The sequence below is a fragment of the Megalops cyprinoides genome, chromosome 13 (genome assembly GCF_013368585.1).
Source record: "Megalops cyprinoides isolate fMegCyp1 chromosome 13, fMegCyp1.pri, whole genome shotgun sequence".
NCBI lineage: Eukaryota > Metazoa > Chordata > Actinopteri > Elopiformes > Megalopidae > Megalops > Megalops cyprinoides.
This window is the reverse complement of record NC_050595.1, coordinates 32,436,015-32,508,103: the sequence shown is the minus strand read 5'-3', so window position 1 is coordinate 32,508,103 and position 72,089 is coordinate 32,436,015. Positions and strand designations below refer to the sequence as shown.

Sequence of the window (72,089 nt, the reverse complement as noted above, 5' to 3'; positions counted from 1 at the left end):
ACACCATTTAGGCTTGACTTTAAAGCTCATCCTCCAATCATTAGCGAACACAAAGACCAGAAGCTAAATGAGGCATCATTCATGGGAGCTTGATACCTTTTATCAGTGATTCTTGCCCAAAAAGGTCATTACTATATTACTGTATATCTAAGTGAGCAGCTTATCCCTGCTTCATTACTGATAATTAAGACATAGCATATTTCCTTCACAGCATGTCCACTAAGAGATTTGGCAACTAGCATAAAACAAGCATCAATTTCCTGTGCCGGAGGGTAAAACTAAAGGTATAATTTCAAGACAATCAGGGCATTTTATTCACTGAATACAGGGTAATGAATGTGGCAGGAAGAGGAACGGTGGCTGCAGTGTCCTCTGCTGACAGCGTATTCTTCTGTGATGAATGCTACAGCACATTTTGCTCTTTCCATAGTCAGCCTACTGCATTTGATGAGCTCTTTCAGACGCTCCATCACACATGCTCCACCATTCAGTGGGATGTCAGGGACAGTAGCGGCATTAAGTTTCAGCTGTGTTGACAATGTAGAGTTTTGGAGGTTCGGGGGCTTCCACAGAGTTGTTGGAGCAGGTGTGAAATAGCTTCCAGGTTCCCCATGCAACTCGCACGATCAGGGAAAATAGGTACGACTGAGGCCGCGCTGTGCCTCTGGAAAAAAAGCTCTTGCAAAATTTCCGATAAATGCAAAAGTCTTGTCTCAGGTTTAAGGCTATTCTGTAAGAGACTTGGGGTTACAAGGACATAATCTTTTTCGACACACATATCGATATGCTGTGCGTGGCAGCAGCAGGTAACCTTCCACAGGGACAGTTTCTGCCGAATGGAGGTGTGAAATAGAGATATCCTGCTCTGAAAAAGTCTCTGTTTTTCCACAGGTCTCAGAGGCATTCAGTCTCTGAGGCATTCAAGCTCTCTCTTCTCATCCTCCTGAAAAGCCTGGCAGGACATTATTTCTAACCTCATGTATGTATTCATGTTCAATACGCATCACTTTAGAGGGCATTATGCTTTTTGCAATTGGTTACTCTTGGAGCCACTCTGAAAGCAATGCACAGCATTTTTTTGGTATTTTTTCGGTTCTACAACACAGCCCAGGAAGCTGACCAAGTGCATGGCTCCCCCAGTATAATCACTAGATGCTGGAAAGGCACTGATAAGAGAATGCTCTGAAACAACCAAAGCTCATTTTGCCTTTGCTATTCCCTGCTAAAACTGTGCAATTGATGTGCTGACAGCACCAAAATTGTGATACAACAAGCCAGGTCCCTCAAGAGTCACAGGGCTGATGTGTCTCACACTACCACCAACCCTGGAGAGCATAGCTGGGCGTGGGAGAAACAATGGGGAGAAACCCACAGACTGGCAACTTGTGGAATCCTAGCCCTGTGGAGAACTATCACGACAGGGAGCGCTGCAGTGCCAAGGGGGGGTGGAAACAATGCAGGGGTAGAGAGCTGTAAAGCAGAATGTCCCATGCAAGAGGTGATTAATCAGGAGGCATTTAAGCATCTCCACGGGCAGCAATGTTCCTATATGCACTCCTCTATGGATACCTTGCCCTCTCCTGCCATGCGTACCAGCACACTGAGCATGTCACATTCGCATGTCACACAACTCACTGACAACTGTCAGGGAGTCTTGTGCCGGTGGATCAGGGAGGATTCTTTGGCTCCACTAATTTTTTTTTAGCCAAGCGCTGTGAAAGACATCTTAATCTGCTGTATAAAGAGAGGGGCTGACTATAACTCACATCCAGTGCATGAAAATGACAACATAAGCAAAGAATATGTACTTTAAATGGGGTCAGTGAATGAGGGATGTGTAAAATGGTCTCTTATAAGGGCCTAAATGGAAATTTGTGAGTTAGCAGTTGTTTTGTCCCAAGACTCACTCAAACTGAACTGCTCAGCTTTGGAATAGGGGAGAGGGTGGAGGCAGAGCAAAGTAAGGGAAGAGTGGCCAAAGGAGGGCAAGCAGGTGGCTGGAGGAAGGAAAGAGTGAGAGAGAGAGATGGGGCATAGAAAAGGAGAGGGAAGAAAGTGTCTACATGTGCCTGGGACTTGGCTCTCAGAGGCTGTTGTCAGAGAGGGGCAATGGCACGACCAGTAGGAGGAGACTGGAGGCAGTTGTGGTGTACGATACTGGAACTGCAAAGAGCAGCATGGAGGGAATCACTCCCTGATGAGCAATTCATGAGTGAGGCTGTTAAAAGAAAAGGTTATTGTATATTCTCATTCTACATTCAAAACTGCTCTCGCATTCACTGCTACGTACCTTCATTGTTCGGCCTCTCACTAAGCTGCTGCACGCGATCCATGCCATTCACCAGGAGCTCAGTGTGTGAGGTCTGAAAGCACACACGATGTCATCTCACTGAGGGTTCACCATGTGAAATATCAACACATGATAGCACACAGTATTAAATATATATAACATCATTTACTCAAGCCTCTGTGAATTGCATGTGTGAAACTTTTAAATTGAGTCTATCCATTAAGAATCCATGATGACATGAAACCTGAGCACTGTCATCCAGATTAGCACATATTTCTGCACCATGATACACACAATAAAGAGACATATGGTAAATCACAACAGGCCTGATCACAGATTATTAAGCCCAATTTGATAGATAGATGCTGACTAATTATCAAATATCACACATAAACCATTAAGTATTAATTTAGGAATTTAACCCACCTGCTTGTCCTGAGAACTATTAATTGGTCTTATAGAAATCCATACAGTGCTGAATGTGATTACTCATACATAAAAGTCTTCTGCATTTACCAGAAATACATCTAAAAAACTCATACTAAGAATATTATTAAAGGACTTCTCTTGATCTAGTGCTATAGTACAGATCTCCATCATAAAATTTGCAATGACCTGAACAATGATAATATGAAAGGAGAACTCAAACATTACAGAATAGCTTTGGTCTCTTAAGCAGGCATTCTACTTATTCTACTTATTATTATCTACTTATTCAAACAGAGACATCAGAACAGGAACCAAAGATACAGTAGATATCCTTCAGTGACCATTAAATCCAAAAAAATTACATTCATCCACAAAAAAAGTAAACATTTCATCTCTGGCTGTAAAATTAATTGAGAGACTACAAACAAAAATCAGTTAATTAAACTGTAATGTACCCCATAACACCATACAAATTGTGAATACAAACATCTGCATGCCAGTTACCACATTCCAGTACCGACAATTGCTCTAACATTTCAAACACATCACCCTTATCATCCCTGCGAAAGTAACTGTGGTGATTGTCAACATGTCATCTGGACAGCTGGCTATATTTTGTGCTTGGAAGAGAACAGTCTAATGGACTAAAAGTTCATGGAAGTGAGGCTGTTGTGGCACTCAGTGTAATTCAACACAGATGCAAAAATTAAGGGGAGAAAAGGATGGCATGGAGGGGGCGGGGAGGCTGCCATCATGCCCCACCCCCTGCCCCTCCCCAGCATATGGAGGAGCCCCTCTGTCCTCCCGGGGACAGACTGAAGCCCAATGGACCCCAGGCATGCCAAGGAGAGGAGAAGTGTCAAAGGCAATCTTTATCATTGGAGCACTTTGAAGGAGACAGATTGGTTGTATGCAATCATGATGGATAGTTTATCTCCGGCCCCTAAAGCGCCGCTTGGGATATCTCGCACGCAAATGAACAGAAACTCTGCGGTTATTGGTGTCAGGGAAGCATGCAGTGAAACAGCCAGACAAGCTGAATCAAGTTGAGAGAATTGGCCAATTGCGTGCTTGGAATGGCAATCGATAGCCTTATATGCGCAGCATTTCAAGGAGGCAGTTCAAACACTAGGCAAATGCATAAATGTTGAATCCTGGGGTGCTGAATTTTTCAAAGGGTTTCATAAGAGAAATGTGATTTTAGAGTGAATGTAAATGACTTGCATTAGAGGCAGTTCCCCTCCCTTCCATTCTGTGCACATTCACTTTTAGTTAATACTTGGTGCATTATGAAAGGTAATGAACTGCTTTTTTTACATGTGTTTTAGGAACCTACTTTCCACACCCTCTCAGAAGAAAAGGGGACATTTGAAAGCCCTCAGTCCCAGCTGAAACACTGCATAAATATTGCTTCCTCCATTGATGAAAAATGGATGCCTTTCATCCATCTTTAATATGTAACCTTCCATAAACAGGTTTATGTTTGTAAATACACTATATTGTAGTCAATAAAAGATAGCCTACAGATAAATATTTAACAGTTCCGTGAGACGTAAGAAAAAAATTGTAATCATATCACATTTGATTAAAAGATTAATGCAATACAGAAACCCAAACAAATAAATAAATAACTCAAATAAACATAAAACATAACAAAACATGCAACAAGGCCAGTGCTAGAGTTACGGTATGAATGCAAGCCAAAGTAAGTAGTTAAAATGCAGATTACAGTTACAAAGGTAATTTGCATCCACTTACAGTATAATTTTAATTTAAAAAAATCCATCAACAGAACTGGAATGAGTAGCAGAGTTTAATTCAATATGTTGTTTTGTTCTACTCTCCTTCCATGGCTGGCAGTTGTCAAGGGCAGGATTGACACAAAATATTGAACTTTCATTTTTTTACCATCAGCTAATGCAATTTAAATATAAATGCTGATGTGCACACAAATGTCAATGATTAGAATTAATAACTGAATTCATATTACTACATGCACTTTTAATCTAAAGCTTGAAGTAAAAGATATAGTACACTGGTGCATGTTATTAGTTTAATCATGCAAAAATGATTGTCTATACTGTCCATATACTTGGGTAGACTGAAAAAATGTGAAATATGTAACAATTCCACATAAGCATATATTACCACAAACACATAAGCAACCTTCCTCTGCTGCAAAATGTCCCAGCCAACAATAAAATCCACGAGGCATGTCAGGTACGCTTATTTAACACAGAAACCTTTCAGTAACATGGTATTCAATTAAGAGTTTTCTCTTGGAGCCACTTATTTTTCTGAAATGTTATATTAAACACAATAAAAATAAATGGAAAACCTGGTAAGCCTCCTGGGAAGTGTGATGAAGGTGTTACGAGTATGTTTTAAAGCATAACAGTGGGCTCAATTCTGATTTTCTGACAAATTAATTCATGGAGGCAGGCCATAATAGATAGCCCCAAAAAGCTGAATTTTGCCAGCTTTTTCTATTCATGTTTATTAACATGGCTCTAGGCTACAGTTTCACTTCTATGAAAATACACCAAAAAGTGTCTTCTCTTCCACTTGAGTTAATCTTCTTTGACTAATTTAACAGCTCTTTTCCCCTTTCAGCTGCACATGTCACTCAGTATTATGCATCCTTGTTAATGACAATGGGAAAGTTTATCTAAGGCACACATGTACAATTATTCTTGGTTTAGAAAGGGGTCATAAAATCTTCAAAAAACTTGGAAGGTGGACCTGCTTGCTCACTGCTTTCTTGTTACAGTGCATTCTGTTTTTTACTACAAAAAAGTACCTTTCTCAGAAATAAACAGACATGATCCATGATTATCTTCTATCTCTGTTCTAGGCCTTTGAATAGCACCTTAAAGGCATAACACTCTGTTAGCTTTTGTTAGCTCAGGCATTAAAATCATTGATTCCAGCCTGCTCCTCACTTGAAAGGCTTTGTGTTGTAAAACTTGCTGACTTCATCAGAAAGCCAGCTTGTGTGCCAGGTATCACCTTCCTGTGTTTTTCTGACCACGCCTCGCTTCGCTGCTTCCGCCCACCAACAGTGCCTTGACTCAATTAGTTCCGAGCAATTCCCCCTGTGTTTAAAACGCACCCTGCACCAGCGAGCATTAAGCACAGTGCCTCTCCCATCTCCAGTGCTGGAACTCGACAGGGCTCAGTGCACTAGTATGGATGTCGCCTATGTGAGTCAGCCTTCTGCTAATATAACAAGGAAACGCAACAGCAGATACAACCCGCACACCTCTTCAGTGCATGAACCATTTCCCAGTAAATTCTGTATTCACTATTACTTCTGAAACAGAGCATCATTCCACCTTGTGCCTTGAGGTTTATCTTGCATTGTATGAGTTCAAAGGCCACTGCCACTGTGGCTATGATGTTGGCCTCTTTACACGCTAGTTTCCAATAGTCCATCGTAAAATCTTAAAATCAGAACATCAAAGAGGGTCCAACATCTCAATGCCCCAGAGATCCAAGCACCTTGCCAGAGGCCCTAGCAGTCCAGACTCAGCCCTCTTCAAGCAAAGTAGCATGGCAGTGAGAGCTGTGGGAAAGTTATTTTTAGTCCAATTACCAGGACAAACTGAGCACAAATATCCTCTGGCTATGGTACTCTTTCTGTTGGATAGAAATTCCACCTTTAGACCCCTTTAGCCCATTGTGACCAATGTCAAGCGGATCCCAGTGGCCAGTGCTGTTTGATTTTATCTAAGGATTCAGTATTTCAGCATGCAGGGTGTTGGACAGCCAAGAATTCACTTCCATTCAATCCAAATCTTATTTCAGCATCTTATATTTCACACAGCATGCATGACTGCTGCTCTGCATTGACACCTGTTAAAGGACCTCTACAGTTGTTCTTATAATTTTATATATAATCATTAACTAAACACATCTCACTTGAATGTAATTTTAAGCTCTCTTAGGTGTAGGTAATTGAAAGCTGGAACATGCATGGTGCATGTGCATGAATGTCATGCACATGCACCAAACAGACAGTCCACAAAGAGCTCATAATTTCTTGAAATGTTTGACACCTTTTTCTTTTTCACCTCGAAGTGCTCTTTAATGTTCATGTGTTTTTTTTTGTTGGTTTGCTTTTTGCCAATTCAGAGAATATGTGTAAGCTGTAAGTCTTGTATGATGCATGTATGAGTGTAATACAGAGTAGTACACAGAGCCTGCCTGCAGTGGGAGCTGAGTGAACTCTGTGTGTGATGTCACACGGTAGACAGGAGAAGATAAAAAGCTTGTAAGTCGCAACAATATCAAACTGGTTAGGGGATTAGGAACAATGAGTACATTCCTGAAAAGCCTTGAGACAGATGTACACTAATCTGGAGCGTCAAAATAAATGCCTACCACACCAAAAACTCAATGTGTCATCAAGGAAGAATCCTAATATTAGTACAGCATGTCAAAATACTTCAGATCAGAAGGCTTCAGTAAAACAGGTGAGCACAGACAGTGTCTGAACAGCTGTGTCACCTACACATTTCAGTTGTGTGGGCACTTACATAATGCTGATAGAGATAGGGGAAATGCAGACAATATTTTAGATATATAAGACCTCTATCTACACTAATAGCAACTAGTTTTGTTGGGGTAACTAAACCAAACATATTAAATCTAGTATTTTGCTGTCACAATTAGTAGGCATGAATATGGATGAAAAAATAACTGGTTTCACAATGTTTATTTTTTCTCCACACTCAGACATCAGTGCATAACATTTGTCCTCTATGAGGCACTTCTACAACTGGTTGCAGCAGCAAAGGTTTTCTCTGATCTCCATACGAGCGTACCATATCAGAACATTTACAGATGGCTATTCTGAAACCTATGACAAATTTTATTGTGATATTTCTTAGACTTTTTAACTGAAGTATCATGCTGCTTCTGACTGCTCTGAATTCCCAGAATGCATAGTGAGCTTGGTCTCAAAGCACTGTGAAAGACCAGTGAAAGCACTGTGAGACACAAACAAGGCACAAACAAGCTCAGTGTGTAATGAGTAGACTATATTTGTAATTACATGCCTGTCTGGAATCTATGCATTTAAATGACAAAGAATATTATTCAACAAATGAGCAACAAGAACATGATCAGCAAATTCAATCAATTAAATTTGTTATAATTTCCTATGAAATGCATTTTGGGCCTTTTATGTTGTTAAATAGTCTAAAGGACATCACAAAATCATAAGCAGATTTCAAACGAGTTCATTTTCAATGTGGACTCATACTATTGGTAAAGATATGAGTCAAAATATAATTTAAAATTCATTTTACCCTTTAAATTTGAGTGGAAAATCTAAGTGCTGTTAAAAAAGTGACTATGGCACCTGAAACCTCAATAGCCATGATCTATACTGTTGAGGCTTGCTAGTACCAAAAATGTGTATTGCGTTTGCAAATATGTGGATGAATGCATATTAAGCTCTAAAACATGGAGTCACACCCAGGAAGTATGTGTGAATGACTTAATGCTGCAGCATTAAACACTTCTGTAAATTCTAAATGGTGTAGCAACTGTAAATCATAAGTCAAGTATAAATTAGGCCTAAATGTCAAAAATAATAGATAGTAGATCTGTCATATTATACTCTAAGTAGAGATTGGCACATGTGAGTTTCTGATGGTTGTAGGATGGTATGTTGCTTACAACAACTTGCTAAGAGACCCAAAGATGCTACTGCTTTGCTAGCTCGTTACAGTTAAGTGATTTTCCAGTGATACTGGCCTGTTTGACAGTGGATGACTATTTCTGTTGACTCTAATTAAGAAATTCCTTTGAGCTAAAAAAGAACACTACAAACAAGTTAGTTTGGAATAATGTTTTTTGTTCCAAAACATTGCAGATCGTGCTTCTAACTGTATAACTGGAAAACACAAACTGTAAGACATGGCCGCTGCTCTGCAGAGGAGCATCTGCTAAGCAAATGATGTCATGTTAAAAAATAATAAATCAGTGATAAAGTTAGTAGAGAAAATGTGTGGACTGAATTATGATGTAATGATGTGAACAGCTTCTGTAATTTTTAATCTGAGGGATAATAGAACAGAATTAAAAAAACAGTTACAATCAGGCACCTAATGTTGCTCTCGTTATGGTAAGGTGAGGTACCTGTGAGCTTGTCTGCTGACCCACTACAGAATGGACTGGACCCACACATACAGAAACACTGCATGCTGTAAAATGTCATTTGTATCTCAGCTGTGCGAAAAAGTGGTGGCTGCTCCGTGAAGAGGTTACTGATCTGAGGAAGCGTATTTAAATTCCACAGCTGACAAAGGCCAGTTGTGTCTCATGCTGTCTGTCACAAAACAGGACAAAATATTTTGCTTGAAATATAGTGTATATATAGTATTGAAGTATAAAGCCTTCCTCCCTCCAATCTACTAGACTGGGCTTCTCTGCTCCCTGCCTGAATATGTGGGGAATATGTGGAGAAGTGACCCATGTGTTTATTCACTGGTAAAGGCCAATGCCTTCTATGCTGTAGCACCGACCCCTAACAAACAGTGCAACCTGCACCACTGACCTTTAATTGTGTTAATTTGACTTTGTTACACACACTTCAAGAACTTTATCGATGCTCCAGCAAACCCTCCCCAGCACAGGACTGCAGGTAAGCCTCTCTGAATGTGGTTACTGACCTTTCCTGCAGAAAAACAGGAATATTTTTTAAGTGTGGCTGTGACAGAAAAACTTTTCAGGGGGTAAAAATATTACTACCTTTTTGATAATGATGATTACTTACAGGTAGACAGGATAGTCACAGTAGCAGCACGTGCCTTTTATTATTGTATTTTCATTTATGTGTAGATAGACTTACATCTTCAACATCAATAATTTTAGGGAATCTTTAGGGAAGCTGCATTGGTAATATGTTTGTAACTTGATGTGGCACAAAGTGTAGTTTAAATAGACACCACATATGCCAAATTCCCCCTCTTTTTTACATTCAAAATGGCTTAAGATCTGAGAAGTAAATTGGCTGGCAGAGATTCGTAACAGCAATAAAGACAATTTTTTGGCTGATTTCCTTGTCACAGTCACATTGTGTGAAGATATAGTTAAAACAAATGGTTTCTATTGTTCTTTTACCCCAAAAAAGGGGTAACCCCACAGTTCCAAAACTAGCTTGTGCATAACCTATGCTTGGGCTTCACAATTCAGCACATGTTCACCTGACTGATCTTAAGTAGAAAATAATTGGTAACTAAGAGTTACTGAATGGAAAAAACAAAACTGTAAGCACCTCAGGCCATCCAGGCTGCCCACATCTGTACTGCAGGGTACCTATATAAGGGGCTACATTTGGAAGGGCAGCAAAAACAACAAAAACACAATGTGGTAAACAGTGTGGTAAAAAGTTCCATCCAAGGAAAATCACCTTCTCCATGGTACAAAACCATGTTGAACAAAAATCATGAGCATAATGGCTCTGGTGGATGATGCTACAACGACATCACAAATGGGAGGGGTCCTCCTGCAGTACAAGCGATAGGCTTCCTGTGCCACACCTGTACCATGGTATAAAATGTCAGTAGAATTGTCACAACTGTATCATTATCCAAAAAAAAAAAGATCTCAGATATAGATGTACAGAAGGTGGTGACATGGAACCAAAACATCTAAGAGGAAGTGCATACGAGGAGTGCCAAGGGGTGACAAATTTCCTAAATGAGGAAATACTTCAAATTCTTGTAAAGTATGATGATGATTTCTAGTTTCACTGAAACCAATACTGTCAGTTCCACAGCAAAACCAATTTGCAAGTCTGTGATCGAGAGATATGGCAGCAGTGCCATATCAACATGATTATCCCACGGCTTGATGGTCAAAAATTAAAACATTCATTGTTTTCCATGTAAATTTTTCAAGCTGTTGTTTGCTTGTCACTGTGATCTTAATTATATAGACCAGTTTCCAGGCTTATGCACACTGTCCTAGGCTCTAAGAAAAACAAGCAAAAAAAAAGTCTGCTGCACAGCCTGGTCTACAGCTTCCCAGCACATGGAAAAAAAAAATGAAGCGAGTTCCCTTCTTCCAGGAAGTGTTTTTGAATAAGCAGCATGGTACTCTTCCCTCTCCCCCCTTCTCCTCAATGTCTGAAGTCAGGATAACATTTAGTGCATGTTTTGGTTCCACTTATAAGTTATGGACAAAAGCCTAATAAGGCCATTATAACCCCACCCCCGACTTGAAATGAGAACTGAATTATGAATGGCTGTTTGATGTATGCTCAGAATAATGTGCTATGCTGAGTGTGTGCAATGGGGAGGCCTGTTTGCGTGACACAGGGCCCACCCACACAGAGCACCAGCCTCCCTCTGAAAGGCAACAGGGTAATATCTTCACTGGGGAAGAAAGGTCTGAATTATTCACTGGAAGCATTATTTAGAGAAGTGGTCTGAACCATAACTCAGGGGCAAACATTTGCCCCTTGTACAGATGTATAGAATGCTTAATGAGAGCACTTAAAACACCAAAGCCGAGCCAGAGGAGGAAATGAATGGTTTGGAGTGATATGGTTGTTTTTTTTTTTTTGTACACACGCACATGGACATGCACATCACTCACACACGCACACACACGCACACACACATGAATGCACACACACACACACGAATGCACACACACACGCACACACACACACGTTTTAAACAGTAAAAGTGCCTGAAACACCCCCTAATTGGCGTTAAAAAGTTAAAAAGTGAAAGGCACTGTCAGGATGACCTCTCTTTCCACTGGCTCATGCCTCTCTTGGTGTACTCTCACTTTAATTAGACCTGACCTGGACATCACCTGACTGGTCATCTGCCTCCTGTAAGCCTTTGGAATATCCACCTGCCGTGGTTTGCGTAATACTAAGTGCAAAGTATTATCCATTAACAACCATTCCCTCAACACTCGAACTGTTAAACAGAGGAGTGGAAGGGAAACATTTTTACATTCAAAGGCACACAATTTCCAGGTCCTCCCTGTTCCCATCCCATATGCCTAGCAGGCGGATGCCAACATGAGTCAGGTTTGACCTCCAACTATAGGAAAGGGTTGGCGTGACAGTCCCTGACAAAACAGCTCAGCAAAGTACGCTATTCAAGGTAACAAGAAGCTAAACTGGCGACCAGATTGCAGCACCTCAGTGAGAACTTCTGACAGAGAGAACTGCTCAAGACATGTGTGGAATATGGGACAATGGAACAGCTACTGCCTATAAGCAAGAAAAAAGCACTCCTTAACGCAATGTTCACTTGCTGGCTGCCTTTCCTGTATCTTTGTGAAAGAGCAACAATTGTCTATGTAATTTTCATCTGAGGTCTGTTTGGACCAAGAAAGGAATCATGCTCCTGGAAGAGCACATGGTTTAGTTTACATTACATGTCCGCATCACTAAATTAACATAGACAAAGAAACAGGAGCTTTCCAACATCTGAAGCAGTCAGGGTTAAACTGACAGCATATATGTACCACTGATGGACCTTCTGCCATGTTGTAAGCTCAGGTAAAGCTCCCTCATTCATCTTGCAGAGTTGTGCTAATTTGACATAAATTCTCAAGCAAGGATCTCCCCTCTCAGAACTGACCCTGCATCCACTGTGGTTTGTTCACCCCTGGTGCAAGGAGTCACAGGTGCCTAAGTATGTTTTAATTACATACCTTTCACATTCCTGACTACGTCCTCCAGCTGACACAGGTAAGGGTCTGGCATTGTGAAACTAACAGAAGACAGGGGAGTGATACTAATCTTGCGGCTTCACACCTCACACTTTACCTGCTCGAACAGGGCCGTGGGTTAATTCTGCCCCTAGGCATCCTGGGTAATGCCTGCTCATCAACCAGTGCCTGAACTCTTTAAGCCCTTCAGCGACAGCTATAAATCTGTACAAACAGATTGGTGCTGTGTATCCTTCTAGCAATGAAGTAGTACACCATTCACTTTCTTTTGATTTATATTCGAAGAGTAATACATCTGCTGTGGTATTAATTCAGTCCAATATAGAGGGGATCCCTATATGTGAAAGAAAATTTGAACAAAACTTTGTGGCTGCATTTTGATCACACTGTTGGCAGTAATTAGCTGTAGTTTTGAACATTTAGCCAATGGCTTTAATGTTCTCTCTCCTTATACTCATCTTGCTGTTTCTCTAAGTGTAAGATGGACTGATAATAGGCACCCAGTCAGAGCAGGCCTGTAAATCACGCAGCAGGCTGTTGCTTCAAATGTTGATGAGGCCCTGATAAAGGCCTTACTCACCAGAAAAGGAGCTGCCATGGGTTGATATGTGCTCACATTCAAATTCTTGCATTATTACTGTGGTTTGTGTGGCCTTTGCACATCAGGCAGTTGAGGATATGATTAAATCTACCCTGTCAAACAGAGGACTGCTTGCACCACAGCCTAGACGGTGATCAGCACAAAGATGAGACATGCAGAATGAATTCTAAAGTAAACAGGCCCAAGGGAGAGTCAGCAAGATAGAAGCCTCTGATATCAGAGAGATACCCAAGAGCTGTTCTTAGGATGACAACATGCAAGTACACTGCACTACGTCAGCTGATCATAGGGGTGTGAGGAGAAAGGCCTTGTGTAATTGTGGTTTTTGGGGTCCATACATATAGCACTAATTTCTAAAACCGAAGACAAGTCAAATTCTTGGGAAATAAGAGTTCCATCCAACTTGCATTAAAATATCTGTATGTCAACATCTTACATTTCTGTCTGCTTTGAAGGGCACTGGCACTCCCAGGATTCCGTTATGTGAATTGAGCACAAGAACCTGAAATAATTCATCTGAAAGTACATGACTACTGTATCTCTACTCACAGTTCACAAGTGGAGCTAAACCAATCCTGAAATAGTTCTTATAGTGATGAATCTATATGATTTACATCCGTATCGCAGTATGTATTCCTCATATACCACAGAGCACACTTTCTGTCAGCACTACTCAACAGAAGGTCATGCTCACTGGCACTGTGCAGGCACTTGCATGCACATTCCCAAGCATATACATGCACAACACTCTTTCAGCTGCCAACTGTGACAGCGAAAGCACAAACGATCAGGCCTCAGAGCTGGTATCTAAATTTTCTTAACTAATGTGCAATCGGGCCTCCCAGGGCTCCCTCCCTCCATAACGCTCCCTGTAGGCTGCTGCATCGCTGCAGGGTTTGCTGCTTCATGGAGTTGGGGAGTGGTGAGCTGCAGTGGCTTGACCGCCTTTCTGTACGCCTCTGGTTTGGCTCTGGTGCTGCTTGGTTCTTCCAAGCGTTCACAAAGCACCCGGCCGTTTGTGATTCACTGAATGACAGTCCTGGGTACATGAAGAGTGACTGACATTACCTCAATAGGAGGGAATGAAGTGCTGGTGTTGAAGTGGGCTGCAGCCTATTCTGAATGCAACAGTACACCGACAATGCAGCCCTGGTGTGACACTCCTCTTGCTCTACCGTTCCTTTCTGCACAACCATTCCTAGCAGAAGAGGAAAAAACGGGAGGAAATACTTGTGGAAAGGGGGGACAAGTCAAACAGCAGAAATGCTTTAAATTGTTGGGTGGGTGACTCAATCACTGGAGTTTTAATGTATGTCCGGCCGTGCAGTCATCTTTTATTCCGCAATCAGAAAATCAAAGGAAATTGGCATGACTCAACCCAAGCCTTTGCAGCACATGATCGTGTGGTGTAAGCTGGTTTTGTGCAAGGGCCGCTGTGGTTTTAACAGGGAGATTAGCAGCTGGGCCAAAGCTGGCCTCCAAACCTCGCCCTGCTGATGCCTCCAGCCCTTTGAAGTCGGCCCATCATACCTGGCATGGCAGCAGTGGGAACTAGACTGGTGTCAGCTCTAATCAGGGCGCCTGTCTCCAGACAGCCTGCTACAGGCCCACGCTAATTGGCCCAATTGTGGATTATATCCCTTTGCAGCAGATTCAAGACAATAATTTAGTCAAATGGTGTTCTTTTATTTCCCTCTAATTAAGAGGCCTGAGTTTAAAAGAAATGAGATTAGAGAGACTTGTATAGTATTTTCCTTCATTCCATCCTCTTAAAACACATGGTGTGATGAGTGATGAGACCTGCACAGCAAATAAACAAAATCTGACAGTTTTGATGTGTTATGTTATGCACATATTGAAAAGCATCCTGCAGATGCCTCTGAAAAACTGCATGACCATTTTCCATAAATTAAGAAATCAATGTCCATAAAATGGACATTGATCCCTCAAAATTGTATGTGCACAGCCATACAAATTCAAATCTCAGATAACTTTTGGATCTCAGGTCACAATAGGGTCACACATGTCTCTCTTGAGCAAGCCTACAAAAGATTACATTAAATGTAAACACAGTATAAATATTTCCACTGTAAACAGTAGTATTTTAAAGTTATGGTACATAATCTGATATAACAATACAGTATCAGCTAATGCTGACACTTTCTCTAGGGTTGCTCTCCATGGTGAGGGAATTCTTGGCTCAAAACACTGTTGGAAACAAGTCTTTAAGTACAACAACATCATCAATTAGCAATAAATGGCAAAGAAAATTAAAAACTTTTGCTTGTTGTGAGATGAAAATGCCAGCCTTTGCAATTGTTTAATGTATTCCGCCTGAATAACGACCTGGAGGTGAAATTCTCCAGTCTGCTTGGGAGGAGTTGCCGAGGCTCTAATGCACGTTCATTTAGGGTTATCCCCTGCTCAAACGTTCCAAGTACCCAGAAATGATCTGACTTGTCTTGTATTTCTGTGGAGCACTGTATAAACAGGAGTGGTTGAGGGTGGAGAGAAGTAAGAGGCTCTCTTCACCTCTAGCAGGTGTGACATTCAAACTTTGACAGCTACTGTCCCTTGTGGGGGGATAGAGTAGAGAGTGGAGAATTAACAAATTGCAAATCTGACCTCAAGGCCTGTGCGGTCCATCATGGGAGGAATTTTGTCATCAAAAATCCAGAAGCAGATCGAGCACTGAGGCAGTAGTCATGTTCCTGAGATTTCCAATCTTTACCCATACCGCAATGAGTTTCTGTAATGGTGAAAATGCATTAATCAATGCATCAAACAGGCAGAAAAAAGGGCTTTCCCTTTGATGGCGTACCATTATCCCTCTGGGGCTGCAGAGCACAGGGGTGCTGTAAAACAACTTTTTGGCCCTTTCTTCCCCCTTTCTTCTTTTTCATGATAAAGCACATATCACTTGAAAAGGGCATGGTCCATATAAAAACAGAAGCACAGAAACACAAAAACACTAAAGAGGGGCCACTGCCCTCACACTGGGCTGCAGCAGTGTGATGCAGCTTTTAAAGGCTGGCCTTTGAACAGGGAAGGTGCTTTAAACTGCAGCGGGGCTCTGAAGAGGGTCATTAAAAGGCTGTTGTGAATAACCACCTTGATATTTATGGACCTTATAAATTTGCCATTAAGTGGCTGTTAAAAGGTGAGACTGGAGCGCTGGAGAGGCCCCTCCTTCCTCTGCTCAGGATGACCTGCCAGAAACAATGGGCTTCCTGATTGACCATTAACAGCCCTTAGTGTAATAAGATGATGAGAGCTAATAATGACCACTAACTAGGAGGAGGGCACCTTAATTTGTCACTTGATAGGACCCTTGTTGATTTATTGTTCTTGGAAGCGGTGGTGGAGCAGCCATTGCTGAGGGGGGGGGGGGGGGGGGGGGGGGGGAGCTGCGTAATGGGAAGAATGATGGGGAAGAGATCAGGACATTTAGGAGGAAGAGGGACAGAGGACATATAAGTTGCTTAATCAAGTGGTCAGCTAAAGAGGCCGGCAGGTCAGGGAGGGGGCAGAGTGGTCACTTGGGGGTGAAGTCTCAAACGCGGAAGTGGTGCCAAAGCCACTGACCAGCACCACATGAAAGAGCAGAAAGTATGATAATCTGCTGGTGGGCAGCGATTTCTTCTAGCCTGGGAGAGACCCGGTGAAGCGGCTCGTCAATGCCCACTCTCTCATTTCACACATTTCATTATGAAAACTCCACATAGACCAGAAGATCAGATAACTGTAGCATCAGCACAGGCCCTGCATGACGGAGGCTTCTTCCTTCCACTTGGCTCGCTGGAGTTCAGTATTTAATTGGGAAGCTGTGTGGCATTCAGGGACAGACCAGCGGGAGAAAGAAAAGGGCCAGTAAGAGACGCACAAAAAGACATGGCTCTCTCTTAATTATTAACTGCACCCAAAATGAGTTTCACTGCTTTTTTTGAGTTTGATACCATAACTGCACCCTGCACCAAAAAATGCCCACTATGTACTAGTGATAACATGGGCTGAATGCTCCTTTTTACCAAGCGCAATACTAATACATTTTCATTTAATACACCACTGTCCAAATATATCACACAGCGAAGAATACAAAGGCATAATTAGTGTCCTTTTTCTATTTCTGAGCACTGAGTTCGTGCAAACGTCAGTGTTTTCAATGTGATTCTAATCAAAGTACAACCATTTTAATGACAAATCAATATTTTCACCTTTAACTTTTCACCCAATAGCTGGTAAGAACAAACAACAGTCAAGCACAAAAAATACAATACCTACTTACACCATAATTAACCTCTTCTTGTCAGATGGGCAAACTATAGCCTGCTCATGTTTTTTTAACAATGTTCATGGGAGCTCTATGTAAATGCTACAATAATATTAATGTCGATGGAATGTACAGTATACCCCAGCTTCCTGTAATGTACATATTTCAAAAATGCTGTGCACAAGAAAAAAACAAAAAAAATTGACACTTGTTCATTTTTGAGCCCCTGGTCCACTGCACAGCCTGCTTGGACAGCGGGCTGCTTTCTGTGCAGCCTGAAAGCCAGATCCTTTGTGTCAGGGACTTCAGACAGGCAGCCCAGATGAGGTATCTGCTTCACATGTAGCAGACCTTGTGGTGATAAAGGAAATTAGGCTTGAGCGAGTGGCAGCGGAAGCCCAGATGAGTAAACTTGACTTGCAGGGGGACTTGGTAGAATGTTAAAAAACATAAAACTCCCTTGACAGCCCCCGTCTCCCCTTTTGTGAATCGTGAGCTCAACACTTGAAGCAAATGAAGCAAATATTGTGATTATGCTCAAGTAATGGAGCAGAATGGGACAAACAACACTTCTTGTCGGAAAGGAAAAACTAATTGCGTTCAGGAGCATAGGGCATTGGGCAGGCAGTTGGGGGGAGGGGGTGTAGTGGGAGTGGCAATATGAAAGGGGATCCTATCACAACTACTGCACATTTCTGGATTCTTTCCTCTAAGTCCATGTTCGCAGTACGCAAATGGGGCTATCACCTTGCAAGATGCTCCAAGCACCACTGGCCCGCCTTTATTTTATGCACCAGCAGGCAGCTACTGACACACTAGGCCACAGCACAAACAGGCAGCTCCTGGAGCCTCTCGCCTTTTGCCTCTCCTTCACCCCTTACGAGATGCAGAGCAGCATTCGGAAGGGGAAGGCAGCAGTCGGGTGGGGGAGAGACGTGCGTTTGTAGATGAGCTCTGGTTATGACTGCTCTGTGCTTCTACAGTAGCCTGCCAGCTCCATGCATCCCGTACATTTTCACTGGGCCTAATCTCTCCTGACAGCCAGGCTCTCCTGTTTTACAATGCAGTGACCTGCTGCTCACGACGCCATGGGAAAAGAAAACAGTTTACCAGGCCACAGCCAAATATTGGACAAGTTGTGCTTGTAAGGGGTCCTTCTTCAGAGTTGATTCATGTTAAGTGAGACATACATTGCATAACTTGGAACTATTTTTGGGAAAAATTGAATTTTCATATTATACACAACCCTGTTCTGTTACAGATTAGCTGTTAAATAAATTTAAACAACAGGAATTATACCTGATTAGTATAAAATGGGTTGTAATATATTATATTATATTATATGCACACATTCATATGTATTTTGCATGATTGTGTGTAAATCTTTTTATTTTAAAAAAGACCAAGCCTCCCATTATCTTTTATCATGTGATTAATGTAAATATTAACATTGTGTCTTTTCACAGTACAACAGCTCTTTTCCTCTGACATAACACAGACCTTCTTACTGGAAAGAAACAGACAAACATAAAAAAACATAAAAAGTAGAAATAAATTTTTTTAAGCTAAAAATATCCTTCATGCTTAAAATGACCTTTATCCGTGGCGGCAGAGTGAGAAGCTGTGACACACGGAGAGCTGAAATACCAAGGGGCCTGATCCTGGACCAGCACAGCTCTCCCGCCTGTTCATCTCTAATGCCTTATTATGGCCAGCTTTGGACAATACTGAGCCATGGAGTTCAATATCATCACAATATTGATTCTGTGCTGCTGGGGCCCTGGGCGGGGGGCAGTGGGGGACTGGGGAGAGGCGCGGGACTGCAAGGCTTGTGAGGCATCTGAATTCCCCTAGGCTTGTCTGCCGAGGCTCACGTCTGATTGAGTCGTGTCATGCTAATCTGTCCTGACAACATGCGAGGAGCTGCCATGTTTCCTTCTTAACACTAATGCACTTTTTGTATGGGATTCAGTCCAATACTGAATGGCTAGAGTGTGGGAGTGGAGGTGGGGTTGGGGTTGGGGTTGGGGTTGGGGGGAGGGGAGAGGGTGGTGCAACAGAGGGGGGAGGTACTGGAGAAATAGGGGGTGCACTTAGCAATGTAGATTCTGAAATAAAATCAATCACTCCTTTTTTTTTGAAACACAGTCAAGCTGGAGGACAGTTTTTGAAAGAATTCACGCAGCTGGTGTGTGAGTCTGCCAGAATGTGCATTTGTGCCTTCCAAATATGCATTTGGACTCCTTTTAAAATCCTTATTCTATGGTAAACTGGCCTGTCCAACAGATAGCTATTCCTGCTATGTACGGCTGTGTAAGGGTGTGCGGTGTATGTGTGTGTCTGATACATGTTTCTCTGTCACGCGTGTGTGTATGAACATGTGGCGAGAGGGGACGCCTCTGACTGTGCTGGTTCCTGCATGGAAGGTTGGCTTCTCTGAGTCTCTGAATGATTCAGGAGCCATGGCAGTATCTCACAGCCTGGTTACATGGGCTGTAATTGCACTGTTAAACACGTAGCGAGCGAGACATGCTCAGGCTGTGTGCAGGTAATTAAAACCCTCCTAAAGAGCTTTCGCCGGGGCCGTCAGCAATAAAATTAAATTAGGTCATCATTATCTTAGCGTTGAGGCAGGGGGTGGAAAAGGGCAGGGAGTAAAGGGGGTGGGGTGGGGGGGCGTCAGCTTCATTCAGCCATGACCAAAAGCAGCAAGGTATGCATCTGAGACCTGCACTCATGCCCCCCTCCCTGCAAGTACGGCACTTTTTGGTAACATCTGTTAGGTAGCACTGGAGGCCTCCCTCATTACAACATAGCCTTCTATAAGGCAACTTCACTACACATAGCCATACCATCATGTGGCCCAGTGTTCCCAACACAAAGTGTTGCTTTTCCACTGTAAGGCTTTGGTGAATTCAATCAACTGTCATCTGTGACCACATTTTGGCGGAACACTGGGTGCAATTACAGCTTTGGAAAAGGCGCAATTCACAGGGCATGGAACTGGCAGTGGAAGCTCCCCTGTCTCTGGCTCTGGCACTCTCTTTGACTGGGTGGATGGGGGGATGAGGACGGGGGGGTGGCACTTGGACATAGGAAAGTGGCTGTGAAGAGAGTGTACTCATGTCAGTGCAGCTTCCAAAACTGCAAGATGATGCGATATCTTGATAACACAAAGCTGTCACTCACATGCACACACATATACTAGCACCACTGGCATGCTGTTCAAAATGTGTTCTTTCTGGTGAGTAACTTTTCAGTAAGCCATATGCACCAATTCATTTAAGAGCTGGATGAGGTACCAGAAACAGGGCACTCACATAAGCACACAAACATGCATGCAAGCATGAATGAACACAAACACACACACACACACACACACACACACACACACACACACACACACACACACACACACACACACACACACACATACACACACACCATGAATGCAAATAGCAGAAACCTGGCTCCCTGCTCCAATCTGACTAATCATCAATGACTTTTGCACAGGCGTGAAATGAGCGCAACAGGTTTGTCTGCCCTCACTGAAAAATTCATGGGGTGTTGTCACACACACCAAAATCAGGAGAAATCATCAGACAGTCCGATTGAGACAATTTCAAATGTAGCAATGGATAATAATTAATGGCCAATTGATCATTTGTTCTTTTACGAAGCAATAATTAAGCACACTTTAATATGCAAATAAAAGTCTGATGCGCATATTTTCTCATGCACATGTTTATGTGTGTATGTGTCTATAAGTGTGTATCTGTGCGTGAAAGCACTTATATTTGAGATGGGAGTTAGGACTGCTAAGTAACTGATCCCTTTCAAAATTGTGATATACAAATACAATTCAGCAGAGTATTCAGCAGCCCTAAATATGTATATGTGCTTAGCCCTACCCCAAGCTGCACTGGAAGTGACAGGCTTAAGGGAGCAGCAGACAGGGAGACCTGGCTGCAGATGGAGGACTGGCTTGGAGAGGGACCCAGGCAGGTGCTGGATCGCCGGGACCAGGATTGGAGCTAGGCAGGAGAGCACTCCCTCTGCTGGCCGGGTCTGCACTTGCACTGCCTTCCTCAGCCACTGCCAAACGATCTGCATTATTCACCCGCTGCCTCTTCAATATTTCACGTGGCCCCGCTCTGTGTTTACAGCCCTGGCCTTATTCAATTTTCATACCCGTTTTTGCTTTTGCCCCACTTAAAGGCATGACTGCGGCCCCAGCCAAGATTTGGGTTTGTTTTAGTGGAGGTTCCTTGAGGTTCCTGTTTGTGCTGGAAACATGCGAGGCACGCACATGTTACACTTGTCTGAGTAGCAGGCATTGTTTTACTGACCTTCCTGTGCAGTAAATCGGGCCCTGAGCATAGTGGCAGACAGTGCAGTGTTAAAAACCGGCTCCATGTCAGTTACTGCATTTACTACATACTACATTTAACTGCTTTCACAATGTCTCCTCTTCATTCACACAGCCTTCAAGTGAATTGATAAAACTTGTTTTGACTAAATAAATATGTACTGGCCTGTAAAACTATTAATAACTGACACCAAAGTTATGTGAAGTTCAGCTTGCCAAAACTGAAACATATTAGTGACCACTTTAAAGCGACTCCCAGTTCAGAGCTAATTACCTGAATTAAATTTAACTCAATAAATCTCACAGCAACTTCTGAATAAATAATTCAAAGTGCCATTTAGGTTTAGGTCATACACTCCAAACTGGAGCACATCCTATTTAACCATTTCCAACACTGATGTACACATTAACACTTGGCAAGCACAAGCAATGCAGTTTTGGGTCATTTTTTTCTGTTTGCAAAGGCATCAAAAAAAAAAAACAGGACATTGGTTCAGTTGGCTGAATTATTTATCAACCCCACCATAAAATTCATGGACAATGTGTCCCCTTGGAACGTCTTGTAGTTCATTCTCAGAGGATTATTGCAGTTATCACAAAGACATTCCAAGAAGCTGAAGATTAATTTCAGATTCCAATCAGACGCACACACTAAAACGCTAACAGTAAAGTACACTACTGAATTTTTTTTTTTTTGAAAAAAAAGGACTGGGATTAAAAGGAGGTGCCTTCTGTTTTCCAGAGTAAGCAGACTTCGGTTCCTGGGTTGTTGGCACATTACCAGTGTTTCCCAGAGCAAGCTGGAGCAGCTCCTCTTTCCCCCACTGTTCTCATCTGAGTCCTGGCCACAAAGCCACCCTTGCTCCTGGCCCTCCAGAAGGCTCCAGCCCAGGAACCATCGGTTGCCATTTGGTTCCCTCTTCCCAGGTCTCCCAGGACCTCTCCCTGCAAAGGGACCCTGGCAACGCCAGGGTAGTGCAGTGTCTCAGGAGCAAGTTGTTATTAAACTTTAAGGTCAATTGTGGCACTAACAACTCTGCGGAAGCTTTCAGTGCGCTGAGCGGGTTTGCCAGGCTAATTAAAAATGAATGGGGAGTGCTGCATTTGTGTCGCAGGGCTTTTTACTCTTCGTTATTTGTCTTGGGTGCAGACCTGCTTAAGGCAGGCTGATTTAGCAGTGCTCTCTCTAATCAGACACAAGCTTTTTATGGCCACCATTGCAGGAGGCTGTGTGTGCATATTGCTACAGGAGTAAAACCTATCTCCAAGAAAATGCATTCTGAGAATCAATGAAACAAGAATCCAAATGGTTTTGTATTTCAAACAATTAATTGAGTTTTACAGTGACTATTTTAATTTATTGGTATTTTTTCCTGTGAAATCATACATGACTTGTAATGTCATGTCAAAATGAACCATTACTGATATTCTGATCACATTAACTTCAATTTTTGCAAATTGCAACAGCGTATAGCTGGATCAAGTGTTCCATCGCTGATACATAAACAGGCATCTGTTAGGAGCACCATCCCAAGCCCTCTCAGAGTGGGGTAAGGACAGGGGAACCCTGCCTTCTGCCTATGGAACAATTGTGCCCGTGTTTGGACACAGGGCAGTCCACAGTCTGCCTGCTCCTGCAGCCAAAGCCTCCATATGCCTTACCAGATGATGCCATCTTCACACTGTGACCCCGGCGGAGCACCTGCACACAACACACAACACACACTTAAACACATAACACGTATGCACACACATACAAAGCATACTGAAACACATACAAACACACAACAGACACTTAAACATATAACAAGCATGCACAAATATACAAGATACTTAAACATATAACATGCATGCAGACACACAAGCCACACTTAAATACATAATACATATGCACAGATGCACAATACAAATTTGAACACATATCACACATTTTAACACATAGCACTCACGAACAAACACAACACACACCTAAACACGTAACATACATAAATAAAAACATATGTATTTACAAGAACACATATAGTTAACCCCAACATGAACATTCTACTTTAACACAAATAATAATACACATGTACAGTGCTCCATGATGATAATGGAACGTTACCTTGATCCTAAATCTGAAAATGGAATCAAATCCAAACATCCCACCACTGACAATTACTATAAAAAAGCACACTTATTTGTTGGTTTCTGTTTTTCAAGGAAGAATCATGAACTGAAACTATAAAGCACTAAAAGTGTTGGATTTGCCATTTTTAAATGCAGGGTGGTTCAGTGGAGGAGATCACAACAATGGTCTCAATTTAAAGGAGAGAGGTAGCAGGTAAAGCAAGGCTTTCAATTCAAATGGGATTTTTTTCCAAGAGTACAGTATCTGAGAAATGTGGCAAACACTAGCTGAATGAATTAATGAATTAGAAGATGTAGAAAAACTTTTGACCACAATCTTTAATTGTGCTCATATTGTGCATGGTGAAGGTCCAAGAGCTATGAAAACTTGTGTATGCATGTATAGACTCTTGTTAGTTGTGTGCACTGAGTTATGTACATACTGAATGCTGTGACTCATGTACACAAGTGAAAATCTGGTGGCCATATTGGGTATGGAAAAAATAGAATGGCCAAAAAAAGAATTTCACGCACATCTAGGCACTGTCAACCCTGCATGTGCCAAACTAGGCTGGGCAATGCTGTGAAAAGTTACGCAGCAGTAATGATTTGACTACACTGGGTGCGGCTGAGCATATGGCTGGATGTGGCTAGTCTCAATAAACAGTTTGCAAGCCTCTACCATCTATCCTTGATAAATATGCTTGGGCATAACCTTGGGCACAGGGCGCACACACGCCACACACATCTGTTGCACTATGAACAGTAAGTGTGCAAAATCAAAGTGAAATCCAATGTTGTGCAAGAAGTAAAGGAGTAACAGGTCCAAAACAGCCATTCTTGCTTGAAAGCCTAATTTATCATCAACAGCATCATGCGAGGAGAGCACTGTGTGACTTAACAATGTTCACTTGGTGAAACAGACATGCAGGTGATTAAATATCAGAGAAAATGTACACTTGACAAAAACAAACAAAAAGGTAAACAGACAAACAAAGGGATAAATCGTTGCACTACATTATCTCAGCAAATACTCTTATCCAGATCGATTCTTTGCAATTTTTACATGTCATCCATTTGAACAACTACATATTTATTGCAGCAATTTGGATTAGGTAGCTTGCTCCAGGAGTCAAAAGTCAAAGATCACCTGGGAATCAAACTGGCAACCCTTGGCTGACCAGCCCTGCTCCTTACCACTATGCCACTCTGCTGCAGATCAGACACAAACCAAACTGCAGCCCTCACACAACTATTTCAGTTCAATGAATGGTGACAGTTAATAATGACTCCTGTAGAAATAAGTGGCTGTTGCAGGAATCTCACAAGTCCACACAAAGTATAGTGTAATTTATCTGTATTTTTCCAATAGACATGAAGTAATATGCTCCCTGTCTTCAGTAGCTATGGTGGTGGAGGCAGAAGTACATTAATATTGCAGGAGATTAATATTTAAACAAACCAAATGGAATACGGAAAATAACATGTTGAATTGAAACTTATTAGCCCTCATGAGAGAAGCTAAATAAGGTTCATTCTTTGTGACTTTTCATTAGACAAATAATTTCCCTGGGGAAGTACATGAGGGGAATGCACAGCCCCACACAATGGCAGCTTCCAGGAGAAACTGAAGGAAGTTTCTGAAAGATGATATATTAGAAAAACTGTACCCCAGATATGTAACTGTGCAAGAATTGTGGGAACAATTATAAGAAACTTCTAACTGAACTGAACCAAACCATATCAGTCTTACAACTGCTAGAAACTAACCAAAAATAAAAATTAATGCACATAAAGCTGTGACAAGCAATTAAACAACAGAACAAAAATAGCCTGAATAGACAGTCATAATATTATGAAGCAGCCTTCAGACCATTGCCTCTGTGTGTGAATGGAGGGAGGGGGTGAGGAGGAGTGAGTGAGCGAGGGAGTTGTTTAACAATCTGAGCAGCTGCCATCATGACGTGTCCAGGTCGGTCCCGTGGGCCCATCTTGTCCTCTCATCTCACCATTCTCTCCAATTAACTATTAACATGGAGGGCCCTGTGATGGCTTGGGGACTCCTGAATGAGAGCACGTGGGGGGCAGAGGAAAAGCAGGCCACAGGCCACTCCTCCTCCCCCAACAGCACATCCCACACTCTCCTCTCAAGCTGTGCCTGCTCCCAGTTCAACCCTTTACCTCTGTTTTTGGGAAATGGACTGGGTTTCTGTTGCCAAGAGGACACAGTGTTCAAGACATGTTGGGTACAAAGCAATGACTGACCCCTGAAACACACCCCCTGGAACCAGCTCCCCCTGCTCCAGCCATCTCCCTTTAAGCAGATTAAAAATGTAAACCATTTCTGGAACTGCTCGATGCTGTCATCAACCCTGGGACTTCCTGGCTGAAATAAGAAAATGGGGTCACAATAAAAGACAATTTGTGTCATCAGAGACCAACCTGCTTTGACGGGTCTGCATACGATGTCTTTGCCTTTTTGATAAAATGCTTTTTTCTCCACAGATAGAATATCCCATTTGGACTGCTCAAGAGCAGCTTTGTAAGAGATTTGAAAACACTATAGAAACCGCCCAATGCCTCATGGCAAGACTGTAAATAAAATACAACTTCCAGTCAAAACATTGCCAATAATGTTACATGTCATGTAATTAGTACCCTTCTGCAGTGCCAACACAAAGTACAATATTATGGAAGAAAGGCTAACCCATATGAGATGTAAGAGGCATCACCTGGTTGCAGGTATTGTTACCATGCTGACAAAGAAGGTGGATGAGAGGAAGGTGGCAATGCAGAAAGTTGGTGAGAGGCATCATAGCAGGTGTCATTGCCAAGTATGTGACCGTGTCCTGGGTTTGCTGTTAGGAATAGTGTGATAACTGGGTTTGGAAATTATTCACCTTATTGATGAGCCCATTTATCTGAAATACCACCTCAAACGTGGCTCTAAGAGCCTGAACTCGAGTCACTTCCACTAGAACACACCAACCAGGCTTGTTCAACTATCTGTGGGACACCACAGGTAAATCTGGTGCTGAACAATTGTAAGTCCAAGGAGCCAGAGGGCAGGTCCACACTGAGACTGTGAAAAGCTGTCTAGACTAACTTTGAACATGTCTGATGACACACAAAAGTGAGTTGCATTTTTTGGTACGTCAACTAAGTGAGGCGGCCGAGGATTGTTCCAAAGTGCACAGCTCTTGCCGAAGATTACCAAAACAAGCAGAGAAGTGCCAAGTGCAGCTGAGATTTCCTGCTGTGGCAGGCCAAGAATATCATGTGGATTTTACAATCAATTCATGCTGGAGGTGACCACAGGTCAGCTTCAAGCTCCTCCTACTCCTGGGAAATATGGGACTTTAGCAGTGAACAACTGTGGAAACCAGGTCTGACAGGTACATAGAATCACTTGGGCCTGAGCAGTGCCAATGATGCTATCTACCACTGTCTACCGTATCACCCATTCTCTTCACAGATGTCATGAGTGAACCTTCAGCACCAATTTACTTCATACCCATGTTTTTGCTGTATAGAACTCATCATTTATAGTGCTTCTAATATTGTTGACTCCTTATGATTTTTTGCTTGTGTTGTACTCTACATCACTTGTAAGTCGCTTTGAATAAAACAGTCTGCCAAATGAATAAAAGTCAATGTAATCTTTCAACAACTGCAAGTTGTCAGTCCACTGTAATTTTCTTTGACATAGCTAATGTAGTCTAGAAATTGAGAAAAGAGCCACCAGCTGAGGGATCGAAACTTGGGACTCCATTCACCATGTGGACGAAGAAGAAGTGGCTAGAGAAAGAGCATGAAGTGCTCTCTCTGCGGTGACCTTTGATCCTGGAAGGCTATGAGACTCTCACTCTCAACTGAGTGCCTGTGACACAATGAACACAATAAATCATTACAATGGTCACAGTTTAACAGGTGTGCATGACAGTATAATGTTAAATGTCTCTTCTTGTTAACATTAATTCTACCTGAGCCATAACGAGGGAAAAACTGAGGACCTGATCATATTTCACCTTGTGGTAGCTTTTGTAGTATACTACTTAAAAACAACATCATCATTCATTTCTTATATATTGGCTGTATTGTTGTAATTCTGTACAGGTCCATATAGTGCTTATCTTCAAAATATTAGTGGAAGCTACATTGTGCGTATTACATTTAAAATGCCACATTGGCATCTCTACTGGTATGGACCTGCTTGTACAGCAGTACTCGTAAATGTAGGCTGCACCACATGGGTTATCGCTGTGGCCCCCATCTCCTGAATTCCTGTACAACTCCGGCTCTATATCATATAAACCTAACTTTTAAACTATTTGTAATAGTGGTTTTCACAGTCAAACTGGTTTTATTATTATAATTGTTCTGACCATATTTTAAAGTGCCTTGAACCACAGGACATTTTTTAAAATTTCATATTCAGTGACCTTACATTGTGGACACATTTATTATTATAATTAATATTATTATTATTAATAGTATTATTATTATTACTACTACTATTAGTAGTAGTAGTAGTAGTAGTAAATGCAAACCATGCAATCCAACTCATTTCAGTCATTCTCCCTTGTGTGATACCCACTGGAAATAAAACTGCAATTGGAACAGGATCACAGAAAACAGAGCTCAGTGTCTGCCAAGGACAGGCTGTTACTCTCTCTCCTCTCCTGTCTTTCTGTTGTTTGAGTTTGGTGTGTTCATGCAGGCCTGTGTGTGTGTGTGTGCTCAGAGCAGAGATGTCACCATGTTGGGGGAACTCTCTGGGACTGGCAACACTGCTAGAACTGTTATGACTTGCCTGTTACCATGGCAACCCCAAGGGACAAGGGGGGGGGGGGGGGGATGAAGTGCATGCCAGGGACCAATTTACCTCTCCGTTGGGGCATTGTCAGGGAGTGCACGTCCACTAGCTCCACACCCCAGGCTGCACCAGTATCCCAATCCAAGCACTCTGTCACTATGTCACTATTCTGCTCTGTGCTCCATAACTCCACTAACCACAAAGACACATCCATGCAGGCTTCTACAGACAGATCAGAGCCACAGACTCACTCAGGGGCTTGGCAGGTTCTGTTCAGTCCCAGTTCTCAAAGCAAAGTGGACAACTGTATACTCTAACATAGTAATACCCACAATAGGCAGCACAGGTCATTTTACCTAAATTAAATATGTTAATTTTCTGATGTTAAAAGTACATTATTACATATGTATGCCTTGTACTGTATATGTACTGGTTGTGTTATATTCAGGTGGACAAAGGCTATATATGTATATGATCGCACTTATCACCCTGTACTGAAGGGCAAAAGGGGGCTCTTATTGTGAAGGAGCATGTGGGGAGTAGAGGGTTTTGGTTAAAAGAGAACATGGCGATCGCTATTAAAGTTAAACTTAAAAAGAGTGTTCTTTTTGTCATGTAACAAAATACATGTGTTTTCATGCCATTAAATCCACTGGTTGGTAAAGAAAATACTTAATCTATGTTTCACGCTAGCATAATCCTTAATACCAAGGATTTTTGTTAAGATCTTTGGACTGCTTCCCATGATTCTTTGTCTTATCACATTCTGACAAGCAGCAGTCATGCCAAACTACCTCAGGCCTTTAATATCAACATTTAATTAAACTGATGAGAGTGAAGGTCATGTGATCCAAGGTAAGGTACATGAGGTCAGAAATGTAGGTGAAACAAACTTCTCTGTTGGATTTATTAAAAGCCTGTAAAAAGTGGACATGCCAGACATACCAACAGCAGCATTACAAAATCAGATGAAACATTCATTTCGAAAGAATAACATGATCACATCCTGAGACACACTTGACTGCTTGAGCAGTCTGCCAAATTCCCTGTGAGTTCTGAACATTTACCACCAAAAGCAGACAAAGACAATTTGCACCTAAGTGGCTGTTTATATACAGCAGTTCAGCTGTAGTGGTTAGGGAGCTGAGCATATATACCATATAAGTCCAAAGGGTTTTTAATAAAGCAAAAAGGCAGAACTAAGAGAATAAAGCATAATGGGCTTTTTTGCCTACCATTTACAGAGTGGTACCACATGTTTCAACCACATATCGTGTTTCTTAGACAGCAATTACTGGTGGGGTACCAAGTACGTATTTATAAATGTGACATACAGGTATCAATCTGCAAAAGGCAACAATGATGTCATCTGAGGTCTCGGGACGACATCTGAAGTCTTGGTATCAGGTTTTCATAAAGAGGAGGGCACAAATCGGACTTTGTTCTGTGCACAGGATTAACAGCAATGAAGCAGCATTTCGGGGGTGGGGGTGAAGTGTCTTGGGGAGTCACCGGGGTGACAGACTCAGAAACCACCTTAATGACAGTGAACATATTGCCAGCACTCTGTCTCAGCTCTGCTTGTTTACCTGAGCAGTGCTTAAAAACAGCTTGTTCAGAGCTGGTGACAGCAGGCCCTGGTGGCTAAGGGCCTCCCCTGAGTGTCGAGGGAAAACAACACTAGCTACTTGATTTGAGAGGAGGGCTTTCATGAAGCCCTCCTTGCCAAACGTCCCCTTGAAAAACCTGAGTGCTACTGTGAGTAGTATCCCTCCTGTAGTTGGAGGACAAAGAGGGAGACATTACCAGAGCAGGAAACAGGTTGCAGGACAGCAGGATTCTGTGACCCTGCTCCCTGGTAAACCAACAGCTCACACAGCCACTCTAATGTTTCTGACTCACCATGGCCACTGCTGCTTTACTGCTTTAGCAAATACCCCCAATGAACTCATTTCACAAACTGCCTGAGATTTACTGAGGAGATCCCGCTCACATTGAACAAGGCCTGAATATCAGTGTTTAAGCTATTTTGAATTGCTTGCAATGTCCATGTGAACTGGGTCAGGATATGCTAGAACCACATTCACATGTGCTGGCCATGCCTTTCACTTTCCATTTCAGTTTCATGTGTTTTAATCATTAACATGCTCCATAGTACTAGCTTGGTGAGTGAAAACTGATGAATCTCCTCTTAAGTAAGTAACTTATTGCAGCCTGCATGATTACACATGAATGGATTTTTGTTTTGTATCATTGAAAATTGCACTGCATTCACCTTTTCTAATGACAAGTGCCCTAAGGCACCAGACTCTCAAACTTGTTTTCTATCAAACATCACTTGAGACTTTTGGAACTTAATTTTTTCGATTCTGCAAAGCAGTTGCATGGGGTTTCCAGATGATAGCATGCTTTCTAGAATTAATGGAAAATATTGATAACTCAAATTACCGAATCAATTTGCAGGCCTCACCCGTCAGCTGCGATGCGGTGCATGTAACTCCCTGTGCACCCTGACACTCAGCAAGAGCTAAATTCTGCTGAGACCGAGGTGGTTTCATTATGTCGGCCTCACTTACCACCTGGAAAATTAATAGTTTAATGAAGCAACTTAAAAGATGACACCACCACAGCATTTCTGTGTTAAATCGCAGGTAATGAAGGTGCCGTTAATGAAGGAGCTCCGCCACCCGCACCTGATCAGCATCACCCTCACATTCGCTCTCTTCACTGGTGTCTCTTTCTTTACCTCACTCCCCCTCCCCCCTTTCAGGAATCAAAAAAGGCACATCTTATCCATCGCTGTCTGTTCCAGCAATCACACTATCCATCATACATGTTTCATGTCAGGTAAAAGCTTTAAACAGCACCTTGAGTTGATCCATGTAAAAAACTGGTATAATGTATCTATTAGCACCTGTAAAACCACATAGTAGGGTCAGTGTATGTGGTATGTGGTGTGTGCTTAGTTAACTTTAAAAGTTAAATACATTCACTGGGCATTGCTCTCAAAGACATATTGATTGTACTTTTTTTTAAAATGAAAATGAATTTACATATCCAATTAAATATAAATCTAAAATGATCATTTTAAAGCAAACCACTGCCAATCAACCTTGGATGCCATTTCATAAACCCTTATTCTGTTATTGTTATTTCTGTTTCTGTATCCAGATCATGTGTTATATGACTATACCAATATTCAATGTACAGTATATTACTTTTTTCTATAAGCTGCAAGTGTGAAGAAAATAGGGCTACAATTTTCACACATATTTAGGAATCACTAGCTATATTTCATTCAGCATCATGTGGAAAGGATAAATATAGTTAAAACACTAACAGTGCTCTGAGTGGACCATGTTATTGCTGAGTCATATCATGGACATAATAAGATTCTGAAAATGAAATGGCAAATCATATTGACATGACATTTTCTGAATTTCTTCCATTGTACCCCTCATCATATGACTACATCTTTGATGTTACACAACTCACAAGATCCAAGAGATGCACAGTCACATTCACTTCATCCTGCCAGTTATCATAAGCAAATATTTACTGGAGGATGACAAGCATGCTTGTGTGTGTTATGCTTGTTTTCATTCACTTTGCCACAGCAGCAAAATTATGGCTGCAGTTTTAAACAAGTCCTTCCAGCGTGCATGATCGAGTCAAAATTGTGATCATACCCCTTTTGTAGTACCCAGCAGGGCCCTATGATATCCATCAATTATGGCAGATTGGAAAAATTCCATTTTATAATACCTCTGCACCTTTAGCAATTTATGGGACTTGATCTTACAGCGTGTGCTGAAAACACAGAGTCAAAGGCTCTCTTAAGGGCAAAGCATATTCAAATTTTGACAAACAAACAATGGTGCCCTCTAACCCTGCTGTGCTAAACACCATTCACTGGCCCTGAATAAAAAACGGGTTCCGCTTCTTTCTGCTGGTCCAGGTTCAGGGAGAAAAGCACACATTTCCTACTGTCGCCTTTGTGTTTAATATATTGTATCATGCCCTTCCCACTGCGCTTATTTCTCATGGATAATGACAAGAGCTAGGTGATAATCCATGAGAGCAAATGTGTGAGCTAATTAAGATTATACCCAGAGAACCGTCAGGGTACAGTACTGCTCTGTGAGATGCTGCTTCCATTGTAAAAGTAGCTCCATTTAAACAACAGGGTCCATATCACCTAGAGAGCAATTCATACCAATTACATCTTATCATAAAATAGCCCAATTTAATAGTCAGGAAAGCAACATGGGGCATTTTCCATGTGTGAGAAGCAACAGCTAAAGGATTCATTTCCAGTCAATGAGCTGTCATTTTGTCTGGTGGACAAGATCTCTCTTAAGAGGATATAATAGTGGTTCGACTAGGGTGCTGTCTGTAATTAGTCAAATGTGAACTGGGTAGAAAACTACAAAAGATCAGATGCCCTGTATGTCTCTTAACGCAAATCAGACAAAAAAAATCTCTGAGGGGCACCATTGTAAATCTGAATATCACCTTCCCAGTAACTCATGTTTACTTCACAAACATGAGTTACTGGGATCCAAATGCATGCATTAGTCACACAATGATGTCATCTCTTGAACAGGGGACCTGGAGCACCTGGTGAAATTCTCGTGTGGTGATGGAAAAGCATTACTTTCTCTAGGTTCAACACACAAGCTAATTTCACATATTGAGCAAACACACATTCCGGGCTTGCGGGTCAACTGCCCATTCTAGTTTCCTAATGGCCTGTATGTATAAATTGTTAAAAGAATGTTTGTTGAAATAGAACAGAGAAGTCCATAAACTCCCCTTTCCAAGCAGAAAGGGCCGGATTGATTTGTTTGCTATGTTGCCTTGGACCTTTTCTGATGTAAAGAGCGTGCCTGACCTTTGATTGCCAAGCGCACTTGGCACTGTAAAACCCAAAAGTAAACACAGCCTTTATTTGCAGAAATTGGCCCAGCCTTTTAATCGCCAATTAGCCATTTTAAAAGACAGAGAGAAAGGAGTAAGATGCTGTTTTATAGTCTTTATTAGTTGATAAGATGCTGTAAAAGAAATCTGGGTGCCATTATCAATCCATTAAACCATTAGTAGGAAATTTCTCAGTGAAGTCTCAAAGCAGTCTCTGTTTCCTACCAAAAAGATCTAAACTGCCTTTCAAAAATTAAAAATGTAAACTTTTAACTTCTTTGTGATGCACAGTCTCACTAAATGTGGACTCACATATCCATTTCAGCTAAATGACAGACTGGTGTGGTCTTTCACTCAATAGAATCTGCAACTATTCTTACCTTGGTTCTATGGTTGTCTTTGGGGAACGTTCATCAGGGAGGAAACAGCGATCACATATGGTGACCTGTCTCACCTTCATTCCCATCATATTGTATACATCAATACCATGTCCAAACCTAAGCAAGGAAGCCAGTACATCAAGAACATAATCTATATACATACAGGAGCAGTACAACACAACCACACCACCCCAAACACACTATGATTTTAAAATCTACAAATAGAAGCCATCTGCATAAGAGTAACATGATTCATTATATTACATGACACATTTTACAAGCTTGAGTCAAGGTTGAAATTAAAGGGAACAATTTAAGTAAGCAAAGAACAGCTCTTTGAGAAAGTTGAAGAGGAAGATGTGTTTTCAGAGAATAACAAATCAGGAATAATATTGTTTCAAATCTTGTTTCAATCCACTGGCAACAAGCAAATAAATGTATTGCAAAAATAACCCTAATATTCTCACAAAGATATCAGTTGCTGACAATGTATTATAAAATTAACAAACTGACAGATGAGTGCATAATCATGAAAAAAATCTCTTTTGACAGCTAAGTGTAAGTGATAATTCAGTTTTTGAATCAATACAAACTTCATCATTTCAATGGATTATTAGAAAGAAATATATACACATGAAAACATCTGTTAATTTCACACATGGATTATCAGAAATAATGATTAAAAACTCAACATTATAACCATTCAACTGCTGTTGATAACATAATGCCACATTCTCAGGTAGCCAACGATGCAGCTTTCCACATTGTTTTGCTAATTGCTTTCTTTCTTGCTTGCTATTAATGGTTCACTTCTATGGACTGTTAAAGAGACAATTAATTTGCTTGATGCAGCTATATTTGTTTTGGTCTGGGGGGGTGGGGGGGGGGGGGGGCGACGACAAAATTTTAAACATGGCCTACACCACATAATAAATTACAAACACATTGTTTGAAAAAAAATATATACATGTAAAAACACTTTTGTGATTTTACTTGTGAAAGCAAATACTTTAAAATAATAAACACATTTCAACTGGGGCTTGAAAGGGAGAGTTTCAGCGTAAATTTCCAATAAAATGGGTCCATTGTGTGCACAGTAATCTACTCCTAATCTGGATAAGGGATCCTGATGTGTCTTACTTACTGCAGCAGCGGTAGCGGCTCATCTCTGCATTGTGCTTGGGCCGGCCTCCTTAACGTTTTAGCGGGGCCTTGACTGGCTGAACTTTGATCTGATGTCTTCATTGACGAAAGCTCCGGGCTGCCCATTTGGGATGCAAATCCCCCATGAGGGCCCATCGGTGCTTTGTAACGATGGCAAAGGGAGAAAAGAACAAGGAGTTTTCAAGGGCCTGGGAGGGAATCCCGGGGGGGCGCGCTGGTGTCCCTAATCCACATTGCAATATGGATTAAAGCGGGGGATAACCTTTTTAACGCAGAAGAAAGGGTATAGCACGGACAAGCCAGGGGAGAGGACCAGGATTTACACATAATAAAACAGTCTGCAATAAGAGCATGCTCCGTGTCAGAGGTCTGTGAATAGGCCTCAGTGTACCAAATTCCCAGGCCTGGTGGGGAAGCTTGCAAAAGCCTACCTAGAACCAAGTAAGCGTGAGTAATCTGTCCAAGCTGAATGGCTGGGGTGAAGCCCATTCATGCCTTAGAAGTTTAAGAGTTGATAAATTTATTATCAGTGGCGATTAGGCCGCGCGCCTGTCACCGCCTGAAGTCTGGAGGAAAAGAAAGGCCGACAAATCCATCAGCCAGCAGATGGGCGCTTGACTACCGTCTGCTGCCAGTGCCTCTAATTGCAACACCAATGTGGCAGAAAGCAAAGATTTCAGAGGAACCAAAGCTGGGAATTGATATCATGCTGCGACAGTTTATACATTGCCTGAGTGTACAAACGGCTCTCTCAGAAGAAACTGGGCCTTCAAAGTTGTTTAGAGATAGCCTCCACCTCTTTGCAACCTTGATGAAAGACTCACTTACATTGCAGATTTCTCAAAACTACATATTATTTATTTTTTTACCCCAAAATTGCTTTTTAAAATTGTGTAATTTGAAAATGTATAACTCACTAAAAGTAATTCTGAAAAAAGAGCTTTTTTAAGACATCTCTACAAGCAGTGCCCATTCACCTTTTTTTCTTACTGATGACATTTATGAGCCAACTTGCAGGGTGAGATAAACATTACAAGTCAAATAAGCTTTGTTCTCCGGGATTACACGCACCAAAGCAACCCACAAAGGGCTCAGTGGTTTGGTACAAATTACAACTGCTTTCCACACACACTTTAGCACATGGATAAACAATTTTATTAGCTCCATTCACTGTTTTACTCGGAGTGCGGAACGAAAACCCGAGAAACAGGGAAAGGCGTGTCGGATGACAATGTGGCATAATGTTGCTCATATGCCTGTCCAATTGCAGCCAGTGAGATAAAACAGCAAAACAGAGCAGGAACCTTCAACCATACGTAATGGTTTTATGAAGTGCTCTACTGGTAGGCTTGCCACACCCTTACCCCTCAGTGCAGAGAGCCAGAGAGGCCACAGCTCAGTTCTTGCAACTTCACTTTCAACCAATCCCCTTCCATTACACACCTGCACAAGCTCTAAATACCCTCCAGTAGCAATGACCATTTACCCAAATCATCACTGAAGCACAAGCACAACATACACACTTACACATGCACTTCACCTAAAGCAGTGGGCCCCAACCACCGGGCCGGGGACCGGTAGGCTACCGGGCCACGGCACATTCGCTGCCGGGCCGCACGGAAAGGATAAATTATTTATTTATGTATTTATTTATTTATTTAATCGGTAAAATAAAGTAATATTAAAATAATAATTATATACAATTATAGGCTATTCGTGCAGTAATTACATTGAACTTGGTGCAGTCTATTGGTCCTTTTTGCACCACTCTAATATCTCTCATGCCCACAACAGTTTACAGAATTTGAACTTGAGTGACGCGTGCGCTGCGAGTTCGTCACTTACTGTCACTTAGCTGTGTTGCCAACTTTGTACTAGCTAGCTAGCTGACATGATAAAAAGTCGTTAAAATCAAGGCTGAATATCCTGAGAAAAGCACAAAAGCACTGAAAACATTGCTTCTATTTCCAACATCCTATCTCTGCGAAGCAGGGTTTTCCACAATGACGGCAACAAAAACAAAATTTACGGAGTAGACTGGACATAAGGAACATGCTTCGGGTTCCAATGTTTTTAATATATGGTCATTGAGAGAAATATGCACTTAACGTTTTTTAATAACATCATCACGTTAGACCTACTTAATCTAAAATGTTATAAAAAAGCGGCCAAACTTATAGGCGTAATCGATATTCCGGTTGAGTCGTGATACTCTCCAACAACCACCCACCCCCCCAATGGCCAGTCCAGGAAAATATTGTCTATATGAAACCGGTCAGTGGTGCAAAAAAGGTTGGGGACCACTGACCTAGAGGAATTATTGATGAAGTCATCAGTCAATCATGAAGGAAACCTTTAGAAAATATTAATATAATCTTCTCCTCACAAAGCTTTTGAGTATGCAGTAGGGTGGCCAATGTCCAGATGTTCATATCAACATGCATGTGTAGGGAAAAACATTGTGATATATGGCACTTAACTAAATTATTAGATTTTGGACACTACAAGTAAACAGCACATATATTTACAGCTTTGAGCACTATTGTATATCTCATATTTTATGCCTGAACAACCATGCACAATTTTTTTTCCTTTGATAGGTTTGGCTGGTTATAGATGTTTGGTGAGACCAGCAGGTTACAGAACGGTCCAGTCATTCTCCAATGTGCGGTGAAACTCTGTCCGACAGTGTGCCTGTGGCATAGACGTGCAGGTACCTTCTGGTGAGCGTTGCCACCACATTAGAGGAGCGGTCTGTTCATCTTAATGGAAAGTGAACGTGCTGACAGTCTGTGACTTCCTCACTCAGGCATCAGCTCCCATCAATCACTCTGCTGATCGACGCTGCCGAGTGGAGCTGCAACATGCAGGACTCCAATTCACGGTTTCACTTCAGGAGCTCAAGAGCAGATTCACAAACTGTTTTTCCTTGTTCAGTAAAATGAACATAATTATAAAAAACCTGATTTAATGTATGAGGTCAATTAATTGCTAATTGTTCCTTGACATTATTTGACACTACTTTTATCATCAATAATTCATATAATCCATAAGAAAAGTCAAAAGAGTGGCTGTTGTTCCATCATTTTGTGTTGTAACCTTTCAGATAGGTGGTGAAAGAAGACCACTTAAATTCGGACTTGTAAAGAAAATGGGGGTGCACGCAAACAGTGGGTGTGAGTATGATGTGTATTCACTACATACATTAGACCCAGAAATAACGTCAGTGTGATAAAGCAGGTGTGACAATGCCCCGTGGACCTCTGCCTTCCTCAGGCAATAACAAAAACAAGATATCACCTTGCAAATAACACCTCAAATTAACACAGCCACATTCTGTGACACCATGCACCCTCATTAGGCCTGCCTGGGGCGAAGGCCAATCAGGAGAGGCTGCTGGTCACGTTTCTCTCTGCAATCATTAAGGTAATTCCTGCTTAAACACTCACTGAGCTCCCTGGGCTGGTCATTGTAGCAGCTTTCTCTGTTTGGATGGAGTGGGACTCACCTGTTGCTGTGCCCAGCTACTGCGAGATGGGGCCCCCTGAGGGGGACCTGCTCCTCATGCCAGCCAGCTTTAGGGTGATGGAGCAAGTGAGGGGAGGTGGGGAGTCCCACAGGTGTGTTGCACAGGCTGTATTTCATACAGAAACACACACAGACACAGACGCACACACATACACATGCACACTCACACATGTATGCATGAGCGCAGTACACAAGCAACGAAAATGTGTGGTACAGCCTTCTCTTTTCCCTCAAGCACACATTCACATGCCTACACAAACATTCAGTAAATGCAAGCACACCTGTCTTCAGTTGTAAAACCCTTATTCACAGTTTCAGACAAAAACACTGCTTTTCCATCACCATCATCTGCAAATATCCTATCAAAGCCCTGCCAATCAAGACCTGAAATGAAGGTCTTTAGAAGAAGAAATACAAGAGAGACATCACAGTGCATTAAAGGATCTGAAGAAGGGAGTCTTCCTTTTCCTGCTATTCATAAAAATCAACACATTTTGCACCTCCAGAGTCAGGACTGTGGTGTTTGTTTGTTTTTTTTTCCCCAAAAAAGAAAAGAACTGAGCAATGGGTAAGGCAACTGTTTTTAACAATTTAAAACCATTAATTACAGAAAATGAATCCAGATGGGTTTATATTATAAAACATTTCAATAATCAGGCACAGCAGTACTCATAAATTAGGCTACTCTATCCACCTTTCATTCCCTCCCCTCCATGTTTGTTGCCACAAGTTGTTTCTGAGGCATGAGCTGGAATCCCCTTTCCTTCCTGTCTTTTTTATGGAAAGCAGGGGTTAAACCATGACCCCTCCCTCTATCAATCAAATCACTCACAATTGGTCCCCATCTGCCCTATGCTTTCAAACAGCTTCCATCATTCTGTTTCACATTAAAGAATAATGTTCCAGGAAACGGCCAAACAATGTCACTCCCACGCACTCCCCCGTGCTCCAGGGTGTCATAAAAACCACCACATCGTAGACCCCTATTAAGAAGGCTTCACGCCCCCTTCAGATTGAGGAGCTAGTTTGTGTGTGTGTGTGTGTTCATGTCTGCACACACACAAGAGACTGAGGACATATGCATGATCACACATGCCACCAGTCGGGCAGGTACATTTCTTGTGTCCCAGCAAATGTTTCTGCTCAAAAAGTAATGCAGACACATCCAAAATACACTTCCAAAATATCCATCTATATATACATGGCTTATGCTTATGCTGAATATTAAATTCTTTCAAAAGTTAGATGCATGTTCAATTTGCTTGCTTTCTCAACAGCTATTATTATACTGGTTGGTTGGTTAAATACATTATGTTGTGCATTTTGTACAGCAAAATACACAATACAATGTAATTCATATTTTAAAAATCATTAAATAGTCATACACAGACCTGCCTAGGGCTAGCAATAGCACCCCCAAAGGCATGTCCACACTGCTCCTGTGACTTTTTAAAATTCATAAATAGATGTAATTTCTCTGATGAGACTTATATTTTCTTCTTCTCATAGTTGAAGGTTTTCACAAGTGATGGATTTGCAGGCAGTAAAATGTTATATCCAGAGTAGGCAATGGGTCTTTTAGTCATTGCTTGTCTCTGTCAGTCTCATAGTGGAGGGATAATTACACTTTGCTGGGTTGTCTCTCTCCATATGGGAGTGCTAGTAACATTTGTCATGGGTTTATCTGGCCCATGAGGGAGGACACTAATGGTATTAAAATGAACAACTGTTGTCATCTTACACTGTCAAAGATAGGACAGAGGCTACCTTTGACCTTTTGTGATTACTGATGAAAAGAAAATAACTGAACTGAAGTGTGCAAAACAGAAAATTATTACCAATGCATCTGCAGTGATAAAGATAAGTAGTCTTAAATATATAGTTCATGTCCCTTGTAATTGTTATTATTATGTCCATTTTGAAACTACAGGTACTTTTAAAACCTATTATTTCATTTACACTCATATAAAATACCCAATAATTACATGTATTTTCATATTGAAGGGCTTTTCACTCATAAGTCCTTTGTTCCCATCAGAGATGCTGAGAAATTAGAAATGTATTCATTTCAAAGCAGTGCATTTCATAACACCCCAATTGATACACTTGGAGAGGTGAGATACAACAGATTTGTTTTTGCTGTCCCCTGTTGTCTGTCTCTTTTGAGTCAATGTATATCCATGTTTCCTAATAAGAGGTCAGGCCACACGGAACGTCCTCCTGACTACAGTGGATACACATACAGGAGAGAGTGCCTGAGTGTAATCCATTTAATGGCTGCTCAGTGCTAAGCATGAAGAATGGAGAAACATCATTTGTGACAAGGCTCTACGAGTGTTACATTTGGCTGATCACACTACAGCCACCCCACTGAGCAGGGGTGCACTGTGCCGGGACCGACAGCCTCTCCGGGAGATTCTTCCATGCAGCTGAGCTACGGCCTTGCATCTACCCGGTAAGACAACAGGCATGCACAATCCAATCACACACCACTTCAGAAAAAACAAGCCTTACTCAACATCTAACCCAATTACTTCAATTTTTTTGCCTACTAACACCCAATATCTCTCATTCCAACAATTCAGTCCATGTGAGGAAATCTGACTGTTGATGTCCCAAAAGTGACATACAATACACCATTGCACTTGTAGGTATGTATGATTTACCGGTATTGCAATAGCATATTTCAATAAATAATGTTAGATTGTATAGCAAGCATGGGTGACAGAGAAATGTGTCACAGTTAAGTAGGGGCAGTGACAGATTGTCCAGCGAGGCCATGCCTGCATGTCTGCCACAAAGTGACACACAAACGGGATGTCACGTTGGGAAGCAACAGCAGCCACTCCGTGGTGTCTTTTCCAAGTGACATCAATTACTTGTAGGCTGCTGGTTGTGCAAGCTGAAAGGGAAGCTCCCGGTAGAGAACTGCTCGAGTGACAAGACAAGCAACTCATCTTACTGGGCCAGTGCCCTCACTGATGCCTCCTCAGGATTTACAACCACCCACCCCTTCCACGTGTCTAGTACCACCACGCCACTCCTGCCCAGGGTATGTCTTTATCCAACCCACGGGGCTGCTGTACATTTGACAGTGGTCAACATACACCTGACAATGTTCTTAAAGAGCAGGTATCTCTGGTGTGAGGCCTGGTTGATACCCCGCGGTTCAGGGTATCTGCACGCCAACAACAAATTCTGCCGCTCTTCAATTTGTCATCTTAAGGTCTGTCTTTTATTGGTGGATTTCTAGGTCACTGGCCCTTTGTGTCATTCAAAGGATATAAAAAGGCCCCCAGATGGGTCTCTTCAGATGGTGCCTATTGAGGCCGCTTTTCTATGGTGTCTTACAGACGAAATCTGTAGGAACCATTAGCCAGCCTGGGATTGTTTTAGGGGTGGGGACACATCTCTGGATACTGATGACAGATCAGTCATTATATCAACTGCGACACTTTCTCTTTTTGGTTTTACAATACAGACACAATCTACAGTAGGTATGGCTATGTGAGAGTGATACAGGTCAAGCATTAACTCTGATCCCTCATGTTTTGTGCTCCCAGCATATCAGTTTAAGAAACTGCAAAGCAAATGCACATGTGAAGTAACAGCTCTGGACTAGCTAATGGACCCTTTTTTAATTCAGTCCTTAACCTGTACATTTATCCCCTTTTATTACAATTCCCTTTTTTGCAAGTGTGACTGAAAATGCCAAAAAATACATATATGAGATGAACACTGACGTAGATTATCCGTAGAGCTCTTTTATTGTAGGTCAGGTACAGTGGAATTTGACCTTTTTTGTAAAAATATTGGGACTGAGTTTATCATGAAGTAATATAGAGAGACGAGCTCCTGTCAATATTTTAGCACATTGCAGGCTAAAGAGGTAAAAAAAAAAAAAAAACATTCTTCTGACTTAAAAATTAACGTTCAGCACTTCAAAATCAGAATATCAGGGTGCCAGGATATTTGTCAATTAAGGTGGATGTAGGTGCACTTACATTCTGAATAAAGTCACAGAAGGACAACTGATATCGTAGCAAAATGCTCCATCTACAGCTACAAGGGGAAATCTCTGAATGCGCTTTGCAGATAAAATTAACAGTAAGCAAAATGTGTTCAAGCAGTCTCACACCATTTAAACTGAATTGATAGAGTGGTTGCAGCAACAGACAAATGCATGGAACAGGAAAGAAGCCATTTTGGATAAGACTGAACCAAAATCAAATTCAAATTTTACTCCTTAGGTTCTTTTGAAGCCACTTTGAAACCACTCTTGACATGCATCAGCTAGTTATAACCTTTGGATTCCACATCATACTACACACTGCATTATCCTGCGTGGATGGGTCAAAATATCACATTCCAACCTATATGTAAAGAGAACATAAACTAATATAAATAATTAGTAACTAATTAAAAACAAATCTAAATCTAAATCCCACAATTAGCAAGGAATAAAATACAGTTCTCCTATAAACTGAAAAAAGCAGGTGCCAGCTTTCTAACCCTGGGAGACCTTTTCTGTGAAACTTTCAATCTGCATATTATGTGACTACATGCAGTAAGGGACACCTGCAACTTTCCTGACTTTATTAAAGTACCCTATAATTACGGGAAGGGGAAATAAGTGAGTGTCTAATCTCCAAGGAGCACCGTATCTGTTAGAGAAGTGGCAGTGGAATCAACACAAAGGCCTGCTGTGAGAACTGGAAGAATAAGGAACAGGACTAGGTTTCAGTTAGCCCTTTGTGCACACAAACACAATCTCACGCAGCTAAAATACTTGCTCAATAATTTCCCCAGAAAAGCAGCAAAGGGGTGAACTGTGCTTGTGTCTCAATCCCTGATGCTACTCTACAGCATGGTAGGGTACTTGAATTATTTCTGTAAATGTACAGCTGTGCAGTTGAATGTGGAAAAATAAATAAATAAAATAGGTATGAGCTGCATAAATATTCTCAGATAAAAGTGTCAGCTACATACCTACATACATATCTGGCAATCTTTGACTGAACTGGACCTACAAATTGGCATAGAGTAAAAGTGTCATTATGTTACTGAGCAAAACAGTAGCTGCACAGTTTTAAACATATATATATATATATATATATAGAATGAACACTGATATATATGGAATGAATGATTGATATTTATATGATACGCTATTACAGAATCAAGGATTCATAGACACTATAGCAAACGCTTGTACCAACAAAATTACTGCTCCAAATGTACAGCCATCGTTTGAGAGAGTTGATGATGAAGTGCGCTCAATTTTCAACAGAGCAGTACAAACTAGAGCGCAGGACCATATCAGGCCAGAGCCGAATGCATATGGAAGAACAACCAACGTGATACAGACTAACAGCAATCTTAATCTACATCTGAGCAGCATGTAAAACCAACCGTCCTTATCTGCAAAGTTCATTCCATATATATCAGTATTCATTGTATATATATCAGTGTTCATTCCATATATATCAATGTTCATTGTATATATATATGTCAAAGTTCATTCCATATATATCAAAGTTCATTGTATATATATATCACTTTTCATTCCATATATATCAAAGATCAATATATATTTCCTGTTTGGCATGCCATAATGTATATATATGTATATATATATATATATATATATATATATATATATATATATGGCAGCATGTGTCTCAGAGAGAATGCTTCCACAAAAAAGTTACGAGCGATGCAACTATTTAATAAATCTTTATATACAGACAGTGGCGGTTCTAGCTTGTATGGCACCCTGGGCGAACCCGTCCTCAACCCGAACCCCACCCCCCCCCCCCCCACCATTGAGTCCAAAATAATTCTGAAGTGCTTTGCTTTGAAATACAGTAAATGCGTCTGACACCCTATACATTTGTTGTACAATTAAATATACATGTCATTATGCACAATTTATCAAACTTTCAGAACAGGAAGCAAATGAACCATTTATAACCTCCTTGGCTAATTCTAGGCATAAGACATCCCAAAAGACTCAATATATCACAAAAGATACAAAATATCAGCATAATAGCCTATAGACATCTTTTGACAGCTTTGGAAATTCCCCTTACTGAGCTCAGGACCTAGTCAATACAATCACAGAAAACCATTATGATGTCACCTCAATGAAAGTTGTAATCGTTTTGCTGCAGGCTGCACACATTATCATGATGAAACTGTGTGAAAATATATCCAATTATGTATGTTATGTAAGCTAGTTGGACAGAAAACAGAATATTGTTGCCCTATGTGTAATAGCATAGCATGTAGACTGCATTGTGTATATTAACTAGATGTTTCGTGGGTCAGGGAACGAATGAGTTTTGGAGCGGGGTTCTCACTGCTCACTGCCAACCCCTTATGGCCAGTGTCGTTGCCAGTTGAGCTAAAGGCAAATTGCCCCTAACCTGTTGGCAACAACGCTAGTCAACCAGGTCTCAGGGAGTGACGTATCCGCTGCAACTGCTCGGCTACCTGCTACCCGCTACCGGACCGGCTTTACACAGGGCTCACACAAGCTACTCACTTCAGCTCTGCCACACTAGCAACACAGCAACATATGCTAACAAATATAAGTGTTATACTAGCCTGTTTCATTACATGCATAATATTATACTCATAAAGAGATGACATAGCCGAATACCTTTATCTTTTGCGTGTTTCTCCTCTTCTTCTTTCCTCTTTTTCTTAAACCGAGCACCTGATGACTTAGACCTTTTCTTATCCATTTGTGTTGATTTGGCACTCGAGCATTAATACATTACATACATTAAAACATACATACACCCATCCCCCAACACTGTCAACCAAGAGTCAAGACTAAACCAATTCACCTTGGTGGTGTGCAGACTGGTTTTATATTATTCTTAACGATTTTGCACAGACCAGAAAAAAATGCAACAATATGTCTGTGAAACTTTATATTCACAGTATTGTTGGATTTTGTTCTAATTTTAAAAGTAAACGAACCAGACCAAAAGCGCGCTTGGAGAAAAAGCTTTATTCGGCGATGAAATCCGGCAGCATCTCTGCCTGCGAAGCTTTAACTCAGGGAACTGTTACCGTGATCGGCCTTTTATACCATGAAACAAATGGCAACAAACAATAGGTTTTACACTGTTGCAGCATCAACCTATGTTCCCAATGCAAAGCGGGATCCTTTGATGCTGACCGCGTCTTTGTGTGGTGATGGTTGCCAATTGCCCACTCCCGGTTGTATGCTAGACTCGATGTCTGCTGCCTGCCTTAATCAATTGCTCTTGGCTCCAACTGTAGCGTGGCACCAAGGTGTGGAGCTTCCTTTGTAACTATGATAATAAGGCCATCAGGTTAACAGTTCTCTGATTCTGAACCATGTCTGGTCAGAAGTTAGAAGCACTATAATCTTACAGTATTATGAATGAATTGTGGTTTATTTGGTAGCATTAACATAGTGTGACTGATTTTACTAATTGCATTAGTACTGTACAAAGTTAGAGGTGCGTTCCTTGATAGATTTCCCCACTCCCCCTACCTCAGGCTTCCAGTGGGGAGACCTGAGGTCAACCTACCCCTCCCCCCCTCCCCATCTCATAGGCTACTTCTGAGTGGGAGACTTTCCCAGGCAGTAGCAAATGAGCGATAGAAAACCGATTGTGCAAATGTCACCATTCCGAATTTTTTGTGTGGGTACCCTGTGCCACCCCGGCAAGATGCCGCCCTGGGCCTCTGCCCATGTCGCCCATACCTAAATCTACCACTGTATACAGAGTTTGCGAACTGTGATTTCATATGTGCGGACCAATTTCCTTTTACAAACCAAATGCAATCTGACACAAACAGCAGCACCAAAATGTTACACATTCTATCCACACCAAAATACAGTGTTTTTACTTCCTGTGCAACAAGTGCCGTGGGGATTAGCACTCTAGTTCCTGCAAATGAGTAACAGATCGAAGACTGTACCCTTGAGGAATGGTACCCAATTACTCCTGTGACCCTGCTGGATGTGCTTCTGTGCATGTTTGTGGTTTCACAAACCGAGTTGTTCTGACATACACCCTGGTGCTACTTGGACACGTCTTTATTGATAAACCCGGGGTCATAGGGTGTTTTGGGTCTTTAATCATCAGATACCCTCGCCCAGGTAACTCAGCCAGGGGTGATCTGTGCCCGACTTGTGTCCAAGTGGCGCACTAATCCACGGATCCTCCCTCTGGATCCACAGCCACCGCGAGGCCATTTCAGCAGTCTCGAGAATGTTCCTGGTGGCTCTTCTGCACTGCAGTTCTTTAACTCCAAGGAGTTTGAGAGTTTGCTGTAGTGATTTGCCAGCAAAGCCCCAACACACAACTTCGACTGGCTCACAGCGGGCTCTCCAGCCATTGCTCCAGCACTCTGCAGATCTGCATATTTAGCCCTTTTGTGCTCGTTGGCTTCTTCAATCCGGTCTTCCCATGAAGTTCCAGCAGGACCACTTGCTTTGTAGAGTCCGATGTTAACAGCATGTCTGGACGGAGCGAAGTGGTTGCAATTTTTTCTGGGAACTTGAGCTGCCTTCCTAGGTCGACTTGGAGCTGCCAGTCCTGTGTGATGGCAAGAAGCTCTCCTGTGGAGCTAGGCCGATGATGTGCCTTCTCCCCAGCTCTGATGAAGGTGATGGACTGTTTGGAGGCGTGCTGATTCTTGCTGTCGTGAATTGCTGTGCTAATTGTGTCCGCCAAAGACCTTAGGACTTGGTCATGGTGCCAGCATTATCGCCCTTCCCCCAATGCCTTCGGACAGCAACTGAGGATGTGCTCCAAGGTGCCCCTCTTCTGGCACAGTTGGCACGCTGGAGTATTTGCCATTCCCCAGCTATGTAGGTTGGCCAGGCTAGGGAGAACATCATAGACTGACTGGATGAGAAAGTTGATGCGTAATGGTTCGGCTCTCCAGAGATCTGTCCAGGTCATCTTGCGAGGTTCCGCATGCTCCCATCTGGTCCAGGCACCTTGTTTGTATATGCTGACCAACTTTCTGCAGAGTTCCTCCTCCACTTCTGCTCATATCTCATCCTGAACCAGTTGACGCTTCTCCTTTCCACGGGTTTTGTCGTAGCATGGTTTGGGAAAATTCCCCAGTCCTGCCCGGCCCACCACCACAGTGCCCACCAAGATGTTGTGCCGCAGCCTTGCCTCCGCTCTGTCAACAGCTTCCTGTGCCTGCCACTTCCTTCTGGTCTTTATGAGGATTCCTGCCATTGTGACTTTACCATCAGAGGAGTCTTGGTACATCATAACCTCCCTGGCTCGAGTGACTTTGAACTCCTCTGCTTGGCTGCTGATAGGGAGCTGCAGCTTGGTGGAATGCCCATACAGGGCAATGCTGCTTAAAGACTGAGGGAGCCCCAACCACCTCCAGAGAAACTGACTTATGGTTTTCTCTAATGCCTCCACTGTTGTCATTGGCACCTCATACACTAGAAGGGGCCTTAGCAGGACTGCGTGTTGGTACATCCAGGCTTTGAATTCTCCTGGAAGCCCCGATTTGTCAATCGCTCCTGGTTTTTTGTGGCTGTGCGGCTGTGTCCTTCAGGTAACTGTCAAAGATCTTGCCCAGGCTCTTGACAGGTTTTTCTGTCACTGTTGGAATGTGGGTCCCTCCCAAGATAAGCGGAACTGGTCGGCCACTCTTTCCTTCTTCAAGACCAGAGACCTGGACTTGGCTGGTTTAAAACTTATCCTTGCCCATGAGATAAGCTGTTCCAACCCTCAAAGGAATGGATATTACCGTCACTGTTAGGTCATCCATGAATGCTCTTATTGGGGGCTGCCGAGTACCAGATATGGACTTGGGGCGTCTACATTCCACCGTTGCTGACTTGACAATCATGTTCATAGTCAATGAGAAGAGTGACACCGAGATTGTGCAGCCAGTGATTATGCCCATCTCCAGCTGATGCCAGTCGGATGTTAGTGACCCTGAGGAGACTCTCAACCTGAAGTTGCTGTAATAGTCCAAAATGATGTTTTCGGATCATCTCTGGATCACGGTGTCTTGTCAGTGCTGTTTCAACGAGCTTGTGTGGGATTGAACCATAGGCGTTGGCTAGGTCTAGGCAGAGTGCTACAAGGTCCCCTCTGCTTTCCCTTGCCTCCCGGATCAGCTGGCTCACCACTCCTGTGTGCTCTAGGCATCCAGGCACTACTGGGACTCCCCTCTTCTGTACTGAGGTGTCAATGTATGCATTCTTCAAGAGGAACTCAGTTAGACGTTCAAGAAGATCTTGAGCAGCGAGATGATATGAAACTGCTCGATGTTACTTGAATCCTCTTCTTTCGGTATCCAGACACCCTCCGCGTGCCTCCACTGAGCAGCGACCTTTTCTCTCTGCCAGATCACCTTCAAGATCTTCCAGAGTCACACTAAGAGCCTTGAACACTGCTTGTAGACCTTATAGGGTACTCCACTGGGGCCAGGAACGGAACTTGCTCTTGCAGCTTTGACTGCTTCTTTGACCTCCTTCAGGGTGGGCTCAGAGATGTTGAATTGGGTCACCGGTTCTGGAGGTGTCATCAGTGCCTCACATGGGCCGAGGTCTTGCTCTGTTGAGGTGTCACTGAAGGTGATACTGAGATGGTGGTTGATTTCCTCTACAGAACAAATGAGGTGGCTGCTTCACTTCTGTCCCAGTAGTCTCTTGGTGAAGCCGAAGGCATTGGCAATGAAAACACTGCACTTTCGGGCCCTCCCCTTGCCCTTCCTTCGGTGCCAGTCTGCCGGTCAAAGTGTAATGAGCCTCATTATCATCCAACTGGAGCCACTCCTTCTTATAAGTGGCAGGCCACTTCACCCGACGCTGTTCCGACTTCCTGCTTTGTGGGGGGACTTGTGTTGCTTGGAGGTTCTGGGCGCTGTGGGGTGACTCCGAGTCTGGCTCCTCCTCCATCTGACCAGGATCTGAAGTCAGCACTACAGAACTTGTAGTACTAGCTACTGCTCCTACACGTTGCTTCACTTGTTCCCTCCACAAGCAGGCCATCTTTGTCTGGTGGATCTTCAGACTTCTCAGGTTTTTGCACACCTTGCTGCAGATACAGACTGCGCTCATGGTTGATTTTCCGTTTGCTTGGGTCATTGCCAAGATGTCTGTCTGATTGGGCTCCTCCTCCCCCCTCTTGGGCATCCCTGGGGGTATGCTTCTGAAGGGTTCTTCATAGCTTGTTTGGCTGCTCCCTCGCAGGAGCTGCAGTTTGGGGTGCTAGCCCTTGCTGCCCTGGTTGCCATCTTTCTGTGCTGTCTGCTGTCTCTCCAGCCATCACCATTCTGTTCGTGGAAGTCATCCAGTCTTTCCTGGAATTCACAGGCAGAGCCAGATGTGGTAGTTCTGGCATACACCTTCTGGTGTTACTTGGACACATCTTCAGTGATGAACCCGAAATCATTGAGTGTTTTGGGTCTGAAAATATATAGAAAAGAGGCATGGGCGACATGAGCAGCCACCCAGGGAGGCATCTTGCTGGGAGCAGCACGGGGCACCTGCACAAAAAATTCGGAATGGTGACATTTGCACAATTGCATCAGTTTTCTATCGCTCATTTGCACATCATGTCAATGATATCATGTCACCATGTGGGTCAATTAACCTTGTCAGAGTGGGTGACCTGATTCTAGTTTGGGAGCTAGGCAGGCCACTGCCTGGGAAGATCTCCCACTCAGAAGTACGAGATGGGGAGGGGGTGGGGATAGGATGACCTCAGGTCTCCCCACTGGCAGCCCGAGGTAGGGGGAGCGGGGGAACCTATTAAATAGCGCACCTCTAACTTTGTACAGTACTATTGCAATTAGTAAAATCAGTCACACTATGAACTGCTACCAAATAAACCACAATTCATTCATAATACTGTAAATATATAGTTTCACAGACATATTGCTGCATTTTTCTCTGGTTTGTGCAAAATCATAATGACATGTATATTTAATTATGCAACAAATGTATTTAGGGTGTCAGACTCATATACTGTATTTCAATGCAAATTCAGGGGCACTTATGAATTATTTGACTTGTTGTTCCAAATGTCTAAATAAAAATTACAGTTAGCGCAGAATGCCAACACAATTTTTGTTGGCGGGGGGAAGGGGGCGCTGAAGGGGGGGGGTTCGCCCAGGGCACCATACAAGCTAAAACCGCCACTGTCAACATGTTTAACTAAAAATATAACTATTCATCAGTCAGGCTTTACTAGCTTACTTACTACAGTGCAAGTCATTAGCCTATTAAAAGCAAGTACCCCCACCGCTGTCAACACCTTACGAATTTGAATCCAGTAACGTTACATATGCTATTTTTTCATGCTATCAGGTAACCGCCTATATTCAGCCAGCCATGGATATTTTTCTGTCACTGCTCTGTTAAGCTACTGTCCAACAGAGAAAACACATTGAATGTGCACCATAATATAATACTGTATGAAGAATACAATTTTGAGAACAATAACTCATTAGCTACCTACCTAGCTAACTAGTTGGTTCACAAATTAGGCATCTTCTTTTTCATAGATGTGTTTTTAATATAAAATGCTGGATGCTAATGTCAAGGAGCAGCTTTCATCCAGAATATTCTAAAAGAAAGGTCATGTGCCTAATATTGTAAGGGCTCAGGCAAGGACTCAGTCGCAGACCAAGAGAGCTTCAGGTTCCAGGCGGGTTTATTAATGACAGCAGGCAAGTTGCACAACAAAAGCAGGCAGGGTCGAAAACCGGAAGGCAGTCCGTGGACAAAAGCAGGGTCGGTAACAGAAGCAGGCAGGGTCAGGAACCAGGCAGGCAAACGATCAGGCAACGGGACAAAACGGCAGGCAGAAAACAAAGACGAAGGGCAGGCAGAGTCAAACACGGAGAAATCAGACATCCAAAAAACTGCGGGAATGAAACAGGTACGAAACACACTGCAACGAACTGGCAAACAAGACAGGAACAAGCAGGGTAGAAATAGGGCTGGGCTGATGAGGAGATGGGATGCAGGTGAGCAGGCAGGCAGGTGAAGGTAATGGGGCAATCAGGTGGGCGGGGACCAGGCGGGGAGCGGGGCGGGGCTGGAACACAAGGAAAAACAAAAAGCACATGGACAGGGAAAAACAAAAACACCACAGCTAGGGGGGCGGAGCCCTGACAGTACCCCCCCCCCCTACGGACGCCCCCAGGCGTCACAGCGGGTTCGCCAGGGTGCTGGCGATGGAAGTCTCGGATGAGGGCGGGGTCCAAGATGTCCCTGGCAGGGACCCAGCACCTCTCTTCAGGACCGTAGCCCTCCCAGTCAACCAGGTACTGGAGTCCGCGCCCCCGTCGCCGAACCTTAAGCAAGCGGCGCACAGTGTACGCCTCCGATCCATCGATCAGGCGAGGTGGCGGGGGCGCCCGGGGTGCAGGACAGAGCGGGCTGCGGAAGACGGGCTTGATCCTGGAGATGTGGAAGGTGGGATGTATGCGGCGGAGCAAGAGCGGCAGCTTCAACCGGACCGCTGTGGGACTGATCACCTTAGCAATGGGGAACGGTCCGATGAAGCGAGGGGTGAGCTTGCGGGAGTCCGTTCTGAGGGGAAGGTCTCTGGTGGAGAGCCACACTCGTTGACCCTGGCGATAACGAGGTGCTTTGGTGCGGCGGCGGTCAGCGAAGCGCTTAGCCTGGGCTGAGGCTCGCAGCAGGGCGAGCCGTGCACGCCTCCAGGTGCGGCGACCTCGCCGGATGAACGCAGCTGCCGAGGGGACGCCGACCTCCTCCTCCTGGGCAGGAAACAGAGGGGGCTGGTAGCCCAGGCAACAATGGAAAGGGGACAGCCCCGACGAAGAAGATGGCAGGGAATTGACAGCGTACTCCACCCAGGGCAGGTGCTGGCTCCACGCCGACGGCTCCTGGGAGGTCAGACATCGCAGCACCGTCTCTAGTTGCTGGTTCGCCCGCTCGGTCTGGCTGTTGGACTGGGGGTGGAACCCCGACGATAAGCTGACTGAAGCGCCCAGCAATCTGCAAAATGCCCTCCAGAAGTGAGAGGTGAACTGGGGGCCCCGGTCAGACACCACGTCGGAGGGCAGGCCGTGCAGCCGGAAAACGTGATGAATAAGCAGCTGCGCTGTTTCTTTGGCGGAGGGAAGCTTAGGTAACGGAATGAAGTGGACAGACTTGGAAAAACGGTCGATGACGGTGAGAATGGTGGTGTTACCGTCTGACGGGGGCAAGCCAGTGACGAAGTCCAACGCGATGTGGGACCAGGGTCGTCGGGGAACCGGCAGGGGTTGCAGCAGACCGGCGGGCGGCTGGTTGGACGTCTTATTCCGGGCGCAGACAGAGCAGGCGGAAACGAAGCTGGAGATGTCCTCCCTCATGGTGGGCCACCAGAACCGCTGACCGATGAATGCCGCAGTACGTCGGGCGCCAAGGTGGCAGGCAAGTCTAGACGAGTGCCCCCACTGCAGGACCTGGGATCGGACAGACTGAGGAACAAAGAGGCGGTTAAGGGGGCAGGAGCTAGGACCCGGCTCGGTCCGGAGGGCGGCACGGACGGTGGTCTCGATGTCCCACTGCGCCGCCGCAACCACGCACCGGGTAGGCAGGATGGTGCTGGGTTCTGGGGTCTCGCCTGCTGGCGCGAACTGGCGAGAGAGGGCGTCAGGTTTCCCGTTCTTGGTTCCTGGTCGGTAGGACAGGGCAAAGTCGAACCGGGAAAAGAACAGGGACCAGCGGGCCTGTCGGGGGTTCAGACGCTTAGCCGACCTGATGTACTCCAGGTTTTTATGGTCAGTCCACACCAGGAACGGCGTCTTTGCCCCCTCCAGCCAATGCCTCCACTCCTCCAGAGCAAGCTTCACCGCTAGCAGCTCCCGGTCGCCGATGTCGTAATTGCGCTCGGTGGGCGTGAGGCGGTGAGAGTAGAACGCACAGGGATGGAGCTTGTTATCGGCAGCCGACCGTTGCGACAGGACGGCCCCCACTCCTATGTCTGAAGCGTCCACTTCCACGATGAACTGACGGGCAGGATCAGGCTGTGTCAGAATGGGCGCAGAAGTGAAACGGCCTTTCAGGTTGCAAAATGCCGCCTCGGCTGCCGGAGACCAGGAGAATGCCCTGTTGGTAAACGTCAGGGCCGTGAGGGGAGCTGCTACTGTGCTGTAGTCACGGATGAAGCGGCGGTAAAAGTTAGCAAAACCGAGGAAGCGCTGCAGTTCCCGACGGGAGGTGGGGTGGGGCCACTCCTCCACCGCACGGACCTTCCGCCGGTCCATATGTATGCTTCCTGCTGTGATAACGAAACCCAGGAAGGAGATGGTGTCTCGGTGGAATTCGCTCTTCTCGGCCTTGACATAGAGGTGATTCTCCAGCAGGCGCTGGAGAACGCGACGGACATGCTGGACGTGTTCAGGCAGGGAACGAGAAAAAATGAGAATATCGTCCAGGTATACAAAAACAAACCGGTTCAGCATATCCCGTAGGACATCATTCACCAGTGACTGAAACACAGCAGGGGCATTAGTTAACCCGAATGGCATAACCAGATATTCATAGTGACCGGTGGAGGTGTTGAAGGCTGTCTTCCACTCATCTCCCTCCCGGATACGGACCAGGTGGTAGGCGTTTCGGAGGTCGAGTTTAGTGAAGATGGTGGCCCCCTGCAGCGACTCAAAAGCAGAGGACAGGAGCGGGAGGGGGTAGCGGTTCTTCACAGTAATGGCATTGAGACCCCGGTAATCGATACATGGACGAAGAGAGCCGTCCTTCTTCCCAACAAAGAAGAAGCCGGCCCCAGCAGGCGAGGAGGACGGGCGAATAATTCCAGCTGCTAGGGACTCCCGGATGTAGCGATTCATGGCCTCAGTCTCTGGTGGAGATAGGGAGTACAGACGCCCCCTAGGTGGTGATGAGCCGGGCAGGAGATCAATCGCACAGTCATAAGGACGATGCGGGGGAAGCGAGGCTGCACGGGACTTGCTGAACACGGGCTTCAGGTCCAGATACTCCGGCGGCACTGCCGAAAGGTCCGGAAACTCCTCTGGTGCGTGAACAACAGGTGACACAGGAGCTAGGGCCTCATGCAGACAGTGGGAGTGGCAGAACGGACTCCAGCCCAGGATCTTGTTGCCCTGCCAGTCGATGTGGGGGTTATGCCGTGCCAGCCAGGGATGACCCAGGACTATGGAAGCTTGCGGAGTGTCAATGACGTGCAACACTATCTCCTCGCGATGGTTGCCGGATATGAGGAAGCTCACGGGGGGAGTGGCGTGGGTGATGCGGACCAGCGGGGCCCCGGTGATGGCATGGGCCTCCAGAGGCGAGTGCAGCAGGACCTGGGGCAGTTGCAGCTGGGCCGCCAAGTTGGCATCGATGAAGCTCCCATCGGCCCCCGAGTCAATCAGGACGGAGACCGGGTGAGGCTGATCCTCGACGAGCAACGTGGCAGAAAACAGAGGACGGACTTCAGAGGACTGGCTTAAGGGGGTGACGCTCACCTGTAGTCCCCTTGCTACAGGTGAGCGCTGGCTTTTTGCTGGGCAGGTTGCCACGAAATGCCCAGGTTGACCGCAGTACAGGCAGGCCCCGGCGCTGATCCTCCTCTGACGCTCAGCCGGGGACAGGCGAGTCAGGCGAGTGCAGTCGACTTGCATTGGCCCCGGGAAAACAGGCGGCGGTGTAGCAGGGCTATGCGTTGCTGGTGTGGGTAGGGGCTCACAGGAGGGACTCCGCAGTTCACTGGCTCCTCTCTCCCGGTGCCGCTGTGACAGGCGCTGGTCAACGCGGATAGCCAGATCCACCAAGGCGTCAAAGCTGACCGGCAACTCCCGAGTGGCCAGCTCATCCTTGATGGTCTCCGAAAGGCCGTGGAGAAAGGTGTCATACTGCGCCTCCGTGTTCCACCCACTGGAGGCAGCGAGGGTGCGGAAATCGATTGCATAATCAGACACCGACTGGCGCCCCTGGCGGATCAGGAGCATCTCCCTCACGGCTTCACGACCGTGTTTGGAGCGGTCGAAGACCCTCCTCATCTCCTCGGCAAAGGTGGCGAAGGAGTGGCAGAAAGGGGCGTTGGCATCCCAGACCGCAGTGCCCCACTCCCTGGCACGTCCCGTCAACAGGGTAATAACGTAGGCGATCCTCGCCCGGTCCGTGGGAAACGTGGAGGGTTGGAGTTCGAAAACCAGGGAGCACTGGGAGAGGAACGACCGACAGGTTCTGGGATTCCCCGCGTAACATGCGGGAGGTGGCAATCGGGGCTCCCGGCTCGGGAGAGCTGGCGGGGCAGACGGGGGAGCTGCCACAGGCGGTGCGGGGCGGTTCTCCTGGCTCAGCTGCTGCAGTTGCAGCAGCTGGGACGTGACGCCGGCAAGGTTGGTGGCGAAACTCTCAAAGGACTGGCCTATGGCTTCCAGCTGGCTTTGATGGTCCCCCAGTAATGCGCCTTGCAGCTCCAGCGCAGTCTTCAGCTGGGGTAGGTCTGCTGAGTCCATCGTGGCCAGTTCGTACTGTAAGGGCTCAGGCAAGGACTCAGTCGCAGACCAGGTTCCAGGCGGGTTTATTAATGACAGCAGGCAAGTTGCACAACAAAAGCAGGCAGGGTCGAAAACCGGAAGGCAGTCCGTGGACAAAAGCAGGGTCGGTAACAGAAGCAGGCAGGGTCAGGAACCAGGCAGGCAAACGATCAGGCAACGGAACAAAACGGCAGGCAGAAAACAAAGACGAAGGGCAGGCAGAGTCAAACACGGAGAAATCAGACATCCAAAAAACTGCGGGAACGAAACAGGTACGAAACACACTGCAACGAACTGGCAAACAAGACAGGAACAAGCAGGGTAGAAATAGGGCTGGGCTGATGAGGAGATGGGATGCAGGTGAGCAGGCAGGCAGGTGAAGGTAATGGGGCAATCAGGTGGGCGGGGACCAGGCGGGGAGCGGGGCGGGGCTGGAACACAAGGAAAAACAAAAAGCACATGGACAGGGAAAAACAAAAACACCACAGCTAGGGGGGCGGAGCCCTGACAAATATTTGTTCTTTTGATTCAGTATTTAAATGTACAGTCAGTGTTACCACATTGTCGAAGATTCTGCCATTGGTGCTGAGCCCATAGAGGAATTTTGCATGTGAGGAAATTAAATCAAATTTATAAGTTTATTAAAAAATAAGATTTCAATCATACAAGATCAAATTAAAGGCATAATTTGTTACCTTAACCCCTGGGGAAATATTATGCTATAACAGGGTAATTATGTTGCATACCTACATTACAGCAGACACTGGCTTCCATGTGTAGTTTTATGTGCATGTGCAACCCAGAAGAGTATGCAAGCGTACAGATGCACCAGAGTGACCTGGGGATAAAACACCTGACCACTCATAGGTTAGCAAGACTAATAAACACAAACCACTGACTAACTTTTGACTGAAGAAGGCTTCAACCCAAGTACCGTTTAATAAACGACCCTTTGTTTTCATCATTATTTATGATTACTCACATTGACCAAGTAGGTTTGAGATACATGTACCCCCTAGTTGAAAACCTATGATCTAGTCCTGTAGCTTGTTTACTACACAGCATAGCTGCCTACTTAAAACAGAAAGACACATTTAAGAAGAAGCGGAACACTTACTTATGTGCTGGGTAGTGTCAGTGAGGTATGCATGATTATATGTGAGCAACTAGAAATAAATATTCACAAATTTATTTAGTCACATTTTGCACAATTATTTTAACATGTATCCATTCAGAGAAATCCAACATGAATATGATGGGCAAGAAATATCAATATTATATTTCATTTTTGGGACAAAGCTGTGGTAAATGCATTAATTTTTCCAACAGAGGAATTTAGCAGTCAGCACTCCCAATACCTCCTGGTAAGAATTTGCTTGCCAGATGTTTTGTCATTGAGTCACTAGGAAGCAGTCTTCCCTCTTTATCACATATAGAAATAAATGTAGTGATGGGGACACTGTTCTGTTGAATTCATCTTTGAAATAACACATTAGCCTGAGGTCCTGATTGTGGTCATTAAAGGTCAAATGCCTCAATGGCAAAGATCTGTGGATCTCCAGTCTGTGGTAGAAGATGGCTGTTCTGACTGTTGTGGGAAGCTGTCCACTACATGGGGGCCAGAACAGACGGGATACAGGACAGAGTTGTGCAACCTCTCCAGGGAGGAATTGTTCTCAGGTTGCAGAGTGGAGAGGTTTAGCTGGTGTGTAAAGTCACATTATTGTATGCTCTGTGAGGGAGTGACTCTTTTTGCAGCTTAGATGGCCAGTTCTAGCATTTATATGAGCAGGCTGTAATTGGTAGCTAATGGAGGGAGGTCAGGAGAAGTGAGACATGGGATGTTGCAATGTCGTTGACCACAGAAGCAGTGGGATAAGCCACAGAGGCCTGGTGTGGAAGGCTGGGAGAATAATAAGCAGAGAGTCCAGGTGGGATAACACCAGGGCCTGAAACAGCTGATAAGGAAGGGAGGGATTCTTCAAATTTTGTTGAGGAAGTATCCACAGGTAGGGTTTACCAATGCTATGTTCATTGCAATGATGGAGTTATTGTGTAATTCTGAGGTTCTCAGCAGTCTGGAAGGCAGACACCATAGTGTTATCAAGGTTTATGGAGACATCCTGGAGAGGTGCAGGCCAGGGTGAGCCTTAGGTGCCAATTACTGATTAAGATTGAGACAAGTAGACACATTTTGAACAGACATCTAAGTCAGAGGGGAAAGATAGAGGCAATTGATTCTGATTGAACAGAATCAAGGGATTTCATGTAAGGAAAGGCAAGAGGGAACCAAGCACAGAGCCCTGAGGAACACCAAATGAAAGGCTGCAAGAAGTGGATGCACATGTTCTTTAGGTCACCTGGTAGGAGCATCTAGAGAATTAGGGCATAACCTAGTAAACACCAGCACCCATCTTTGCTAGGAGTGAAAAGACAATAGAATTCTTGCTACTTTATAAGCTTTTTATTTATTTATTTTTTTTTTTTGCATTTTTTCATACGTATTCAGCATTACAGCACAGTTTGCAAAACATATTTAACATATTTTATTAATATAAACATCTGAACTACAACTCTCATAAAGGAAAATGATAAATTAGAGCTTTACCCATATAATAACAATGTTATGATAGCTAGCCATCAGGAAAGACCTTGACAAAACATGTCATGTCTATATAGTAGCTAACTTCAGAAAATGATCTGATTAGTGTACCAATTTATCAAAAATAGGGATAAAAATCATCAACATTTTGTGTCAACTGGCAGCTCTAATTTCAGCTGCAAAACTACAAACACATTTTGTGTGATTGTGTGGAGAGTGGTTGGAAAGAAGTGCTATCAATGGTACTTAAAATAGTGGACAAGCTACTGTGAATTTGATAATATTTAGATTTTTTCATCATCACCTCTGAGTTATGCATGAGAAGCGCCATCACAAGGAGGCTTGCTCTAAAGTGATTGTGTAAAACAGGTGAATTAAAGTGGAAGAAAGAGGTATTTAATTCAAAACTTCTTAGTGTGCCTATAAGACCCATCCTGGGGAATGTTCTCCTACAATGTCCCTCTGAACACGGACAAAGCAGCACATCTCCAAGAACAATCATTTCAAAACTGTTTCAGACCCCCACTGGCACAGTCAACTGTGTAATGTCTGCTTTTTATGTCATGCCCAGAGCCTGTGTTTGTCTCACACAAACCAGGGATCACAAGCTAACCTGTAGGGTTTAAAACATGGATATTCTGGTGAAAGCTTGTGGACACCATTAAGAATAATACATGTTTTGATGTCATAATAAATAAAGTGAACCAGAGAGAGTCAAATAACCAGAGACGCAGTCTGCTGCCACCTCCTGCCAAAGACAGAGCAATCGGAGGGAAAATACCCCTGCCTGCTGCCCCGTTACATCCACTCATTAATATATATAACATGGGGGGGGTTTCTTGTAATCTTCTTAGCCACGCAGCAACATCCATACCCTCATGTTTTGCTAATGCAGAAATTAAAACTAATGAGAAGAAGGTCCTGGCAAGCTGTTTGTTGAATTATGCTCCTTCTTCCCATCTGCCCCCCATCGGCTTTTGTGGTCAAATAGATTGGGCATGTTTGACACTGATCCCTCTCAGGGAACCAAATGTCAGGGGAACATGCTAATTCACATGAGAGTCAGCCTGGATTCCTGGGGCGGAATCTCTCTGCTGTTCTTTACAGGCACTGATTCCAGTTTTACATAACAAGAAACACATATTTAGAGGCTGGTGTTTTCAAGTCACAACCCAGATTTTGACCTGTTAACTAAGCACAAAAACTGACATTTTAGATCTAATATTATCTTATGCTAAGCAGTGGTCTTTCCTTCGCAAGAGGCTGTTGGTTTTATTCTGTTTAAGTTTTGTCCATTTATGAATGGATCATGGCATGAGATACATTGCATGAGTCTGTGACATTTGGAATGGCTATTGTGGAGGATTTGTCATCAGTCTTCAATGATATCATGATTTGAAATGACATAATTGTGTGTTTTTTTTTTCATTGTCATCTTTTGCATTGTCTACTCTTTCAGAGTAGCCAGCCTGAAATAATGATACCCATTGGCTAAAGTGCAGTTTCAGTAATTTGACTGTACAGTATATTATCCAGTACTAGCCCAGGAGCGAATCCTCTAAAATGGCTTTTGTGCTCCAAGATTTGAGGTCACACGACCAAGTCTAAACTGAAAAGCCCCAAGACAAGTGAATCACAGTGAAAAGACAAGTGAACTCCTTAGCAGAGCCCTGAGCATGTCTTTTTTGATGATATCCCTCCCAATGTATTCATATCATCAAGACAGGCCATGAAAAAATGCTTTTACTGCCACTTATACTGTATGTGCTTTGTTTCTTTCCTAAACCCAATAGAGACATGTTCCCTTCTGAACTCCTGCAACAAAATATTTAGATTCCAGAATATTTAGCACTCCATTCCTGTAAAAGGCAGTGCTGTCAAACACAACATACCATCTCCCATACCTATCTTTCGCCTGCGGTCATTGGTCAACACCAGGGTGCCAAATACGGGGGGTCTCGGGGGGTCCGAGACCCCTTGATTGACACTTGAGACCCCCTGAAAGCCTCAACAGCATAATTTTGGGGGGGTCTCTGGAAAAATCTTTGAAAAATTATTTGTCACTTGTAAAAAAAATAATTTGTCACTCCCGTATTTCGAAACCTAAATGTTGGCAGATATGGGTAGGGGGGAACCCCCGATTGCCACCAGGTATTTCGCACACTGGTCAACACCCAAGATCAATATTTGGTCTTATGAATATTGATACTCTTGGAGAAGATATTGACAAATCCCTTGATGGCTCACTGAGAGCTGCCAAACTTGCCCGTGGGAGCGAAGGGAGTCCTGGGCCTTCTGGGTAGCCTACAGTGCTACTGTAAATTCAATCCACTCTAACTGGCCACATTTCCAAATCATGTCTCCTCGAAGTGTTACATTGTGTTTGTGTCGGTTGCTCAGCATGCCTTCCGTCCTGGCACCAGTACTGGTATTGCTCAGAATCAGCTTTGAGAAACAAAAACGCATCCACATTTTCAATTCCTTTTATTGGCTCCTTTGTACAGCATTAAGAATGTGTCATTTGGCAGCTACTTACTGCAAAATCCAGATAAAAGAAGGGTTATGCTTTATACAGTACAGAGCTGTTCTTCACAATCCTCTTTTAGCCCCCCCTTTATCAAAATAACATGTTGTAACTTGAAAAACATGGTTTGCACATTATCTACAGGCCTAATTATCATAAACGAGCACACTAGTTGGATTATGGAGAAGTAGACAAGATTGATGGTTGCATTTCTATGCACATTTCCTATTAGGAATATTGATGATATTCCACATATGACTTGATGAATGATGAAATGTACATGTAAATGTAAATGGCTAACCCAGATTATGGTATTCAGACACCAGTCTGTCTCTTTGAGGCTCAGATGTGTTTAAACTTCTCTGAGGGTTGCAGGTGTATTTTGTGAAGTGGACAGTCTTGACATCAGGGTGGGCGGAGTAGATGTTTAAGATGACATGAAATAGCCATTTTAAAGATATACAGGGAATAAATATATTAATACTCATTACATTAATATCATATTAAGTAGCTTATTCACAAAAATATATACCAGATAACCAGTACTTATATTTCCAATCTGGAGTCATTTTGACCTACAGTTTACTGTCAATTTGCTAGTGGGCTTATTTTTGATGAGTTGTTTTTTAAACCCCGTTTTCAACCAACATTTTTGTGACTGCCAGTTGTACCACTTTAGGCTCGTCTCACCTCCCTCAGGGAACACAGGAAAGGCATAATCCTGCCATACATCCGCATCAACAGCAATGCAACTATGTGCACACTGCAAGTTCCATGGTGTGCTACAGTGAAGAGTACACCAGTTGGAGGATGGGTACTATTTGTATAATGTCAACCAAGAGTTGCAGGATGCTGTAGACACTGTGATGGGAGAACCTGGCTGATCTAACCACCTCTATCCCTGGCACAGTTGGTTTTGGGTCCACATTGTGGGGCTCAGCATACACTCAGGGCAGGTCCCCCACCGACTAAGCCACTCCTGCGTAAGATGTTTTCTGAACAGTGGTTTTCTGAAGCCCATAAAACAAAGAGTGACCACAGTTTAAAAAGAATCAACAATCCATAATACTTTATGGCATAGTTTTTTCATTTTGTATTGTACATTGATTTGAATGAAACTGAACTATTGGAGAATCTTGTGCACTGCCCTCTGTTAATGCTTTATATAAACCACATTGGGGATTTCCTTGAGAAAGAAGAAATAAAAGGAACCACATTTTTCTTTTGTTCAGCACAAGAGGTAATTCTGATTCATTTTCAGGATTTGTTTGCGTCATCCTCACCTTTTGAATTATCTTTTCCCTCAGGTGCAAGTTCACTGTACAATGCCAGGACTCTCCCTTTGACTTCATAAGCCACAGATGGTTAAGACAGGCAAAAGTGCAACACTAATTTCTTTGTTTCACAATGTATGCATTTCATGTGTAATCCAGGATCAAGGGACCTACAGTGTTGATTGCCAGGCAGAATATGGCAAGATAGGGAATTACCAAGCAATTACCATTTGTTCTAAATACAATAGGGCTTGTGGTAATGGAGATCTAATCTGAGACTGAGGCTGGAAAAGGCCAGCTAGATTTAAATCAATCCCATTTCAATCCCAGCAGGCAACACACAGCACCCAGCACAGAACAGGACACAGAGAACCAGGCAGCTGCATATGGGTCCTCCCTTGATATCACTCAGTCGCTATGTAATCTTATTATGCAAAGGCTTAATCTTCATCCTAACGCTGAATGCCCCAAGGGTCAGAATATGGCGATATCAGGGTTCTAGGGGGTCATGGTTTGTGATCCTCACTCCATTCTTTTAAGAATATCCGGGACTTAACGAAGATCCCCAGAGGTTTGCTGGGAGATAGAGGGAGACAGGAAGCCCGCTGCATGTTTGTAGGACAGGAACGGCATGAGGTCCTGGCAAGGATTAAACTTTATTTGTAGCTGTGGGATTTCTCAAACAGATGTATTATTGGACGGGGAATAAGGGGCCACCAGCACGGTGAAATTGGATCAAGATTGGCCTTCACGGCAAGTCGGTAGCAGCTGCCTGCAGATCTTGACTCCATTCAGGTGGAGCCACCATCAGTCACTCGGAAAGAGCCGGGATGGAGGAGTGGGGGCCAGTAATTTTGATGTCTCTGAGATTTAGCAGACGAGTAATGGGATTAGGTGTAACACCTTGGCGACAGGCAGAGCCACCTGGCGCTGCAACTGGCAGCAGCCGTGGCCTAATCCCTTCCCATCTCTGGGATGTCATTCATAAAGCTCAAAGTGATTTCCGCTCTGCTTGCTGTGATTAATGCCGTCAACGGGAGCCATGTGAGGAAAGCGCCGAATTCATTACCCAGCTCCTGGCAAAACACACCGCCAAAGAAAGGGCATCCCATTCATTCTAGAGGGAAGCTGAAGTGGTTATATCTTATCTTAGATCTTTGATATGATGTGATTCTAATGGATATTTTCTAGTGCCTTCTATGCAAAAATCTAGGGCTTTGACAGAAAGAGGTAGTATATGTCATCCACTACCTTTGTAACTTTTGAGAAACCTTCATTGGGACAGCTGGTGGTTTTGTTATCCTGCCTGTTAATTTTATTGTGTTTCTTCCATTGCTCTTTTGGCTTTGTAGGGACCATCAGTGGAAGTGCTTAAGCATCTGAATAATGTCCAATCCAAGCTGAAAGACTGATGTCACCAGAGGGCAGTGTTATGCAGGTAGCCAGGGTGCAAATGGTATATGCCCATAAGCCTCTCACCTGCCAGATGCTGATCACATGATCACTGGTGGGTTGAACAGTTATTGTCTTTGTGGATCACAGGTATTTAAATTTCATCTCAGACCAAGGCGATGCCCAGTGTGTCTGTGTTACAAACTACTGTGGTGTGAGATTGTGTCCCCCCCACCCCCCAAACAAAGCATCTCACATTAACAGTGAATTGACAGCAGTGGCAGCCTTATTATATTACACCTAGTTGGTTTCTCTCTGTCGTGATGTATCATTTCTAAAACAGCACCAGCAGTCTCTGGACCTGTTTGTCAGTAAGGATCTGCTGCAGTGCAATTTATGTAAGATTGCAAGACTTCAAGGATTTCTTGTCCCACTCATTAGATGAATTGCCACCAGAGAATTATCAGAGTGGTCATTCCTTCTGTTATTTCATTAATTTACTTCCTTTGTAATCTGTTAAAAGACATTTCAGCTCATCCTACACAACCCCATCTTCAAACCCAATGAGTCAGTAACAGACAGCATGAAGCATTAATGTGTGCCTGAGTGTTAATGTGTGAAAGTAGAAGGATCAATGAGGGGAGGGGTTGTTAAATTGTGTAAATGAAGCGTCCAGCAGTGTCACACTTACTGACAGACACTGATGCATTATGGCATGCACCGGGAAGACCCTGGAGTGCGTGCTGTCTGCACTGTCCGGAACAGCCACATCAGGAGTCTATGTAGGTATGCCTCCCTGGCTCACAGCTTTTACAACCTACAATCACAAGTAGCGACATGGTCCTCTTGAATGGTTGGCAGCATTTGTGCAAATGAGACTTTATGGTCCTTTAATATTAGGTTTCATATGTTGAAACCAAATGCTAGAGATGCTGGTTTTAAGAGCATGCCAGAGATGATTGTTTTTAAGTGGATAAATGGCTGTTTAAAATATTACAGCAATCGTTCTAAAATTTCACTAAATCAATTCAATGCTGATACAGATTGATTAGATACACTCACTTCCAGTGTTATTATTATCAGGGGTATTGCAATAGGTATTCCTATTTCTTATTGTAGAGGGCAATAAGATGCATCTGAGGATGTCCAAATACTTACCTATAGGTCACATGACTTGATGCAAAATCCAATATAGTCACCAAATTTTGTCATTACAAAAAATATACAAGAAATAAAATGTATGGTGCACAGTCCTGACACATTACACATATATGCCCCTTGACATGAGGAACATACTATCTCAAAATGGATTAGTCAAGTCTATCATATTTTCTGTCATTTTGAAAAATTTGCATATTAGCCAAAATGCCATGAGATTACAGATTACCAGGGAGCCACATGCCAATCGATTTGCAATGGTTGTGACTCTTGTACAGACATGCTTTTCAAATGACTTGAAATTCTACACAGTTGCTCAAAAACTCACAAAAGTTTGCATTCTTGTACAGCCTTATAGGAAGTCTCTCCTCTATTAAAATTGTCCACACTGGTCACACAGTTTGGCCACCATATTGGATTTTATGGTACCTTCTAAAAGTACGTGAAAAAAAAACATGGCCACTACAAGCCAATGAATTTGCAACATTTGCTACATAATATGCAAATGAGGCAATACTATTCACTGTTGTATTGATTATTCTCAGATTTCTTGTGCACAATGTCAATGCCACACCTAGATTATGTTCCAAATTAGAAAGCAATTCTTTGACAAAATAGAATCTACAAGATCTTGAAAATGCAAATTAAGTGAATCATTCATTTTTCAAAAATGCCCTTAATATTCTTCTTTTCATGAACCATACCTTTGATTGATGCAAATTTTCATATGTAGTAGGTATGATCTAATTTGTGAAGGGGAAGTTGCAACATGAAATTACATCAGAGCCACATGACAATCTATTTATGAAGCTGCTGAAGTCAAATATCAACTCATGAACCATGAACCAGGCCAGTTGTAATAAAATTTGATATATACAACCTTGTACTAAGCCCTATATAAAATGCTAAGAAATAGTTCCTACATGAATAAATATGGCCAATGACATGTTGGAAATGACATTTGGAAATAAATAAGCAAATGTGATAATGTTAATGACATGATGTTATTCAGTGTTAGGTAAATCACTCTTAAATTTTGTGTGCTCAATGTCTGAGCCATACATGAAAAGTGTTGCATAGCTAAATATAATCCAGTTAAACATATGGTCAGTAGTATACATTCAATATTTACCATTTTAAATAATTATTCTAAATTACAGAAGTTGTGCACTGGAAAGGGGGTAGTTCATGGCTGGTGAAAACAATATATATGCTCATGTCATTAGATGAAACTAAATATTATAATAATATTTCAGACAAATACTGTAAATTGATCACTGTTGCCCACAAATACATCACATCTTTATTCTACTGTGGTTGCAGCAATTATTTATGTCATCTCAGTATTAGTTTTTGACCATGGGATTACCACCTATGGGCATGCAGCAGACTGTTATGAAGTGATACTAATGTATTGGGTTACAGCATGGCTTATGGAGGAATGAATTGTATATTGTTCTGTTTTCAGGGTTTTCTTTTGAGGGTATTGTCACTGCATTGTTGATGAAGGACAGAGTTCTGTCTATTTCAGCAACCCTTTGTAGGTTTCCTAAGGTAGTCCTTGTAGCGCAGAGTACATTTACGGCGTACTCACACTAGGCCCAGCTGCCTTGTACCGTGCCCGAGCACGACTGTCCCTCCTCCCCACTCCCCCGCTGGTCTGCGTTCACATTACGCTTTTAACATTCCGGGCCCGAGCACGCTTACGTCATCACGATGCGACTTCTTGTGTTGAAGAATTGCACAGCACAATGGAGCTCATGACCGGCCGTCCAACTGAACCGTGCCCGAGCGATCACACTAGTCAAACGAACTTGACTTTGGGGGTCAAACGTGCTCGGGCACGATACGATTCGCCTAGTGTGAGTACACCAGGGTGGACTCGGGTACGGTACGCATCTAGTGTTATCGAGCACGGAACTCGAACATGGCGTCAATTATGCGACTCTCCCTTTTAACAAATATATCCGTTATAGCAACAGTTAGCTGGATATCTGTTAGTTACACACCCAGTCATAATAAATCCTTTAAACCATCATTTGATTAGCTAGCTGACTTCCTTAAATATAACAAGCTGGCTACCTCCAAAATGATTTTTGATTGGTTAATTCTGTAGATCTATACTTAAAAATAACTGTGGATCCCCACATTAGCTTGATTACTAGCAAGCGAAATAAAACTAACCATACTTTACGTGGCGATGTAAGCATTGCTGTTGTCAGGGGCTTAGAGTATCACAAATGAAGCAGCCAACCTGTTTAAGTACCTTAGTCTTCAACAGTCGTTCAGATAGGTAGCCTGTTAGCTAACTACCGATGTTTGTCAAATCTATCGCTAGATAGCTAACGTTAGCTCCCCAGTCAGTTAGCATCGATTATGCAACGCAGCGATTTTCAGTTAATCGTACTGCACGTATAAGAAGATTTTTACGGAGGCAGCTGACGTTGAGGGAAGAATTTGGAGCTTTACTCGCCGACTACAATTCACGTTCATCAACAAGGTGAGAACCAGACCCGTTATTAACCCAAATATTTTAGAATGAATTGAAAAGTGTAATAAGTAGTAACAGAAGATGTTTGTTGTTGTAAAAATGACAGTAGTACACACAAGTAGTGGCCATAACTGGTTAAATGTAAAACATTTTCATATACGTGCAGTACGATTAAATGAAAATCGCTGCGTTGCATAATCGATAAATCTATAAGGCATGTGAGAGGGCCGTGTGCCACCGCGCCCAAAACAACTCCAGATAAGCCACAAAGTACAATCATGAACTCCATTGTGCGCTTTTCTTCAACACAGCAACACGCAGGCCAGCGGGGAGAGTGGGGGGGGGGGGGGGGGGGGGGGGCAGTCCTGGCAACCGGGCCAAGCTGAGTACACCCTCAGTGGACTGCTGTAGCTGTTAACTTGTGATTACATTATTCCTAAATGTCTCTGCTCATTTGTAAATGTTAGATACAGTATGTATTTACGTGTATTCTTATGTTTGCTGTTACTATGGGAGGATGGTAAACGCATGTGGCACACCTGTTTATGTTCAGCCTATGGCAGCATTTCATTGTATTATTTGAAAATCAATTGTGTAACAGATTTATTTCAATTGTCTTTAGAAACTGAAAACTGAAACGCAAGGTATTTAAACTGCTTTGAATCATAACTTGCTTGAATAGAAGTAACAAACATTTTTAGAAGCATTATTAAAGTTGCTTGCTTGGTAGTTTGCTAGTATGTTGTCTAAAGCTAGTAATACATTTGTACACTAAACACAGGTAGTTAGCTACGCTAGCTAGAAATTTACTGTATTAATATACTGTATGTAGCTAGCTTGAGAGGGTTCGAAAATAAAACCTAACTTGTCAGAGGCTGTTTTGGTGGTTATCATATGTGAACTGTTTTTATGCAACAGCCAGAGAAACTGCCCTTGAACCTGCTAACCTTATACAGCTGTACAACAGGAAGGGCATACAATGATATGGAGCTGTTCCTGATTGATAACAGAAACAGATCATAACACATGAACACACTTGCACCTTTCTTGATGAGCAAGCAGACTACCCCACACTGTTTAAGCAAGACTAGTAGTTATGCAAATGATGGCACTGCATTCAGATTTGGTGGGTTTAGCTTGAGATCACATTGTCTCTCTCTGTTGTCAAAGCTTCCAGGAGAGGCCACATGGCCACACCTAGCAAAACAATTTGTTGATATTGCTGTACGGACCACGGTATCATTGCTTGTAGCTATATCTTTCTATTTTAGTTTCACCTAATTATATGGTCTGAATCAGGACAACAATCCCAATTCCTCTTAGCTTCATACTAATTTGGTGTGAAATCACTTATTACATCACCAACTATTTTTCAAACAGATAGATTTTACTGTGTCAAGCTTGGAGTTGGGGCGCTGCTGTCTAGCTTAAATAACAGTTGCTGTTATCTATTATTTCTTTTCTTTTCTCTGTCAACATCTGGAGCCTGCAGTGTCTTTATTGGCTGTTAGTATTAGTGATAGTTGAATGGGTGGGCAAATGGACATGCTCCAGGAGTGAACCTCTGTCTCTGTGCCTGACAACAAGACCATGGCCCAAAGATGCTCCCAAACCTAACCCCCTTTAATGGATGATAACAGCAATGAGTAGTAATTAACAAATGAACTAAATCATCAAATTGATGACACCGGTAGGTAGAGTTACTGACAACTGCCTAAATGCAGAGCTGTCCATTTTGAAGAATACATGTCCCCAGTAGGCAGGCATGATCTTCATTTGGATCCCAATATCCACTCACTCCAACCCATAAGAGAATCTGATATAAGCCTCATTGACCATTGGTAGGCACTATTAGTATGCTGGTATGATAATGTACATCAATTCTTCTTTTATGGATTGTTTTTTGGTACCATGTGAGTACTATGATATAAGATTGCATTCATAGATCATTATCAGACTGTCTGCACAGTAATTGGTAGGCAGTGTGTATCTGCTAGATCAGTTATTGTTGCATGCTTTTATTGTAACATTGTCTTTCAGCTTCATGCTCAGTCACTGTGTAATTGGCTATTCTGTACCTATGTCCTTGATGTTTGTGTTTTTCCTGTGATATGCATTTCCATTTTGCCATGATGCTCTTGTCAGTCATGCTGGATATCATCTGGCATGTATAAAATGATATAATCATGACTGCAGGTGTTCCACCTTAAACAGAGAAACAAAATGACATTTTAATTGAAAGACTGAATATTCACGCAGAATACTAAACATTTCCACAACATCCCAATGACTTCATAGTCACCTAATATAAGTTATAATCCTAGCTGCTCTAGCTGTTCATTTCAATTCTTTGCAGGAAAAGATTCCACTAAACTAAACCCAAGAATTTATTTAAGGACCCCCAGTAATGTCACTTGACACCCTGTGTGTCAGTAACTGGCTTCTTATCAGTTTCTATGATCACATCATGAGATTTGAGCTCATTTCTCACCAGCACTCCCCCCCCTCCTCCTCCCTGGCGTGGAGCCGGGTGACCGGGCCCTGGTGCGCCCAAGTGTTCTGTTTGCTTTTGTGTTTAATTTGGGCTCACTGTAGGGAGGGGACCTCCCCACCATGCTCAGCGCTTCGGTACTCAGACTTCCTCTTATCTGGCTGTCAGTGTTTGCAGAAGGATAATTGCTGTCATCCATGGAGTTACATTGAAACAGACCTAATGTCCAGCAGTGCTTTGCTTGAGGTTTCAGTGTGTTTGACCCTGGTGCTGATCAGAGCTATCATCCTTTTCAAAAAGCCTTGCTATGGAGTCAGTGATAGTGACAAAGCTACACCAACAGACAATGTGACTTAATATAAACATTCAGTGGAAACATAGAATGTTATGTTAGCAATTAAGTGACTGAGCACAGAGAGTGGTGTTCTTACAGTAGTGACAAATTGCAGCACCTGAACATTGTCCACTCCTAACAGAGCCCTCTGAGAAGTAGGAAGAGACAAACTGATAAAAGGTAACTGACAGCAGTAACCTTACTATAGCATGTCTTTGAGGCAGCATGCCACAAAGGACATACCTGATTCTTTACAAAAGACCCATAGCCTTGTGCAAGTACAGCATTCATCACTGACTGTATTGGGGAAAAGAGAGAAGCTGATTAAATACTGCCTTAATGCACACCAGGATGAATGGCTTAGAGAGGAAGGGGTTCAGACAGTCAGACCTCCTTGTGGAGGGAGATCTGGTTACAGGGGAAAAAGTCTTGACAGGTACATAATGACCTGTGCCAGCCAACCCATGGAACTGTAAAAAAACATTCATTTTGAGGTCCCAGCAATCTTACTGGTCCCATGAACAATACTTTCACCTGGTGTGAGATGTGATGAAACTGCTTAACTATAACATTCGTAGAAAGACCAACATATAAAACAATAAAAGGTCCTATATTTGGAAGATTCTATTTGGTATTTGTTTTAGAGGTCTTTATTAAGGTTTATATTAAGGACAACTTTATTTAGCATGCATTATCTGAAAGCTTCAGCAGATGGATTTGTCTTTCTCTCATATTAGAAACATATCATCTTTCACATTGACAGTAAGAGTGAAGAGTGGTGACACATTCTCTTGCAGTTTAACCACTCTAATGCTGGTGCCCTTTCTGCCATCCTTCACACCGTTTTCTGGCCCTTTTGTCTGCTGCCGTTTTAATAAGACAGCGAACACCTGTGGTTCACTCTGAAGTCCACCTTTGTTGAGCTAACACCCGGAGACCAAGAGGCAATTACATTTGTGGCCGTGTCCCAAACAGCGAAGCCACTTTTAAGACCTGAGGGGGGATCCAAGGTGGGGTGGGGGGGGGGGTGTTTGGGGGTGGTGGGAGCTTTCACTCTTTTGTCCTGAAGAGATTAAGTCTGAATTCAAGGGGAAAATGAAAAAAAGGTATTCAAATTCATTAGAGAAAGCACTGAGCTCCATCCTTCGAATGTGGGTTTCTTTTTAGTGACTCTTTCAAAGATGCCTCCTAACCCACAAGACAATCTGAGAACTTCTCACCATCTCTGTTCCTTGTTCCTGTTTCACTATCAAGTTACAGGCCTCATTCACAAGCATTTCATGGCCAATAAAATTACAGCATTTATTGAAATGTGAGGACATGAATAGTCGCTTTATTGTTGGACTTTTTCTATGTTGAAGGGCATTGGATTGCATTTGTTTTTGTTTTTTTTTTTCCCAGTTATTTTTCCTTCATCAGTACCTTGGGTGAATGTCCATCAACCTCCGTCAGTGATTTGCATTTTTTCTAATTACAGTCAATGAACTGACTGTAGTAAGGATTTCCATTTTTATTATTTTCCATTTTAAGTCAGCTGATTGTTATTTCTGTGTTATATAGATTTAGAAATGATAACTACGGTAATGGTACTATGTCTGGGCCGAGCGAAAATATACAGTTCCCTCCATATTTATTCATACCCCTGATTAAATATGAACAATATATAAAATCAAAAATGTCCTGTTATGTGTTAGAGTTAATGACTCCCACTATCTTGACAAAGGCTCTTAATGTGAACTA

General features: G+C 43.2%; 1 pseudogene; it reads right to left on the bottom strand.

Annotated features, from left to right (window-relative positions):
- Positions 1–19,285: 19,285 nt before the first annotated feature.
- Positions 19,286–49,751, bottom strand: LOC118787730 (annotated as a pseudogene).
- Positions 49,752–72,089: the final 22,338 nt, after the last annotated feature.